The 60,765-nt window shown below is 57.6% G+C and overlaps 1 protein-coding gene across 2 annotated transcripts; it reads left to right on the forward strand.

Annotated features, from left to right (window-relative positions):
• The first annotated feature begins 1,566 nt into the window (after positions 1–1,566).
• Positions 1,567–57,403, forward strand: LOC122364789 (segmentation protein cap'n'collar-like). Of its 2 annotated transcripts, none has more exons than XM_043335524.1 (15): positions 1,567–1,647; positions 1,793–1,926; positions 27,207–27,341; positions 28,079–28,178; positions 34,084–34,280; positions 34,732–34,851; positions 50,117–50,306; positions 50,575–50,811; positions 51,099–51,177; positions 51,936–52,090; positions 52,370–52,581; positions 53,803–53,908; positions 54,546–54,736; positions 55,046–55,219; positions 56,282–57,403. In XM_043335524.1, exons 2-15 carry the CDS (start codon positions 1,798–1,800, stop codon positions 56,453–56,455), a joined length of 2,199 nt encoding a protein of 732 aa, XP_043191459.1. In that variant the 5' UTR covers positions 1,567–1,647; positions 1,793–1,797; the 3' UTR covers positions 56,456–57,403. The 2 variants fall into 2 exon arrangements, with proteins under 2 accessions (XP_043191459.1, XP_043191460.1); XM_043335525.1 differs by lacking the exon at positions 56,282–57,403 and adding an exon at positions 55,987–56,088 and having other exon boundaries at positions 1,568–1,647.
• Positions 57,404–60,765: the final 3,362 nt, after the last annotated feature.

The following is a 60,765-nucleotide window of genomic DNA, read 5'->3' on the forward strand; positions in this document are numbered from 1 at the left end:
CACTGGGGCGCGGGTTAACCCTATTAGTGGCAGGGGGGGGGGTTGTTTTTATCCACCCCTCAGGTTTTTTAGGAATATCGCCGAAACCGCTGAAGCTACGATGCTGAAATTTTCTGACTTTTCCTAAAACTAAATTGGGCACATTCCCTGAAAATTTCAAGTTCATAACTTTACCAGGGGCGGCTCCAGAGCACTGGGAATTGGGGGGTCCTATTCGTGAAGCGAGTCATTTGGGCGAGATCACGATGCTGCACCAGTTTTACGAACAGTGAATGAAAGGTATCATGTGATAACATATACAAAGTTATTGTGCATCCTCTTTTGACATGTTTTTGCTATAATAGGCGGATCCAGGCGTCCAAAAAGGGGGGTTATTTTTTACCTCCCAACATAGGTGCCCTGACACCGCCTATGCATGACCAATACAATTTTAGTCGTTCTCTCATAAGAAAATTGTAACATAACAAGACCATTGCCACGCTTTTTAGAAACAGTACCAACAAAAACCTTATTTACTATACTTTTTGTGTACCCCCAATCTCAATGATCTGTATCCGCCTATGATTTTTGAAAATGCATATTTTTAGGATCCATGTGAATTCCTGGTTCATTCTCTATCGATCGGCAAAAGTTGCGTTAAGATTGGTTCAGAAACCTGGCCGTGATAAACAGTCTAAAATGTATCTGCAATTTGCCCGTTTTTACCCCCCTCTACCCCCCTATTGACATTTTTTAATTTTTTTTTTTAGAAATGTAGATCTCGTTGAGCCAAATCGAATGCCGTTTGAATTTTGAAAATCGGCCGGTTAGATCTCGAGATATCAAGGGGGGGGGTCGTAAACAGCCCCCCCTGCCACTAATATGGGGTAGCCAGGAGCCTGCCACTAATAGGGTTAAGCGAGAGCCGTACCTGTTAAAACTGATAAAAGACACGCGGGCCAGTCTAATGATGGCCATAAATCTATGTGTGTTTCGGCTGTGCTCTGTCCCATGCTGAGCGTGAAACGCTCATATATACAGAACCAGCCGATCTGACATGCCCACGTTATCTGAGGCATCGCGGCCGGCGGAACGGCCCGGGTGGGGCACGGGTGAGAGGAGCAAGGCCGTGTCGCCCGAGAGCCAAACCGCGCGGAAACGTTAGCAGAGCACTCAAGAGCTGAGGCCTCTTGCACCAAAATCCTCTTGCACCAATGCTTGGATTATTTTGCATCGTACACCCAGTCCAAGTCTCAAATGTAACAATTTGCGTGCAAAATTGAGCAAGCACATGTAGGATTATGTATTGGGCTATTGCAAACAAATTTACCATCATTAGATTAGCTTATTCTGAAACCGGTTTTTCAATTTTACCTAGCTAGGTAGTTTGGTGCAAGAGGCCTCGTAGCTACGTTCTACATCCAGCCCGGAGCTGGCCGCCGGGTGGGTGCCTGCCGCTCCGCCGCTCCTCTCAAGAGTATCTGCTGCTATGTGGGGCGGACCGGCTGCACCCCTGCGCGGGCGCGCCGGCGCCGCCCCTGCCGCCGCCGGTGCGCCGACGGCCGCCCGGCGCGCGGCGGCGCGGCTAGTCGCCGCAGTGAGTGGTGGGGTGAGGTGTGGCGGCCGGCAGCAGCGAGCGGCCGACACTGGATGTGACTACAGACACAGGTGAGAATCGCCAACCGACACAGCGGCACAGTGGCGGCGGGCTCAGTCACATTCCCCTGCCTGATATCGGCCCGATATTTGTGTGACACCCCTGTTGCCGACTGCTGAAGGTCTGATGCCCCGTTTTGGCGGTGTTTTATTTTAGCGAACATGCCGGCGGTGGACGATTTACCGAAAATGGTCAGCCTGTCACCGGAGCCCCTGGCGACGATGGATGACAAGACCAGCCTGGGTGGGAAGGTGCCGGAGCCGCTGCAGCCAACGCGCAGACATAACCTGGTGAGTCGGATGACGCAACTGCCCGGAGAAAATCCAACCCGGTGTTCATCGCGCCCCTCGCATCATCCGGATTCACAGACAAAGTAGTTTTTCAAATGTCGTTATATTTTCATCATTACATTTGAGGCGACAAGAGCCCTTTCACTATTTGCCCAAACAGTACCTAGTTACAGCTGTGTCTATCCGCCCGGCCGCCCGCCGACCGGTCCGAGTGACGTCATTAATGTAGGGCGCCCGGCCGGCTAGAGCTGCAGCTTACGGCATGTTTGGAGTCCGGCCCGTGTCGCCACCAATTGTGGATGGAACGCGTCCAGTGAGGGTATTGATTAGTGATGTCAATTACAGAAAATCGGAATACCGATACCAAACCAAATACCAACCAAAACCGTGGGGAAATACCGAAACCGAACCAACTTTGAAAGATGAGGGAAATACCAACTTTTTACCAATTTCTTAGCCTCTTTTACATTAGTAAGGGTTAATAATACCAACAAAATACCAAACACATTAGGATTGAAATACCAAATACCAAGTTGGTATCGGTTTGGTATCGGTATACCAAAAAGTTGGTATCCGATTGACATCTCTAGTATCGATGTGCGGTATCCTCTGAACGGAGAAGGCGCCGGTGGAGCTGCGGGCTGCGGACCAATGGGATGACGAGCCATTCGTTCAATTTACAGATTCATATCTGATTCAGCAGTTTGGGGTGGTCAAATAGGTACCCAGGGTGTTATTGCTGCAACTTTCATTTGCAACATTTTACGTATACCTAGCATGCTGTTTTCTGTCTTCGGAATGTAATTTGAATAATCCGATGAGTTAGGTTTAAAATTAACCTCCGTCACAAATTGATATTAGATACTAGATAGCCGAAACGGATGTCATTGCGATTCATGGTAGGATTCTGCGTTATAAAGGCTAACGAATTGCTGTGTAGTGTGTACCTACATAGAATCTAGATTCTTCATGTGTTACACTTAGGTACGCAATACGCATGTCTTTTGCAATCCAATCAACAATTTGATGCATAAACTACTTAATAGTTAATCCAAATATCTTATCGGGCCTGGCCCTGGACAGTGCACATTGTGCAGTGTGTACATTGTGCACATAGTGCACGCACTTATCACTTTCTATCTCCATCTCATAACCGGCAAATGATTCAGCCTTGAACAGTGAAATTATCTTCGTTATTTCTTAAGATGTCAGAATCCGTTTCAAAGTCTTCGGGTAACACAGCGTATGGCCTACCAAACTTTTATAAGTATTTTAAAATGACTTTCAAAAACTTGTTGTGAACTTATCAAAATGTGTTTTATAATTGTCCGCGTGCTGCCGTAACGCAATACCGCAATAACGCCAATAACTCAGATCTGTCACTAATCTGACCTGACCCCAGGTAACCGATATGAAACATCCGAGATATAGGTACACTTCTTGGTATTAATACAATCATCGAAGTTTCAACATTCTGGAAGATAAGCATTAAGAAGATTATAAGCTGTATGAATGCAAGGATCGCATTTTTTTAGACTGTTACTAAGCTTGACTTGTTGACCTGACCTTAGGCGACTTGGGGTCATAATTTCACTCACGATGCAAAAGTCATGTGCGATAAGCTTCACCAGGTTTCGCAGCGCTGCGCGCCGCGTTCTTTTACACGCAAAAAAAACGAACGTGCCCAAATATACCCCCCCCCCCCCATCCGGGCGAAGGCTAATGTTCGCTGAATTGCTGTACGATGTACAATGTGCGGTGTACAATATACACAGATGCGCAATGCACAATGTGCGCACATTGCAGGAATCCAGGCGATATGAATGATCAATGTGTGCCTCACTCCTGAGTCCTGACTGCAGCATTATGTGTACGCGGTGCGTACTACCGGGGAACCCCCGCCGGTACCATGCCGGGTGTCGGGTGCAGGAAAGCCCCGCCGCAGGTCGCTGAGTCACTGACTCGGACCAAAGCGTGACCGCTGACAAGGGATGTGTGAATGGTGCGGCGCTGACCACGGACATAGGCTGGGTCCGCGCGCCACAGGGCCGGCCGGCGCTGACCGCTGACCACGGACATAGGCTGGGTCCGCGCGCCACAGGGCCGCCCGGCGCTGACCGCCGCTGACCACGGACGGTGGCCGGGTTGATGATGATGATATTTATTGAACAGAAAGTGCTGGAACAAAAGAGTAAATCGGAGATTGGTGCAGAAGCTCAAGGCTTAACTCGGGGCACCTCTCTCCGTGCACACTCATTCACAAACATACAAGCTTACGTGCAGACTCGTACCTATGCGTTACACAATACACATACATACAAACACACACTCTTAATCACTTGTACTGGCACGCGCACACGTAACAATTCTTGGCGTAACAGGTAATTATTGTGTACTCTTATTAGCGTCACGTGCATACATGCACTCACACACGCGCGCTCACACACACACATCGCATTTTCAAACAGTGACACTCCATCATACGCATCATACATTCGCACACAATCAGTCATTAATGTCTCGCGTTCATTGCACATCAGCGACCGCCGCACGAGGGGGGACACCCGTCCACAGCGCCCCGGAACAGCCGCCGGGAGCCGCCGCCCCACGCGCCCGAGAGGAGATTTAGTGATCAAAATCTGTGGGAATTAATTATGTATTTCTGGAAACAGCTTGCAACCTCGCCACCGGGTCCGCGCGCCACAGGGCCGGCGCTGCAGTGACCGCCGTCCACTGCCTGTGTGAGGCACGGCTTACGCCATTCACCTGCCAATAGGAGGCTTCGAGTCGAAATTGCCGGCTTCTGTGACTTTATTTCATGCCAAATGCTGCCAAAGTCAGCTGCTTGGTATGCGATGGACGTTAATTGTTTTCCAAGTAATTAATACTTTAGAGTTATTCTTTTGATGACAGTTAAAATCGCGCCAGGCCGGGGTGGCGTTTGATCCTAACACTTCGAGGCGGTGTGGGGGTGAGAGCCTTTTAACAACCCCTGCAACTCGATTACTGTAGCGACAAGCTGTTGAGGTTGTCAAAAAAAAAAAAAAATAGTGAACGGCCATTGGGTCATTTTAGTTCAGGTCAAAGGTCAGGCCTCCCGGACTCCCGGAGGTCATCAAGCCTGATCTGAATCTGATCTGGCCTGATCTGATCTGTTTAACCCTCGCCCATGTAGGGGGGGGGGTTGGTGCAACCCCCCCCCTGAGGTTTTTCGAAAATAGTGCAAAAACGGCGGCGCGCAGCGCCGCCAAATTTTGGGTACCTTATGGGGCAACCCTTGCGCATCTTTTGATAAAAAAAATTTGACCGGGTCATGTCAGGTCACGGAGTTATGACGTCACAAAGGGAACAGCCTCCGGCCGGATTTTCACAAACTGAGTGCCAACGCCCGAGGTTTCCTGCCGGTGGTACAGACATCGGTTGATGGATCGTGATGAAACTTCCCATGCATGTTGGGGCAAGTATTGGCTATCATATGGTATAAGAAACTTGACCGGGTCAGGTCAGGTCACGGAGCTATGACGTCACAAGAGGAACAGCGTCCGGTACTATTTTTGAAAAGCGCCCGAACCACTATTTTGCTAATTCTTGTCACCTCAATGGGAATATGCAGCAATATTAGCTTCTATAGGGAGCAAATGGACCTCCCAAATCCAAAAATACAATCAGATTTCAAAAATTTAAATTTTGATTTTTCGAATTTCTGCCGCCGACTGTGACCTTGCCGACTTCCGGCGCTCCCAACGCGCCATTTTTAGAGCTAGGGAAACGAAATACATACCAAACGATAGAGAATTGATCAAGGAACACGATAGTGAAAGTTTCAAGTCGATATCTCCCACCGTTTTGCCGCAATCGCCGCGGAAAGTTGAAAAAAGTCTATTTTTCCGAAAATTTGACCTTTGACCGGTCAAAAGTAGGTCAAATGTTGACCTAGGACCAAAAAATATACCACCAATCGCGAGATCTCGGCGAGAGCAATCCGTTGGTCTTTTCCGCTAAGCTCTACGAAGCTCCGTTTTCAAACGCCAAGGGGGGGTCGCACCAACCCCCCCCCCCCCCCTGCATGGGCGAAGGTGGCAGATCGCCGTTTACGGGCGAGGGTTAATCTGAAGAAGCATCGTCATTTAACATTTACAGCGACGTACGTCATTCCACAACTGTTTGGATCTGAGCACCTCGTATCGGTACAATGACTTTAAGCACAACCGGGTCCTTTTCGGGCGGGCCATCCCCAGCTCAGCGGACCAACTTATCGCGGCGGCCGCGGACCACGGGAGCTCTCGGCCATATGAAAGCCGCAACAGCACTCCCAATGCAGTGAATGGAAAGACGCGAACTGCTGACCATCAAATTTGGTGGTCTCCTTCCTTTCAGCCTCGGCTAGGGCCAGTGCTCGGACTCAACTCAAGCTCACAATAGCCGTTTTCACGATGGGCTATCTGGCGAATGCACCTAATTTAAGCAAATCTGCATAAAACCACTTTTACAACAAATATCTTTATATCTTGAATTTATTTCAGTGCTAAAATCGAAAATATTGCCAAATAATTTGAAAAATGAGGCATATAAGCATCTGTGGAACCCAAACTGATAACTTTTAAGAAACACAATGTCCTAATTTTACCAACTTTGCACCAAATCTGCACCTAATCTGCACCAAATGTGTACCACCAAGTCCAGATGGCCGTCGTGAAAACGGCTATTTTAACTCAAGTTGAATGTGTGTGGAACGTGACACGCCGTTTGCACCGTTGATGCCTCGCCTACAGGGTGTTTCACTAAAAGTGTCAAAAAGTAAATGCCTATTAAAGTTATATAAAATATGCAAATCACGTGGTTGCGCACGTAGCTTTGTTGCAAATTTTTGGACATTTATGCTTCGTCCATTTAAGATATATTTCACACTCATACGGAGCGAGGGCAGGAGGCCAAAGTTACTAGTCGTTTTTTTCCTTATGCAGAACAAGAACAGGTTATTTACACCGCAACAGGAGGGGTGAATTACACTTACCTTTGGTACCATCAGAAACATTGAAACCGTATGCCGACTTGTAAGGAAACGTTTTATTCTCTCACCTCGCTACGTTCCAGATTATAAAAGGTTCAAAGGGCTTCTTGAGAGGTTTAAAAGGGTTCCTTCGATGCCGGTCCCAGTCCAAAAAAGACTGGGTCCCCCACCTCTCGGCGGAAACCGCTGAAAAAGTCAGGGTCTTTTTGAGGGTCTTTGAAGATAACAAGAAGCTAATTTCAACATCAGAAATTGCCAAGGCCTTACAAGTTATCAAAAACAGCCACTATAATGGCTGTAACCACCAGGAACTGGCTGGATTAGAAGTTCCTGCGCCGAAAAATCAGCTGCCTCGCCGCCCGCCTCTGGCCAGAGCAAAGCTCCGATCTGTCACCGCTTTACTTCTGGTTTTGGTCAGTAGCTCTCGCAGAGCTGAGGAAGACTTAAGTCGCAATACTTCGGGAGCTGAAGAGCACCATTCAAGTCTTTGCCGACAGTCTGGACGCTGAAGATGAAAACGGGCTGTGAGGCACCTCCGGACACGTGCCGAAACGGTGCATCAAAAGAAAGGGCGGATATGTGGAATAGGTTTGAGTGACGGTGCTATCGTTTTTATATATTAAAATGTCCAACAATTGCGGATGAAATGGTATGCAAATATCCGTAGAAAACATTGTTATTATGTGCATTATGATCTTTTACTTTTTTACACTTTTAGTGAAACACCCTGTATAACTTATATGCTCTAGTTTTTAATCGATTTGGGACTGAGGCGGCGTGTTCGGATTTCGTCGTCCATGAAATTCCCAGTTTTGTTCACACTCTCAGACTCTTGTACCCACATCCCCCTCCCCACGCACACACACTGTCACTCCTACCAGCGAGATCGTAATTTCATTCGTCACGCTCGCCTCGCGGCTCGCGTCGCCTTTTTACGCCCCGGGCTCTGCGGCGTAACTGCGCAGTGCGCACTGCCTCCCCTTCCATGTCAGCCCCCCTCCAATGGCGGCGCTGGCACTGCGTCCAAGGTCAGCGAATTCATTCATCCTGCCGCCGCTGCCGCCTGGTCGCAGGGGGAGGGGGGGGGGGGGCAGATGGCGGTGAATTTGGAGATTTATCGAGTCGACCTAGGTGGTGTGATCTGGTGCGGGCGACTCGGTGGCAGCCAGTGCACATGACGGCATGGCGCTAGTCCGGCCGGGATCGTCGATTAATTGGTGGTCATGTTCCGCCCTGGAGGTGTGAAGGAGCCCCCGCCCGCCGTGGCTGTCTGCTCTGGAGGGGGCTGGTTTGGGGCGGGGGCCCGCCTCGGAACCCGTCTGTATATTGTTGTTGGGTGCCGCGGCGGCTCGGCTCGCCGGGATGTCTGAGTGCTGCTGTCACAGGCGGGGACAGCGGCCGTGTCCGTGGAGTTGACTGCCGCAGGGGCGTACTCAGCGCGCCGTGGGGGAGGCTTCTGACTGCCGCAGGGGCGGACTCAGCGCGCCGTGGGAGGTCGCTCCGTGTGGAGGGGCAGTGTAGTGTCGCCCTTGGCCCAGCTCAGACGGGGCTGGTAGCTGGACAGGGCCAGGCGCCCGACACCGGAGTCGCCCAACAACAGCGCAACATTGCCACGCTGTTCTCCCACCGCCCGCCCTAATTATATTCCGGTCGCCATGAGCACTGGGCAGTGACGCAGTCCCATGCCGGCCGAGGCCAGCCCTCCCCGTGGCAGTCGGCGGAGCAGCATTATCCCCAATTCGTGCCAAGGGTAGACCGTGGACCGGCCCACGGCTACAGCCCGGGGCACTGCGGCGCTTCCGGACCGCCCTGCAGGGGCTGGCAGTACGACTGAACGTTTCCAGTTCGGGGAGGCAGCTCAGTGCACGGTGTTGTACCTACTCTCACCGCCGTCTGCCCGGTGCACGGAGTTGTACTCTCACCGCCGTCTGCCCGGTGCACGGAGTTGTACTCTCAGTTCTCACCGCCGTCTGCCCGGTGCACGGAGTTGTACTCTCAGTTCTCACCGCCGCGCCGGCTGCCCGCAGTGCACGGAGTTATCCGTGGATGGGTATCCGTGAAACTGACATATTGCGACTGGTACGATTTTTTTCTGACTGCCAGCACCATTCCTATCGTACTGGCCTCTCGCCTCTGGACCTCTGTCCCAACACCGTGGCGGCGCGCCGAGACTGCCGCTTCCACCCGCTGCGCCACGGCTGGCCGCCGGTGCCACGGTGTCACCAGTGGTGCCGGTGAAACGGTGCCACCAGTGGTGCCGGTGACACAGTGCCACCAGTGGTGCCGGTGACACGGTGCCACCAGTGGTGCCGGTGACACGGTGCGGATGGTGCCGGTGACACGGTGTCACCAGTGGTGCCGGTGACACGGTGTCACCAGTGGTGCTGGTGACACGGTGCCACCAGTGGTGCCGGTGAAACGGTGCCACCAGTGGTGCCGGTGAAACGGTGCCACCAGTGGTGCCGGTTGCCGGTGACACGGTGCTGGTGAAACGGTGCGGACGGTGCTGGTGGTTTGCCCGGCGCCGCGGCTTCACTCCATAGCTGGACTCATTATCTGCCGTGACGTGCAAAAGCGGCTGGCTGGCTGGCCGGCTGGATGGCTCGCGGGCCGGTCTGCCAGATTGCGGGGGTGGGTTTGTTGTATTTTAAAAGGTTAGGCTCGTTGGTCCCAGCGATAGATTTTTAGAGCCGGAAGGATTATATGAATTAGGAGGAGACATTGCTCTGGGGCGGGCGGCCACCCTGGTGCGCGCCGCCGAGGCTGAGCCCGCCTCGATGAACACAATCACATCAGCCCCGATAACGGTCACCCCACCGCACGTGAGCCTTCTCTAGAGGAACTACTCACATCGGATGAAGGCAATCGCCCAGCCTAGGCCCGAGGGTAGGAGGCGTGGAAGTGAAGGATGTGGGTATCCTGAGGATGGACAATGACGGAATGGCGTGCCGCGTGGTGGGAGGCTCTGTTGGCTACCTCTGTTCGATGGACCGCCAACACCGCCGTCGTGGGCCTGAGCCGGCGGTCGGCGGGGCTTCCACCGCGCCGGGCCGGGCCGCAGCCTCAACGGCTCAGACACAATCAAACACTGCCTGCAATCATGGAGTCTCTTCGCATTCCGCTTTCTCAGCCTCTGCTCGTCACGGGCCTCGCTGCGAAGTATCTAGGGGCTGCCGCCGGGCAGCGGGTAGTTTTCCGCCCCTCCAGCGCCACTATCAACAATGACGGCGACTGCACGTGAGCCGTGCATGGCCGCGGAGGCCGCCGCCGTCAGGTGTATGGGCTCGCACGCTCGTCTCGCCGGTCGGCCTCCCGTCTCCCCCCGGGGGAGGTGGGGAGGGGATGCCTGCCGCCGCAGTGGCGGCCGGCAGACGAGCCCTCTGTGTCGCCCCGGGCCGTCTGTCGGTGCCGGACCGTCTGCCCCCCTCCTCCCACCTATCAGACCTCGAGTGCGGCCGTCGGACCGGGAGCGGGGGCCGGTCGGATGCTCCTACTGCTGTGAGCATCTGCCGTGAGATCTGAGCGGGTGACCCGGCGCCGGGCTGGGTACGGGCGCCGGTCTGCTGTGCTCCTCCGGGGCGGGCCGCGCGACGCACCTTCCCTTGCCGACTGCCTGCTCTCTGCGCCCGGTTTACATACAGAGCACCTGTCTCCGTGCAGCTATCTGCTCATCAGGCGGGCCGCAGCGCTCACTGAATCGGCAAGTGCAGGTGTATATTGACTGCGGCACCTGTATCTCGCCGAACGCTGCAGCCGTGCACTGTACACGGCCTCAACGACAGCTGAAACACATTGCATAACTGGCACTGGCTACTGTTTGTAATAGTCTGACTGCTCTGATACCCCAGGGAGCATCAGACAGTGGCACTGTGATGCCCATTCCCAGGCACGCTCCGTGGCGCGATGAGGCCGGTGTGTTTCTGCTGCAGTGGTCCGCTGAGGGCGATGTGCGCCCGCCCGAGATGCGGTGATGGCGATTGTTTCTGCTCGTGGTCCGTTGAGGGTAATGTGCGCCCGCCCGAGGTGCGGTGATGGCGATTGTTTCTGCTCGTGGTCCGTTGAGGGTAATGTGCGCCCGCCCGAGGTGCGGTGATGGCGATTGTTTCTACTCGTGGTCCGTTGAGGGTAATGTGCGCCCGCCCGAGGTGCGGTGATGGCGATTGTTTCTGCTCGTGGTCCGTTGAGGGTAATGTGCGCCCGCCCGAGGTAGTAGTGAGGACGGTGTGTTTCCGTCCGAATTAGAAGTGACGGGGATGTGCGCCCGCCCGTGGTATTAGTGGGGGCGATTGGCGCCCGCCCGAGGTAGTAGTGAGGACGATGTGTTTCCGCCCGAGGTAGTAGTGAGGGCGATGTGCGCCTGCCTGTGGTAGTAGTGAGGGCGATGTGTGCCTGTCGCGGGCGTCCCACGCCGAGCAGGGAGTGCCTGTCGGCGCCGGCCGCAGAGACCGGCCGGCCGGCCCGGACCCGTAAACACCAGTCGTTTATTTGTGAAGCGGGACTGGCGTGGTTAATTAATTACTGAGGAGCCAGCGTCGCAGCCGCGCAGAGTCCTGACCACTGACCAGGGAAGGAACAGGGCACTGAGAGCTGAGAACTGAGAACTGAGAGCCAGGGCGGCTGAGGGCTGAGGGCTGAGGGCTGAGAGCTTAGAGCTTAGAGCTGAGAGCTGAGAGCTGAGAGCTGAGGGCTGAGGGCTGAGGACTGAGAGCTGAGAGCTGAGAGCTGATAGCTGAGAGCTGAGAGCTGAGGGCTGAGGGCTGAGGACTGAGAGCTGAGAGCTGAGAGCTGAGAGCTGAGGAGCTGAGAGCTGAGAGATGAGAACTGAGAACTGAGAACTGAAGACTGGGAGCTGAGAGCTGAGAGCTGAGAGCTGAGGGCTGAGGGCTGACGGATGAGGAGCTGGGCTCCGTGTGTGCCGTGAGACGGCCATCTGGTGACGGTTTCGGAAGTTACTGAATAGTGCAATGTCAGCCGTCCGGCTGCTGCCCTCGCCTATGCCTGAGTGTGGTGTTTTATTTCATCACGCTCCCCAAACGACACACGTACTGCCACGTCGATACACTCGAGACGGCCGCGCGCGGTCGTCCCTCCTGGTATCTGTCCACCTACCGCCGATAGTGTGAAGTGCCTCCGTCAGAGGCGGGTCCGGTCGCGGCACGGTCACCAGGTACATACAGACATACACACAGACGGTCTGCCACACACAGACGGTGCATACAGACGGTCTGCTACGGCAGGCGCCGGTTGAACAGGATTACAGCAGGTGGGCCGGCCAGAGCACTGAACAGTCGGCGGCAGCGTGTGTGATTTGCTCCCCTTCCCTCTGCATATTGAATTGCAAATGATGAGCCTCACAAAATGTATGATTTGTATATATGTTAGCAAATGGTATGATTTGTATGTCTCGATATTGGGTGACAACCAGCCACTGAGTGCAGCTGTGGACGGGCGCCGGCTCTGTCCTGATACTTCTGTCCGTCACCTCGACTGGGTCGGTGAGCCGCGCCCGGGGACCGTACCTGTCGTGGTCCAGGACTGGTCCGGTCGCGGTCCAGGACCGCACCTGTCGTGATCCAGCACTGGTCCGGTTGCTGCTCCCGGCGTGTCTGCAGCGTTACACCTCTCCTAACGAATACACTGGTAATCCGGATCGATTGGGCTCCGTGCACTCCCTGGGAGGGCTGGCTCCAGGGCGGGCCAGTCAGGAGGTCCCCGGTACGACCGGTACGACCGGTACGGTCTGCGGCGGGACACAGTGACACGTGCTGGGATGTGGTCGTGATTTCAGTAGTAAACGGCTGGGTAGCTGTAGGGGCTTTGTGCCGCGAGTATTTCCTCGTATACGATTTGCATTCAACGAACACGTGAGAAACTTGTTTCATAGCGGCGTGTATGGATCGGCTGCGGGACCCTGCGCGGGCTCGGACGAGTCGTTGACACTTGTCCCTCTCCGGTCTCCCCTAACTACAGTACAGTACAGCGGCCGACTACGTCCGCGCCCGGCCGTGGGCTATCGACTGCCGCCGGCGTAGGATGCGTGCTTCTGTAAATGAGACGGGCCTATCGAGCGTCAGCTATCACAGCCATCTCGCCACTCGGGGCCAGAGTCCAACGGTGGCCCCGTCTGCCCCCTCCCACCTCCCCGTCCAGAGGTCCAGCAGTGGTCTGCCCCCCCCCCCCCACCGCCCCGTCCAGAGGTCCAGCAGTGGTCTGCCCCCTCCCCTCCCCGTCCAGAGGTCCAGCAGGGGGGCCCAGTCTGCCCCGGACGCCCTCCGTTTTGTGGTCCCGTTGTGGTCGTGATAATTTGACGGTTCCCTGTCTCTCGCGAGCCAATAAACTCCGGCTTAACGTCTTTCATGGTGACATGCCGCCATTTCTTCAAGCTGCGTATGGCATTCATTTATCAAACGACCTGAATTCCTTTACGACTGCTGGCGAAGGTATTGTCATAAATATTTCTGTTTGTCAAAGTGCCTCTTTCACTCGCACAGGTTCGTAGTCACCAGGCTAAAAACACTTGGCACGGGCGCATTTTTCCCAAACATCGGCCGTTGCCGAAAAAGCGCCAGGTACGCTGCCAGGTGTAATAAAACATCGCCGCCTTGTGCGGCGTTTTTGCCCGGTCTATTCCCGGGAGGGTGGCGGCGTTCGGTCACTGTTCCCCGGTCGGCCGCCCCGTCCCGGCGGCTTCAGTCGGTCAGCTGGGACGTGCCGGTCGCTGCCGGGACACCTCGCTCGCTCCGCTCCCTGGAGGGCTCCCACCACAGGTCAGTGGCCCGGCGGCCCGGGTCCGCTTTCTCACAGGTAGGCTGCTGCCGTCCTGTCGGCTTCTGTCCCTGGCTCAGCGGCTGTCTCTGCTCCTGATGTCTGCTCTGCGTAATTCTTTTTTCCACCCAAAGGAAGGCGCTATACGGAGAATATCCCATTGCGTCATTAAAAAGTGACTTACACCTCTCACCGGCCAGCTGGCTGCGTGGTGTAGTGGTGAGCACACTCGCCTCGTGATCTAATAACTAGGGTTCGATCCCCGCCGCCGGCCGAACTTTTTGGCGCGTTGTAGGTTAGGTTGTAGGTTTGTAGGTTGTAGGTTTGTAGGTTGTAGGTTTGTAGGTTGTAGGTCTGTAGGTTAGGTTGTAGGTTAGGTTGTAGGTTGTAGGTTTGTAGGTTGTAGGTTAGGTCAGGTGAGGTTAGGTTATGTTTGTTTTTGTTTGGTTTGTTTACCAAGAAGCATCTTCGGGTATAGCGCCTTCCTTTGGTTGGAAAAAAGAAACACGCGTCTGCTCTCTGCCCGCTCTCATCACCCGTCTGGCCGTCCCACTCCCCACCGTCGCGTGACTAGGGATCTACCGACTGCTCCGTGGCACCGGATATACGCTACACTCGCGTGCTGGCGAACTCGTGAGGTGGCTGGATGCCGGGGCCGGTGCAGTGCGACCGTGATAGTGGCTCAGTGCGCCCACCAAACCCAACGCGCGGACACCGCCAGCTCGTTCCGCAGTACATACTCAGTACGAACTTTGATAGGAGCCGAGACCGAATCGTTTGCTCAAGCACTTCGTCCAATAGTGTGTTCGTGGTGTCACTGTTACAGGACAGGTGTAATTCGACATTTCTGTTGGGATGTCAAATAAACTACGACTCCATATCGATAGAACGATTTTCCGATAAGAGCCAACGCATGAGGAGCTAAACTGCGGTCTGGGAATGGCCAGCTGTAAGCTGCTGTAAAATGGCAGCCGTTTCGCAGGACGTGCGTTTGGTAGGCGCATCGCAATGCCCTGGATTGTATTGGCCCATTTCTGGAATTCCTTGGGTCGCTGGGTGATATATTTTACAGGCGTCGATGCTGCTAAATTCCGAGACATTTGTGAACGGCGATGATGTTTGCCTGGCAATGAGCTACTTTAGATATCGAAACATGAGGTACTCTTAGTGTAAGTGACAACTCAGAAGAAAAATTTTGTGCTGCTCAAATTCCTTCTAATGTTTTATCGAATGATTAATCTGAGACTCAACAAATCATTTACTAAATTTTGAATTCATTTCAACGCAATTTTTGCTGTACTTCGACGCAATTCCCACTAAAAACGTTTTATATCTCCTCTGCGCTAGCTGCCCTTTGCTCCAGTGTTCGGTGCCACGTGTCACGAGGCGCTTAGTCCATAAAGCTATACTAGATGCAGGGGAGGGTCGCTCGCACAGCTCCGGATTCCACAGATTATCAGGATCCACGCTATTCTTCCACACCTTGTGCTTAACATCGATGCCTCATCCTCAGATGTCCTTCATGGATATCTATCGGGCCGGCGCCAGCGGATGTTCTCGAAAGTATACATAGTGTTGGTCGCTCAATGGCTGACTGGACTCGCTAGGGGAACGTGGCCTGACATTTGGTCGTTGCAGGTGACGTCGTGTGCACGTGCTATACGCTGCACGTGCACGTGCCACGCAGCGTCGACTGGCGGCACGTGCCGTCCCCGAGGGGCTACCTTATGGCACGGGCACGGTGGAGTTACATGGGCCGAACCGCCGGTCCTGAACTGTCTGCGGGAGAAGTGGACTGAAATTGAGCGAAAAGCGCGGAAACGCTCGGCAGGCGCCTGGAAACAATGTCTGGAAGGTGCTGGAAATGGTACTGCGGTCTCGTGCACGTCTCGCTCATCGCCAGTCTACTGCGGAACCGTCCCACAGCTCCTGCTGCTGAGGACCTGGGCGGTCCCAACTGGCCCGTGGACGGGAGCTGGACCAGGCGTAGCGCTGACGCCCGTGACTGCTGGTGGTCTCAGCTGGGTGCGAACGCTGAGGACGCGGGCTGTGATGGCGACTGGGAGGGTGGGCCGCAAACATTTAAGGAGCGCAGTGGATGCTTTAAATGTGGCTGTGATAAACTATCAAAGCGTGGTGAGGCGACCTGGACGGACCTGGATCTTCAACCCAACGGGAAACTTGGTTTAGTGAGGTTCTCTCTTCGTCGATGCCTGCCGGTAGTGCAGCCCTCAGTCCCGAGGAGTGCATGTGGCGCGCTCTCGCCCCTGGGCCGGTACCAGCGGCGGCTGCTGGAGGAGATCAGTGCCCTCGGACGGTATGATTGGCTTCCACGGACCTGGGGAGACGTGCAGGCCTACCAGGTCACCGACGGCGGCGGCGCCCCCGGAGAGGAAGCAGGAGCCCCCGCGCGCCGACCAGCTACCCTGGACTCCTCCGGTCTCAGCGACGCTCCTTGGGGCCCCTCAGTGGTCCCTGCAGACGATGGGGCGGAGTTCGGAGAGGTCTGGACCCGCCTGGAGCCCGGGCCGGAGCTGTCGGGTCCGGCGGCCGCCGGGTTCCCCCTCTGGGAGATGATGGACGCCGACCTGGCGCAGGGGGAACAGTCGGGAGCCGCTGCGGACGCCGATCTGGCGCAGGGGGAACAGTCGGGAGACGCTGTGGACGTCGGTCACCAGGAGACGCACTGGCGTCTCCCGGAGTCTGCTCTGGGAAGTGTCAGCCTCTGTGACGGCTCCGTCCCGGTCGGACACGAGGAGTCGAGTGGGGACGCCTGGGGACGACTGGAGCCGACTCAGTACGACTGGGGACGCCGCGCGGAGGGGGAGCGGCACGGAGGACGCCGCGCGGAGGGGGAGCGGCACGGAGGACGCCGCGCGAAGGGTGGGCGGAACGGAGGACGCCACAGCCGGGTGTTCAACCGTGATCACGGCGGGTGGAACGGCCTCGCCGAGGAGTGTTTGGAAACAGGCGACTTGGAGTTCAGCGGTGCAGATCTGGAGTTCAGCGGCGCAGATCTGATCGGGATTGTATCCCCGAACTCGAGTGACGATGGCTCGGAGCAGTGGCAGAGGGGTGCGGGCAGATCTGCCGGCCGAGACGGCGTGTGGGGGACTTCTGCTGTGGACGGTGCGGACTCCTTAGTGCTGGACTCGGCGGAGTGGTCGCCGGCGGACTCTGGAGTCGTCGACTCTCTGCCGGTGGAGTCTGCGTCTGCCGACTCTGACTCGGGGCTGTGGGACGGAGACGGGGCGGCGGCGGCGGCGGCGGCGCGGCAGGGCGGGCGGCAGCCGCGCCCACCGGACCATCTGAGTGCTGAGCCGAGGTCAGGGGCAGCCACGCCGGCCAGATTCACAGACATTGCTACCATAGAGGCGTGGCTCTCAGACGCCGGCTTATCAGCCGAGGTAGTATGGTATCGCTCGTGTTTGCACGCCTCATTTTACCGCATGCTTGATACGATGCATCCCCATTCAATAGGACTGATGTGATTAGAGCGTTCCTCAGAACTTAATGTTTTTCCTGGCCAGCCTTTCTTAGATGGCACCCGCTGATAGGCCCCTGCAGATAACGCCAATCGGGCGCGAGTGTGTACTGGCGTAATCTCCACTTCAGTTGAGTAGTTCGTGGATGGTTTGAAGTGTCACGCGTCGCAAGCACGCCGGCGGGACGTGATCATTTGTGATGACGGGGCTCTCGCTGGCACCTGCCGCCAGCCCTTCTGAGAGCTTTATGTCCCATTGTCCCTCCTTGCCTGCTGTGACTGACGGCCGTCTCGGCCAACATGTCGGAATTTACCTGCCGACAGGCCGTGTTTTACCGTTGGCCCGTGTGTGTTTGGCTTTGGGGAGCCTCGAGCCCGTGTTTTGGCCTGGACGACGGCCAGCTGGCAGCTTCTTATACGACGCCCAACAGAGGGCATTGTCCTTTGTCAAGACCTATCTTTTGTGCTTAATGCTCCCTTTTTATTTTTTTTTTCACAATTTTAAGAAAAGAAGGTTTAATGTGAGCTAGTTGTGCCAAGCGATTTATGTACTGGTCCTTGCCTATCTAACCATGAAAATGATTGCTTATCACTAATCATTTAACTCAACGGAGATTGAAAGGTTGATACGTAAGGTAGTTTTTACGGAACAATTTTCGCTTCTCTTGTTTCCACGTACCCACCTAAATCTGGCCGGCTGAAGTGAGGATTTCGTTTCGTGTCCGCCCATCCGATAGGCTTGGGTGCTCACGAAGCATCCAGCAGACGAGTTTCGGCTCGCTAAGTCGCCGTCCGGGCCAGGCGCGGCCGAGCTCGTCCAGCTGGGGGTTTTCCGGACGTGTTGCATTGCTTGTTTGTACGGTTGGTGCAATGATGGACCATCCAACAGATCTTTTCAGCCGGGCTCGCAAAACAACAGCGAACCGCATTTACGAGTACTTAACTCTTTTCTGACAAATGCCCGCAATAGAACACTAGAAAGCTTTGGTGTTTACTTTTGTTATTGATTGCATCAGCCAAAATATGAATTATTTGATGAATTGCGTTTGACTTTTGCCACATATGTGTCGTGATGACTGATGACGATGATGAGCAATGAGCAAATTGAGCATGTCGTAATAAGCCACGTAGGCCTGAAATGCACAGCTTTGCACGACTCACGAAGTGCACTGTGCATGCCAATTGGTCATATTATTAGACATTCGCTCTAGCACACTGTTTCCTGCCGACTGCATTTGCCGAGGCTCGACCATATGTCATCGGCACAGACAGACCCTCCGTTCTGGCGTTTGCCAAGTTGAAGTATCCCTGACGCTGCTGACTGGTACTCGGTGGGCCGCGTGGCAGCCTAAGCGGTACTCATTGAGCCGCGTGGCAGCCGTGAGCGGTACTCGGTGAGCCGCGTGGCAGCCGTGAGCAGCGGTACACGGTGTGCCGCGTGGCAGCCGTGAGCGGTACTCGGTGAGCCGCGTGGCAGCCGTGAGCGGTACTCATTGAGCCGCGTGGCAGCCGTGAGCGGTACTCGGTGAGCCGCGTGGCAGCCGTGAGCAGCGGTACACGGTGAGCCGCGTGGCAGCCGTGAGCGGTACTCGGTGAGCCGCGTGGCAGCCGCGAGCGTTACTCGGTGGGCCGCGTGGCAGCCGTGAGCGGACGCCGCTCTCGGGGCGGGGCTGACTCAGGGGCGACCCTTTGGCAGAGCGCCAGCCATGAGCGGCCGAGGCGGCTCTGCAGGACCGGCATGTGGTATTCATGAGACCGGCCGCATATCGGTACATCTCGCGAGTACCCGGGTCCGGAACCCGGAGCAGACCGGGCCTCCACCGCCGTCCTGTCCTGAATCCGGAGCAGACGGAGCCACCGCCGTGCTGTCCGGGACTCCGGGAGGACGCCGGCCGGAGGTCCGGACCGGCGCGGGCGGCCAGACGCGCGCTCGGTTTGTCGGACGTCCAGGGTGCACGTGCTGCCGTACAGGTAGGGTAGTGCTCGGCCGGTTACGTAACCCCCTTTGTAGGTGACATGTATCGACATCGGCACTGCAGTGCCTAAGACCCTGACGAAAACGGCTGAACACCCGCCAAACTATCTGAGTCCTGAGATAACATAGAAAGCCGGAGAACTATCAGCGACTGTTCCTATCTGGGCTAAAAACGGCAGAACCAACAGCGATGAAGCGAGTACCCTTTCCTCAACTATCTTATCCCACCCAGCGGTTTATCTTTGACACGGGGCGCCATTGTTGGGAGGTGTGGCGCTGCGTCCCGTCTGGCTGCCCCGCCCCCCCCCCGTCTGTCTGCCCCGCCCCCCGGGTGTAGGCCCCGCCCCCGCCGTTTGCCCGGAGACTGGCTGACCTTGGTAGTGGGGCTGACGGCCGCCCCCGGGCCTGGCTCTAATATTAGCGCCACGTCATCGGTGACGTCACTGGCGTTGCACCATGCCGGCCTTCCGTGGGCGATTCCGGCGAAGCGGCGGCGCGCAGAGGCGCCTCCAGGCACCGGAGCGGGGGGGGGGGGGGGTGAAGCTGTCTGGTGTACCCGGTGGGAACCGACAGTTTTTGGCTCTTATGGGGGATGAAGTTGGCGAATACATCAGATATGCATTTTCGTCCGGGGAGGGGGTCCAATCTGCATGTATATCGCGTGAATGGAGTAGATGCATGAACTCGGGCAGAGCTGCAGATATCCGACGGAACGAGACCGGCGCCCGTCGCGGCGGACGGACTTGGTGAACCCGGAGCGCGGAGGGTTCTGTATCATGTATGGAAGTGCCGACCGTCCCAGCAGCTCTGGTTGTGACACCGGCTGGCCGGGCCCGCTTCTGCTCAGACACCTGTACTGCCTGCATAAATCTGCCGAAACGCATCCCGTAACCGACATAAACCATCTCCCAATGATGCAATGTCTTATGGCTCGGCGTCTTCATCTTAGGCTGGGGGGATCCAGAGCGTCGTAAGCCTCGTCGCAGCTGCGACGTGTCGCAAGTTGTGTAGTAAGTCGTTTTTGGAGGGATCAATTGATGAGTAGCGTTACTTAAGAAGTAAAGTCTATCGCAAAGTGCCTGATTTACGACACAACTTACGAATTTGAAATAGCAGTCGTAAGTTGTGTCGCAAGTTGATATGGCCTTGAGGGAGAGGTCACAGGTCACAGGTCATTGGGGTCATGGTCACGAAATTTGCATGGTACGTGGAAAATTGTTGAAACTTGAGATCCTGAAAATTTCGTTGCAATCCGTTGCCGCTAACGCGAGTTATAAAGCAAGAACCAACGGTTCGTCTATGAGGCCTCAATCCGCGCCAGCGAGAGTGTTGAACATGGTGCATAATATGTTATATTCACATTTATTGGGGTATTCATGGATATGAAGTAGTCTAACACCATTCCAGCAACTACTGGCGAATCCAGAAAGGCGGTCTTGGACGTTGCGAGGGGCATCCCCCAAAAGATTCTCCAAATTCTAAAAACGATGTGTCCCAGATGACCCCCATGACCTCGAATTGATCTCTGTGATGACCCCAAGTTGACCTCTGTGACCTGACGGTCCCAGATGACCTCCAATTGAGCTTTGTGATGACCCCAAGTTGCCTGACGTGTCCCAGATGACCTCCGTGACCTCCAATAGAGCTCTGTGATGACCCCAAGTTGACCTCTGTGACCTGACGTGTACCTTGATGACCCCCATGACCTCCAATAGAGCTCTGTGATGACCCCAAGTTGACCTCTGTTACCTGAAGTGTCCCAGATGACCTCCGTGACCTCCAATTGAGCTCTATGATGACTCCAAGCTGACCTCTGTGACCTGATGTGTCCCAGATGACCTTCAATTGAGCTCTGTGATGACCCCAAGTAGACCTCTGTAGCCTGACGTGTCACAGATGACCTGCGTGATCTCCAATAGAGCTCTGTGGTGACCCCAAGTTGACCTCTGTGACCTGACGTGTCCCAGATGACCTCCAATTGAGCTCTGTGATGACCCCAAGTTGACCTCTATAACCTGACGTGTCCCAGATGACCTCCGTGACCTCCAATTGAGCTCTGTGATGATCTCAAGTTGACCTCTGTGACCTGACGTGTCCCATATGACCTCTGTAACCTCTAAGTGACCCCTCTGATGACTCCAAGCTGACCTATCTGACCTGATGTGCCCCAGATAACCGCCATGACCTTCAATTGGGCTCTGTGATGACCCCAAGTTGACCTCTGTGACTTGACGTGTCCCAGATGACCTCCGTGACCTCCAATTGAGCTCTTTGATGACCTCAAGCTGACCTCTGTGACCTGGCGTGTCCCAGATGACCCCATATTGAGCTCTGTGATGACCCCGAGTTGACCTCTGTAACCTGACCTGCCCCCAAGTTGCCTTCTGTGACCTGACGTGTCTCAGATTACTTCCGTGGTCTCCAATTGAGCTCTGTGATGACCCCAAGTTGACCTCCGTGACCTGAAGTGTCCCAGATGACCTCTGTAACATCCAATTGTGACCTCAATCTCCAACTCTACTAACTCTCTGTGACCTCATACTCTCTTAAGTTAACTCATTTCTTCTAAAGCATCGCTTCTAGATGCCCTATAGCGCCACGAATCTCCTGTGATCGATCCCAAAATTCATGGCAACTCACGTGAGCGTTAGCAACCACAAGTCACCCAGTTGAGACAAAGCTTCAGAATCAGAGAACATGCTTGAACTGGCTGTCTCATAAGCTCGCAAACCAGAAGGGCGAATGTTCCTTTATGCTTGATAGAGTTTTCGACCTTACTGACGCTTACTACGGGATCAGCTGATCGTGTAGCCTTTTAAATTCTCGAGTAAAGCGGGTATTTAAACCTTGTCGCAGCTACGTTCTGTCGTATCCTCCGACAAACCCCTCTTTCCTCAACATCCCTCCTTTTTCGCTACGACACAACTTGCGACGGGACATGTGTCGTAACTTGCGACGTGTCGTAAATGGACTTGCGACGCCCTGGATCCCCCCGGCCTTAGTGTGGTTCCGACCCCAGCAGTCAGCAAAGGCCGTGGTTTCACCTTTCAAATTTCGGCGTCCTCCCGTTACAAAAGTGGCAACAGCACTACAAATAGCGTCCTCACGAGTCGGGGATTGGGCAGTCGTTTCCCACTGCAGGCCACCAGGGCCCGGGTGGCTGCCACCGGTTCACGGTGTGCCCATGAGTCTGAAGCTGATCGTCTGACCGGCACGCGGCTGACACGCTGACAAACTCGGCTGGGCCGCTGACAAACTCGGCTGGGCCGCTGACAAGCTCGGCTGAGCCGCTGACATTTGGTAACAGCCGCTGACGTCAGCGTTGCCGCCGCGCCGCTCGACAGGTGACCCGACATAGGTCGCCTAGCCCTAAAGGTTGTGAAGGAAGGAGGTGTGCTCGCAGCTCTATGAGTGAGTGCTATTTTCGTGAGTAGTATATTTTGCTGTATTGCTTGTGTGCAACTTTGAATAAAACTGTTCTCGCCCGTCCCATGCCGCTGCGATACCCAGGGGCCTTCGGTGGGTCTCGGTCAAAAGTCATCGGGCCACCAAACCAATTAGGGGTGTCCGGCACTGACGGAAGGTCACTACACCCGGGGGTCTGCTGGAGGTAGCTGCTGACACCCAGGTGTGTCGGGCTGACTTCACTGCAGACCTCCAGCGGTGTCCGCCAGTGTCTGGAGGTCACCAGGTACACCCGGGGCCACCACGGACCGGTGTTTGTTGACCTGTCGTGGTCGTGACTGCTCTGCGCGAGGTCGTGACTGCGCCGCCGCCTCAGTCGGGTCTCCTGTTGGCGCCGAGTGGTTGGTACTCGAAGAGGAGAAATCCGCGTCCCGGCCGGGCCGCTCTTCACTCCGCCCTGGACCGACCAACTCCTGTGGTGTGGGGCCTGGGGGAGGGAATTAGCCCGCGGCCGGCCGACCTGTTAGTTACAACCCTCTTGTGTAACTTGCAGTTTTCTTTATACTGATTATTAAGATGCCAAGTTGTTATTCGCTGATATAGCACAATGCTCGGAACGTAGCAGACAGCGATTGCAACATACCTAGGTTCTGAACTGAGAACACGTCAATTGCAAGAAGTCAAGCTTCGCTTTCGCTAATGGTCATGTTCGGGCGCCATACGTATCTGTTGGCTTGCTGACTAAATATATGTATTTATTTGGGAAATCCGGAAGCTAAAATGTTCTCGATCGCTGGACCTTCGCTGATCCATATTTATTGAATCTGCTGATAGTGAATGGTTACCGCATCGGTCCCTGCCGATTTGCCTGCCGGCGTCACCTTGCAGTCTCGCGCCACAATGGCCGCGGTGCCGCCGCGGCCCGCCGAGGTCGTGATGTATAGTGTTTACCCTGCGCCGGCATGGCTGCGGGCCCGTGTGCCGCGCCGTCTCTCTCGGAGCGGATGTTTGAGGCTCGCCGTGTGGCCTCTCCGCGTCCCGCCGCCGGCTGACCGGCCCGGACTGGTCACGGCGCAGGGTCCGGACTGGTCACGGCGCAGGGCCCGGACTGGTCACGGCGCAGGGCCCGGACTGGTCACGGCGCAGGGCTCGACCGCACCGTCTGTAGCCAGTGTCAACACGGCACCGGCTGCGCTTCGGTGGCCAGTGGCCGCGGACGCTGCCAGAGGGCCGGCAGGGCGGCTGTACGTACAGCCCACCACTAAAGTAATGTGTGGTTTTACCAATCTCAACGGATGGCCTTGACCGACGATTTTTAAATGCGGACTGATTAAAAAGAAGACGTCAATAGATAGGGGAAGGTGGGGTAAGACGGCCCAGCGGGGCAAGACGGACCACCAGCCCTCCCGGCTGAACCGCTGCTGGTATCTACTGCTTTATGCACTCACTATGTTTGTTTTCCTTCGTAACAATGGCCACCTTGAGCTCATGCTGCTAGGATGCATAGCTTTTGAGTTATTGAGAAAAATGTTGTTTTTCGTCAAACCGATCTAATATAAGAGGTCTACGGGTGATTCAATTACGGCGCCTTTCTTGCATGATTAGTTTCTATTTTGCACTTAACTGTGAAGAACAAAGTTATAAACTTAGTTATAGTCACACTTTAGGAAAGGCAAGGTTTTGCAATGTTGGGCTATTTGACATATACGTCATGATAATGACAGAATTTAAATTTGGGGCAAGACGGACCACTGTGGTCGATCTTACCCTTTGGTGGTCCATTGTACCCTGCATATGGAAAGTTCTTTTCCAAAACATTGACACAAGTTTAAGTAAGCTAATTTTTCAGGAAGGAGTCTTTGTTGCATGTGAGCCATGCATGCAAGTGCTCAGTTAGCATGCATTCATGCCAAACGACAATCAACACACATGTTCCCAGCTTTTACCTGCACTTCCATCACACATGAGTAAAGAATAAAGGCTCATTTTGTTATTTTACCATTCTGGTTACTTTTTCTTACAAGAGTACCGAGCAGAAGTGTAACACACATGAACGGATAGCAGGCACTGCTGGGTGGTCCGTCTTACCCCACGTTTTTTCTTGTCTGAGTTTTTGACGTGTCCCTCTTTAAGAGCATCCACCACCTAGATGTCTTTAATTTGAAATTTAGTCTTTACACATATCAACAGAGGAAGGATTGAGCATTCCGAAGACTATAAATAATATGAATTACGAGAGCAGTGTAGCACTGTAGCAAGATATGCGGCCTCAAACCTTAGCTGGTCCGTCTTACCCCAACTTCCCCTAAAGTTGTAGCTGCAAGGGTGAAGATACATGTAAGCTACATTTTAAGTCTCGTTGCAGTCTGGCTAATCGTTCCTAGGCTTCAGAAGCAGAACATACCCATGACTGAAACCACACATTACTTCTGCTGTGGACTGTACTTACCTCCTGCCGTCGACCTGGCGACCGCGGGCGCCCAGCGGCAGGGAGGGCTCCTAATCGCACGGCCTCGCTCGCGTTTCCGAGAATGGCGTTACGGGCGTGTGTGTGTGTCGCAGAGCTGGTGATCATTTTCCGCCAGCCCCCGTGCCGCACGGCCGACCATCCCTCACACAGGCCGTTATCCACTCGCGCTTTGGAGGCCAACCCGTTGGCTTTCATTTCACGAGGAGAGTGTGGCAAAAAAGGTGAAATCTGTTCGATTATCGACGCTGCGTTTCGTTTTGTTACAAGGCAACGCCTGATAGGACATTTCACATGGAATCCAGGCTAATTGCTATGACAAATGCGCGCTTGCAACAATAACAATAGTCAATAAGCGTTATCGTTATATCATCATCAACATCATCTTCGTGGTCTTCATAATTAGCATCATTCTAAAGCGCACGGCCAAAGTGAAGTGAACTAAAATTGGGGTGGGTGCTAGCCAACCACGGTATGTAAAGCTAGCCCACAAATTAACAACTGTTCCACGGCAGCCGTTTTGGACTGTGGACTTGCGTCACAAGATCAACTGTTTATGAGCAGATGGTCTATGGCTGTCACCGAAGAAAAAATCGGTTTGTCCGTAGGTATCTTTATCATCAAAGGTGCGTCGTCGCAAATCACGACTCAAAGTATTTACCTTCCTTTTCCTATAACATCACAAAGGCTTGGCGTTTCGTAACCTAACCATGGAGCCATGCGCCCTGAGACGTGTATTTATAGTTGGCCTGCTATTCGCGCGTCCCGGGCCTGCTCGGCGGCTGCGATAAGCCGCCTCCGATGTCGGGCACGTGTTGTGGTCCCTGTCGAACTGGTTTGAGGCGTGCCGGGCCCTGCCGAACCCGTCCCGGCCGCCATCCCACCGGGTACCGCCCGGTCCAGAGTAGTGGTGTCAATTACGGAAAATCGGAATACCGATACCAAACCAAATACCTACCAACCAAAACCGTGGGGAAATACCGAAACCAAACCAACTTGGGAACATGAGGAAAATACCAACCTTCTACCGATTTCTCAGCCTCTTATGCATTAGTGAGGGTTCATGATACCAACAAAATACCAAACACATTGCGATTGAAATACCAAATACCAAGTTCGTATCGGTTTGGTATCGGTATACCAAAAAGTTGGTATCTGATTGACGTATCTAGTCCAGAGTGACTCCGGCCCGGTCCAGAGTGACTCTGGCCCGGTCACTCGGGGACTCTGCAGAGTCCCCGAGGCCCGGTCCAGAGTGACACTGGCCTGGTCACTCGGGGACTCTGCAGAGTCCCCGAGGCCCGGTCCAGAGTGACACTGGCCCGGTCACTCGGCGACTCTGGCGCGGTGACTCGGGGACACTGGCGCGGTGACTCGGGACTCTAGCCCGGTGACTCGGGGACACTGGCGCGGTCACTCGGGGACTCTGACCCGGTCACTCGGTGACTGGCCCGGTCACTCGGGGACTGGCCCGGTCACTCGGTGACTCTGGCGCGGTCACTCGGTGACTCTGGCCCGGTCACTCGGGGACTCTGGCCCGGTCACTCGGGGACTCTGGCCCGGTCCAGAGTGACTCTGGCCCGGTCACTCGGGGACTCTGGCCCGGTCCAGAGTGACTGTGGCCCGGTCACTCGGGGACTCTGGTGCGGTGACTCGGGGACTCTGGTGCGGTCACTCGGGGGCTCGGAGCCCCGGCCTGATCGGGCGCCCGGTGGGACAAGGGTCTATGTGTGCATGGCGCACTCGGACACTGCATGACGCTCTAACATTCAATCTTAACTTTGCTTTTTAACAACTATCACAATTGCAGTAAGATACCAGTTCATAGGTTATTGGTCACGCTACTGGACTATTTTTAAATTGATGCTGGGAAACGTACCCTTTACTTAGTTTTTTTTTTTTTTTGAAGAGTAATTTTGTTGGAACCTTAACAACCCCGGTCGCATTGGTCACATCTGGCCCAGATGACCTCGTGCTGTACCTATCTCCGACCTTGAATGGCCTCTAATCTGACCCTCCATAGCACACCATGACCGTGCGCGGCTGCTGTCGGACCTTTGTGTGACCTTTGTGCGGCCTGTGTGACCTGAATGACCTTAATCTGACCTTTGTGTGACCTGTGTGTGACCTCTGTGTGACCTGTGTGTGACCTCTGCGTGACCTCTGCCCTCAGGACGCCGAGGTGATCGAGGCACTGTTCCAGCAGGACATTGACCTGGGCCTGACCCGGCACGACTTTGACCCGGTGCGCTCGCCTCTCGAGCAGCTCGAGCCGGTGCCCGAAAAGGCCGCCCGGCTCGACGATGAGGTAAGCTGATACACCTACCGGATGGTCACAGTGCGCGCCCAGGACTGGGGTCCAGTGCCGCTCACACGCGGTCGGCCCCAGTTCGGTTTGGTTTCCGCTCGAATGGAGTGATACCTCATGTCTAAACTCTGTTAAGCGAACTGGCGGCTGATGCATGGCAACGTGGTGCTCAGTGTAAACGACATGTTCATGTGCTAACTTGCAGAAGTGCTCATGATGGGCTGTGCTGAACATAACCGTATTGAAAGTGACGTTCAGTTGTGCTCCATGGGGCGGTGCGCGCGCGAGAACGCTGCTGTAACGTTAACGCTCGTTAACGACGTAAACGGCTGAAGTGAACGCTCGCGTTTACGTCAGCCGCGGCTGGCGCCGTGTGTGAAGAACGCTGCCTGTGTGCTGACCGGTGGTCACTGCTGACGGGTACCGTGCACTGTGCAGCAGTCAGTGCAGTAACGCGATCAGTGATCACTGCTGACCTTTGGTCAGTGCTGACCGTCGGTCACTGTGGTCACTGCTGACGGTTGGACCCGCCGCCAGTGGCGCGGTTAGTGGTCACTGGTCACTGCTGACCGTCGGTCACTGTGGTCACTGCTGACGGGTGGTTAGTGGTCACTGCTGACGGGTGGTCAGTGGTCACTGTGGTCACTGCTGACGGGTGGTTAGCGGTCACTGTGGTCACTGCTGACGGGTGGTCAGTGGTCACTGTGGTCACTGCTGACGGGTGGGTCCGCCGCCAGTGGCTGTCGTCGAAGGTGGCCGGCGCTGATGAGGATGCCGAGGATGACACGCTGGACAAAATCTGGGCCGGACTCGACTACACCATCGACTCCGAGACCGGTGAGTGGCGCCCGCAGAGGGAGAGGGACCGTGGCGCCCGCAGAGGGACGGAGGGATGTGTGTCCTCGGAGGGACCGTGGCGCCCTCAGAGGGACGGAGGCACCGTGGCGCCCGCAGAGGGACCGTGGCGCCCTCGGAGGGAGAGGGACCGTGGCGCCCTCGGAGGGAGAGGGACCGTGGCGCCCGCAGAGGGACGGAGGGACCGTGGCGCCCGCAGAGGGACCGTGGCGCCCTCGGAGGGACGGGGGACCGTGTGTCCTCGGAGGGAGAGGGACCGTGGCGCCCTCGGAGGGACGGAGGGACCGTGGCGCCCGCAGAGGGAGAGGGACCGTGGCGCCCGCGGAGGGAGAGGGACCGTGGCGCCCGCAGAGGGACGGGGATGTGTGTCCTCGGAGGGACGGGGGATCGTGTGTCATCGGAGGGAGAGGGACCGTGGCGCCCGCAGAGGGACGGGGGACCGTGGCGCCCTCGGAGGGAGAGGGGCCGTGGCGCCCTCGGAGGTACGGAGGGGCCGTGGCGCCCTCGGAGGACGAGGGACCGTGGCGCCCGCAGAGGGACGGGGGACCGTGGCGCCCGCAGAGGGACGGAGGGACCGTGGCGCCCGCAGAGGGACGGAGGGACCGTGGCGCCCGCAGAGGGACGGAGGGACCGTGGCGCCCTCGGAGGGAGTGGGACCGTGGCGCCCTCGGAGGGACGGAGGGACCGTGGCGCCCGCAGAGGGAGAGGGACCGTGGCGCCCGCGGAGGGAGAGGGACCGTGGCGCCCGCAGAGGGACGGGGGATGTGTGTCCTCGGAGGGACGGGGGATCGTGTGTCATCGGAGGGAGAGGGACCGTGGCGCCCGCAGAGGGACGGGGGACCGTGGCGCCCTCGGAGGGAGAGGGGCCGTGGCGCCCTCGGAGGTACGGAGGGGCCGTGGCGCCCTCGGAGGACGAGGGACCGTGGCGCCCGCAGAGGGACGGGGGACCGTGGCGCCCGCAGAGGGACGGAGGGACCGTGGCGCCCGCAGAGGGACGGAGGGACCGTGGCGCCCTCGGAGGGAGTGGGACCGTGGCGCCCGTAGAGGGACGGAGGGACCGTGGCGCCCTCGGAGGGAGTGGGACCGTGGCGCCCGCGGAGGGAGAGGGACCGTGGCGCCCGCAGAGGGACGGAGGGAGGATGTGTGTCCGCGGGGGACGGAGGGATGCAGCCGTTAATCTGGACTGGTGTGGGTGTCCGCGGATATATCGGTTCGCCACGACCCCTGTCCCGGCCCGGGTTCTGCGTCCTGTCCCGATCCCGGTCCCGGCTGTCCCGGTCCCGGCTGTCTCCGCCCGGTCCCGGCTGTCTCTGTCCCGGTCCCGGCTGTCCCGGTTCCGGCTATCCCGATCCCGATCCCGGCTGTCTCGGCCCGGTCCCGACTGTGTCTGCCCGGCTGTCTCGGCTGTATCGGTCCCGGCTGTCTCGGTCCCGGCTGTCTCGGCCCGGTCCCGGTCCCGGCTGTCTCTGTCTCGGTCCCGGCTGTCTCGGCCCGGTCCCGGCTGTCTCGGCCCGGTCCCCGATCTCCGCGGCTCTCGCCTCTGGCTCCTCCGGGGACAGGTATCGGTCTCCATTTACCCCGGAACGGCATCGGAAGGCGGAACCGGGCGTCGTGGCGGACGGCGCCCTCGCTGGTAGATCGAACGGCTAAAACAGGACGTCACACAAAGGATGCCGCGCCACGAGGCCTTCGGGCTTTCTCGCAGATGGAGAAAGCCGCGACGGCGCGCGGCGGCTGAGCCAGTGATTTACATGGTCATGAAGGAATAAAGTGGAAAGTAGCGAAGAAATGGAACTATAATATATAACTACCAACGAAAGTAGGCACAAATGACAAGGTCTTCGCTGACTTTACGGCCAGGAATCTGTATTTCGTACGACTTTGTTGTAGACACCTGTCGTGCTTTGGCAGTATGTTCTCCGAAAGGCACTTTTTAAGTGGCTCTGCACGTTAAAATGTTACGTGGTTTACTGGGTATAAGGACTCAGAATGACGCTTCACCTCCCACGGGCCACTACTTGACTGGAATGTTAGACTGCGCCGCTCATCACGCAGGTTGAAATCAGCCTTTCCGTGTGAGCTCATGCTTATTGCAGACTCGGTTGCTTGCTTGACAAGTGGCACAGCCTATCGCTCCCTTTAACTAGTGGTCTGAAGACAGTGGCGGTCGCAGGGGGGGGGCATCAGGGCCATGCCCCCCCCCCCAAAGGCAAATCAGGGGGGGCCATCATATCATTTGGCCCCCCCCCCAAACAACTGATGGGCCCCCATGGCCGTATGGGGCCCTGGCCCGTATTCGATTGTCACGAGGCTCGAGAAACCCACGCCAGCCATTAACAGCTCCCATACCAGTCTTTGAGGGTCCTACACTGACCTCTGAGGGCCCTTCAGTGGCGGTCAAGCGTCCACATTGACCGCTGAGGACCCACATTGACCTCTGAGGGCCCTCCACTGGCCTTTGAGGGCCCCTAAACCGGCCTCAGGGGCCCAACCGGCCTCTGGTGGCCTCATTTCTGTCTCTCGAGTCCCAAGACTAACCTTTAAGTGTCTCTGAGGGCCCCGCACTGGATTCTGAAGACCCGATGTCGGCCTCTGAGAGCCGCATCGGCCTCTGGGGCCCATCTTGGCCGTTGAGGGCCCTCCGCTGGTCTCTGGGGTCCAACGCCGGCCCATGCCGGCCTTTTAGGGCCCCACACTGACCTCTAAGGGCCCCATGCTGGTCTGTAAGGACCCACATTAGCCTCTAAGGGCCCCCGCACTGGATTCTGAAGACCCAATGCCGGCCGCTCAGGGCCCGCATCGGCGTCTGAGGGCCCATCTTGGCCTTTGAGGGCCCTCCGCTGGCGTCTGGGGTCCAACGCCGGCCCATACCGGTCTTTTAGGGCCCCACATTGACCTGAGGGCCCCATGCTGGCCTGTAAGGACACACATTAGCCTCTATGGGCCCCGCACTGGATTCTGAAGACTCGATGCCGGCCTCTAAGGGTTCGCATCGGACTCTGAGGGCTCATCTTGGCCTTTGAGGGCCCTCTGCTGGCCTCTGGGGTCCAACGCCGGCCAATGCCAGTCTTTTAGGGTCCCATTCTGACCTTTGAGGGCCCCATACTGGCCTGTAAAGGTCCACATTAGCCTCTGAGGGCCCCGCACTGGAATCTGAAGACCCGATGCCGGCCTCTAAGGGTCAGCATCGGCTTCTGAGGGCCCATATTGGCTTTTGAGGGCCTTCTGTTGGCCCCTGGAGTCCAACGCCGGCCCATGCCGATCTTTTAGGGCCCCACACTGACTTCTGAGGGCCCGTACCTACTGTCCTGTAAGGACCCACCTTAGCCTCTGAGGGCCCCGCACGGGCTTCTGAAGACCTGATGCCGGCCTCTAAGGGCCCGCATTGGCCTCTGAGGGCCCATCTTGGCCTTTGAGGGCCCTCTACTGGCCTCTGGGGTCCAACGCCGGCCCATGTCGGTCTTTTATGGCCCCACGCTAACCTCTGAGGGCTCCATGCTGGCCTGTAAAAACCCACATTACATTAGCCTCTGAGTGCCCAATTCGGTCTCTGATGATTTCAAACTGCCCTTTGGAGGCCCTGTACTGGTCTCTGAGGGCCCTAAACTGGCCCCTAAGGGCCCAAACCAGCCTCTAAAGGTCCCACACCGGCCTCTGATGGTCCCATTTCTGTCTCTGGGACCCAAACTGACCCTTATGTGCCTCTGAGGGCCCCGTACTGGCTTCTGAAGGATTGATGCCGGTTTCTGAGGACCCATAATGGTCTTTAAGTGCCTCATACCGACACCTGAGGCCCCACACTAGCCTCTGAGGGGCCCAAAACTGGCCTATGAGGTCTCTTCACCGGCCACTGATGGCCCTATTATGTTCTCTGGGGGCTCAAGCCTTACCTTTGGACGTCACGCACTTGCCTCTGAAGGCCCACATCAGCCTCTGGGGCCCTACCTGGGGCCTTTGAGGCCCTTCGCGGACCCTTGGATCCAACGCCGGCCTCTGGGGGTCTGACACCGTACTATAAGGGCCCCATTGCAGCCTCTAGGCGATAGGTATCGCTGAAGCGCTATCGATGGGCCGATAAGTGTAGGAACTAGGAACCATGGGTGCAGTGGGCGCAGTTGCACCAACAATAATTCTGCATAGGGTGCAGACAATGTATTCTGCATCCACAATAATCTGGAACAAACCCCCTTTTCTCAGTAACACTACTTTCCATGCAGCACGACAAATTTAGGATATTTTGCCCACTATCCATCTTTTGAAGCATTTGCTACTGTAATGGTCTTCAAAACTTACATTTGTGCTCAAGTACCTAAAAAACAAAAATGAAACGGAACACGTGTGATTGAACAGTGAACAGATACCGATGACCCACTGTCAAAAGTTATAGCACGATGATCTCAGAAAATGGCAAAGTTAGCCGTCTTTACTTTTGCGGTAGTCCATTCACATTTGCGTGAGTTATTGGCATTATCAATGCTTTAAAATGCACTTATCGGTACCTTTTCGACATGGAACATCCTCAAAGCTCGCAATGAGCCTCCGCTCGGGTGCCGCTCCCTACCCCCCCCCCCCCCGCTTCACCGGCCATGGCCTGGATTTCTGCACCCGTGCACTACGCCCGTGGGCCCCTTTAAGCTAGCACCGGGCCCCCCTGGTCAGCGCAGGGGCCCCTTTGCCAAGTTGCCCCCCCCCCCAAACTCCAAGTCTGCGACCGCCCCTGTCTGAAGACGAGTACATTTGCTTTGTGCCCGGTTTTGAAACGGCGCTACGTACTCGCACGTCCCTTCTGAGGATGCGATTATCAGTTAGCTCACTGAACGGTAACCCAGTATAACCCATAAATTTGGCCGTTTGGTGTAGGAGATTGCCTGGGCGTGTCAGGAATTACAGCCACGTAGTCAGTGAAATGTCTTGGTCAGCGGGCTGTAGCCAAAGTTCATGGAAAGGACCGTGCCCAGAGAAAGTTCCCGGTCGCCCCATAAATTAGCTGGCGCTGTAATTAAGTTCCCTCGGTGGAGCTCGGCCCGCCGCCGGCCGCCCAGCCGCTGTGTTGACTCTGGGGACGCCAGAGTCGCGCGAATCACTGTCGGCAGCGCCGCAGTCGCCTGGTCATGGCTGCGCCGTCCTTGTGGCTGCGCCGTCCCCGCGACCGTACGGCACGCTGCGTGGTCCGCAGAGCCGCGCAGGGACGCGCCGCGGCACACGGCGCCGCCGGTCCGTGACTAAGCGCCTCTCGTGGCGCGCTCCTCTGCCCCTCTCTCGCTCGTCCCTCCCTCCTGACTCCTGAGTCCCTGCCTCTCAGCCCGGGTCAGTCTGTGTGGTGTTGGGCCGCGGCTGGACGTGCGGTAGACGAGCTGCCACCTCCACCCAAGGTGTGGGCTCGTTTCGTGTCGCGGTAGTACGTCCCGGAGCGTACTGCTTGCGCGTGCCTCGTGTATACATCCGTGGCCGTGGCCTTGTCGGTTATTTGTGGCCATTACTGGCGCTTCAGGGTGCTCTACCGACATCAGAACCACCACGATACCGCCCTCATTTACAGTGTTCTCTGCTATCTGATTCCTGAGTCGCTCAGTGTTTTCTTGCCGGCATTGTTATCTTGGCCGGAAAATCAATATAATTTAGTATTAAATTATTTTCGTAAATAAATGTGCCTTATTTTAAATTCACCTTAGGCTGCTGCTCTGTCAATGTAGCACTGACGTATTGGCTTTAACTTAATCCAATTTTAGCTTGAAGTTGTGCAGGTGGAGCTATTTTTGCAGGAAGCATTTAGCCTAGCCGTTCAATAGCTTCTCTCGGAGATGTTAATACGGAGCTGACGCCGTGTCTGTGCCGACGCGGTGTGTGCCCTGGCGCGGTGACCTGACCTGACCCCGGCGGCCGGCAGGCGAGTGCATGCTGCTGCCGTCGTCGGCGCCGGCGCCGGCCGGGCCCGCCGAGCCGGCGCCGGTGGCGGTGCCGACGGCCGGCCGACTCGGCTCGCAGGAGGCGGTCCCCGCGGCGCGCAGTGAGACGCTGCTGCCCGGCCCGATCCCGACCACCATCGACGAGCTGATGGGCGCCGCGCCCGCCGGGCCCCCGCAGGTGAGACACCCTCCCCGCGGGCCCCGCAGGTGAGAGACACTCCCCGCGGGCCCCGCAGGTGGGAGACCCTCCCCGTGGGCCCCGCAGGTGAGAGACACTCCCCGCCGGCCCTCGGAGGTGAGAGACACTCCCCGTGGGCCCTCGGAGGTGAGAGACACTCCCCGTGGGCCCTCGGAGGTGAGAGACACTCCCCGTGGGCCCTCGCAGGTGAGGACACTCCCCGCCGAACAAAATTATATTGTCAAAGTTTGGTTATGCCAAGCTCAGATATGGTATTCGGCCTTATCTTACTTGAAAGGCTCGTTGGCTTCCGTTCCATGCACTGTGACCCTGGTTAGTAAGTCTGGACAGTTGACCTGCCCTGTGACCTGCCCTGTGACCCGCCCTGTGACCTGACTGTGCTGGTGCTCTGTGACCCGCCCTGTGATCTGGCGTGTGCCGGTGCCGGTAGGAGCTGGCGCGCCGACTGCCTCACTGCTCGGGCGACTCGGGACAGAGCAGCCTCTCCGACTCGGACGCCGAGATCGCCCTCCTCGACCGGATGATCGAGGCAGCACACAGCACAGCCCAGGTAGGCAGCACACAGCGCAGTACAGTGAGGTAGCACACAGCGCAGCGCAGGTAGGCAGCGCACAGCACAGCACAGGTAGGCAGCACACAGCGCAGCGCAGGTGGGCAGCACACAGCACAGTACAGTGAGGCAGCACATGGCACAGTCCAGGTAGGCAGCACACAGCACAGCCCAGGTAGGCAGCACACAGCGCAGTACAGTGAGGTAGCACACAGCGCAGCGCAGGTAGGCAGCACACAGCGCAGCGCAGGTGGGCAGCTCACAGCACAGTCCAGGTAGACAGCACACAGCACAGCGCAGTGGGGCACCGTGCAGGTGGGAAACACACAGCACAGTGCAGGTAGGCAGCACACAACACAGTCCAGGTAGGCAGTTCACAGCACATTCCAGGTAGTCGGTGTGGTATCTGCAAGTGACATCTGATCAGACTATCCATTCCGTGGCCGGTTTCGTTGCTGGTTTTGACATGCCAAGGAAGTACGCTGTGTGGTATGTTAGTACGAAGTAACTGGACGGGCAGGCTCGCCTGCCCGTCCAGTTACTTCGCACTAACGTTTCAGCAAACCCATTACAACAGGGCCTATTTTAACATGTTAACTGGGGTGGCAAAACCCACCCCAGTGGTGCGGTTTTCCACCCCAGTCGTCTTACTTTGCCACCCCAGTGAAAAACAGCCCAAACTTCTACCCACAGATATTAGCTGCCGACAATCACGGAGGCGACACATTCTTGAGGCGCAACTCAGGTTGACAGGGGAAAAGGGCTCACTGAGGCGCCACCACCACCAATGGGGTGCCCTCTCACTACTGGGGGCGCCCTGCCGCAACTGTGGCGCCCTACTTTGATTGGGACACATTACCGGTAATAGGGCACCCTACCATGACTGAAGAGCCCTATCAACATTGGGGCGCCCAGACACGATTGGGGCGCCAACCACCTTTGGGCGCCCTATCAGAAATGGGACACTGTTTGTTTGTTTTGTTGGGTTAGGCCCTTTCGGTCCAATGAGACCATTTCAGAGCCGGAAGGCTGATAGGACATAGGGGGAGACACATGGTCTGGGCAGGCACCCTATAGTGAGTCGCCGGGGCTGAGCCCGTCCAGAGGACAGGCCTCCCAGCCCCAAGGCACTCACTGCACCCGGCTACGGGGTGCGCTCCCTCGGTAGCAGCGGTGCCGCTCCAAGGGAGCAGCCTGCATGAGATAAAATTGCCTGTCCAGCCCGGAGGGGGGTTGCGGCATGGAGGAGAAGGATTTCTGTATCCTGAGGATAGAAGCACGGAACGGTGATGGGACACCGTACCACTACTGGGGCGTCGTAACACATAATGTGACGTTCCGCTGGTGCTGGGGCGCCCTAAGTTTCTGGTGCACCCCACCGCCACGAGGCACCCTACCACCACTGCACAGTGGGCGATCCGGCCGGTGTAGCCTCGCGAAACCTATCGACATTCATAACATCCATGTTTTTGAAGCTAGAACTACAATATTTAGGAGCAACCTACTTGAATATCTAATGAGCATATATTTCAGATAAGAACTATCATTTTCAAGATTTGTGTTGGCTCCTATGGCACTTAGAAACGCCAAATTTACAGAGTAGGTGGATCCATAGGAGATCTCGCCCCTGTAAAAGTTTGGTGACTCTAAGTCAAGATTTAGGGGGGTTTTGGGGGATATGAGTGCAAAAAATTTGCTAAAACATGTCAAAAGTTTTTCGCTTATAACTTTTTACCTAAAAAAGATAGAGCAAAAATAAACGCACCAGTGAACTCAGGACGTCCGTGCGCATCGAATGGTATACTTTGTTGCCAATTTAAGCGAACTCTGGAATTCAGTTGCCGCTAAGCTAGTCCAATTTTCCCCTGACCTTGTACCGGTTTTTGTGACCTGGTGACCTGACCTGAAAAGACTGGGACTTCAAATTTTCAAGAAAGGTGCGAAAATGTTGCCCCAGAGGGTATGCCAAATTTGACGGCACCATGCGCCGCCGTTTTTACGTTATTTGCGAAAAACCTTAGGGGGGTTGCATCAACCCCCCCCCCCTCGCCGGGCGAGGGTTAATGCCAAAATCAAAGGGGGAACGGTGCCCAGGTTCCCCCCCCCCGTTCCGCCGCCTATGAACTAGCTACAACACTGGTTAGCAATGCATCTTTCTTGGCATAGGTACAGACTACAGAGCCATAAGCGATTCAAAATCTGGACAGCGTCTCGGGGCAGTGGCGTGGCGAGATATTTATATTTATCTACAAGCAACAATGGGGTGAAGTTGGTTGAAAGTAAAATTGAAAGTTGGGGGGGGGGGCGCCCACACAAGAGACAGGGGCGCCACCACTGCCTGGCCACCCCAGTCCAATTGTCTTAAAATAGGCCCTGCATTACAAACTTAGCTGTGTGGTAGTATATGATCACTGACGCCATCCGGCGGGACCTGTGTCTCATATCCGCGATCTATCGGCCGCCGTCTAATCTGCCGTGACATGTATGTACCAACTGCGACCATCTCCCCTCCCCTCCCGGGCGGCTCTGGGGGGGAGTTAGCGGACCTACACCACTGCCGTACCGGTCTCCGGGCGGACCTACACCACTGTACCGTACCGGTTCCCGGGCGGACCTACACCACTGTACCGTACCGGTTCCCGGCGGACCTACACCACTGCCGTACCGGTCTCCGGGCGGACCTACACCACTGCCGTACCGGTTCCCGGGCGGACCTACACCACTGCCGTACCGGTCTCCGGGCGGACCTACACCACTGTACCGTACCGGTTCCCGGGCGGACCTACACCACTGTACCGTACCGGTCTCCGGGCGGACCTACACCACTGTACCGTACCGGTTCCCGGGCGGACCTACACCACTGTACCGTACCGGTTCCCAGGCGGACCTACACCACTGTACCGTACCGGGTCCCAGGCGGACCTACACCACTGCCGTACCGGTCTCCGGGCGGACCTACACCACTGTACCGTACCGGTCTCCGGGCGGACCTACACCACTGTACCGTACCGGTTCCCGGGCGGACCTACACCACTGTACCGTACCGGTTCCCGGGCGGACCTACACCACTGCCGTACCGGTCTCCGGGCGGACCTACACCACTGCCGTACCGGTCTCCGGGCGGACCTACACCACTGTACCGTACCGGTTCCCGGGCGGACCTACACCACTGTACCGTACCGGTTCCCAGGCGGACCTACACCACTGTACCGTACCGGGTCCCAGGCGGACCTACACCACTGCCGTACCGGTCTCCGGGCGGACCTACACCACTGTACCGTACCGGTCTCCGGGCGGACCTACACCACTGTACCGTACCGGTTCCCGGGCGGACCTACACCACTGTACCGTACCGGTTCCCGGGCGGACCTACACCACTGCCGTACCGGTCTCCGGGCGGACCTACACCACTGTACCGTACCGGTTCCCGGGCGGACCTACACCACTGCCGTACCGGTCTCCGGGCGGACCTACACCACTGCCGTACCGGTCTCCGGGCGGACCTACACCACTGTACCGTACCGGTCTCCGGGCGGACCTACACCACTGCCGTACCGGTCTCCGGGCGGACCTACACCACTGTACCGTACCGGTCTCCGGGCGGACCTACACCACTGTACCGTACCGGTCTCCGGGCGGACCTACACCACTGTACCGTACCGGTTCCCGGGCGGACCTACACCACTGTACCGTACCGGTTCCCGGGCGGACCTACACCACTGTACCGTACCGGTTCCCGGGCGGACCTACACCACTGCCGTACCGGTCTCCGGGCGGACCTACACCACTGCCGTACCGGTTCCCGGGCGGACCTACACCACTGTACCGTACCGGTTCCCGGGCGGACCTACACCACTGCCGTACCGGTCTCCGGGCGGACCTACACCACTGCCGTACCGGTTCCCGGGCGGACCTACACCACTGTACCGTACCGGTTCCCGGGCGGACCTACACCACTGTACCGTACCGGTTCCCGGGCGGACCTACACCACTGTACCGTACCGGTTCCCGGGCGGACCTACACCACTGCCGTACCGGTCTCCGGGCGGACCTACACCACTGTACCGTACCGGTCTCCGGGCGGACCTACACCACTGTACCGTACCGGTTCCCGGGCGGACCTACACCACTGTACCGTACCGGTTCCCAGGCGGACCTACACCACTGTACCGTACCGGGTCCCAGGCGGACCTACACCACTGTACCGTACCGGGTCCCAGGCGGACCTACACCACTGCCGTACCGGTCTCCGGGAGGACCTACACCACTGTACCGTACCGGTTCCCAGGCGGACCTACACCACTGTACCGTACCGGGTCCCAGGCGGACCTACACCACTGCCGTACCGGTCTCCGGGAGGACCTACACCACTGTACCGTGCCGGTTCCCGGGCGGACCTACACCACTGCCGTACCGGTTCCCGGGTGGACTTACACCACTGTACCGCTGCCTGGTGCGGACTGCGGTCTCCGGGCAGAGTGGTGCGCGGCGGTCACTCTGTGGTCGCCCATGTGATGTCCCGCCGGACAGCTGCTGAGGCGGCCCGGCCGGTGTGAAGCGGCACCGGCCGTGGGAACCCGCCGCCCCGGACCGGCGGTCACGGTGCAACAAGGCGTGGTCGGCGGCGCGGGCGGTCCGCGGGCCACCGGTGTTCCCAGGCGGCGTGGCTCTGTCAATGTGTGGAGAGGGCCGCCGCTGTGGAGACGGGAGGCTCTGGCTGTGATGGCGGCTCCCTCACAACCAAAACGTCCGCTCTCGTGTCCATCCCAAGCCTAGCCCTGGACCTGTCGACGTGCCTGTCGACGTTCTGCGGTGCGTCGAGTATAAAGGAACTACCCCGGGCTGTCCCCTGCGGTCCCCGAGTATCACTGGGCTACCCCCGAGCTGTCCTCTGCTGTCCTCGAGTATCACTGGGCTGCTCCAGACTGTTCTCTGCTGCCCCCCGTCCCCGAGTATCGTTGGGCTGTCCTCTGCTGTCCCCGAGTATCATTGGGCTACCCCAGGCTGTGTTCTGCGGTCCCCGAGTATCATTGGGCTGTCCCGGGCTGTGCTCTGCGGTCCCCGATTATCGTTGGGCTAGCAGGGGCTGTCGCGCGTCGTCCCACCAATGCACTATCGACCATTTGTATCAGATCCCCGAGTACCCGGTCCCTGTAGGGGAAGTTGGGGCAATGCCGGAGTTGGGGCAAAGCCGAAATTCGAGATATTTCTAAAACCGTACGACATGGATTCCACGTCTCAGTGATGCTCTGAAGCTTAAGTGACTACAATTATCGCATGCTTGTTACGAGTCGTCATTTGGAATACTTCGGCTGTGAGGGCGCCAAAAGCGTTTTCAAGGTACGTTTCCCTTGTACTACATGCGCCTTTGAAGCTGCATTTGTTACTCATTATGCTACCGTTTGTCTGGCCAATTCGATCAAGTAATCTTCAGCATGTCTTTGCATAAGTGTGCTGCCTATTTGAAATTTATACAGCAGGTTTAAAAGTTATGGGCCTGCAAATGAAAGTATGGCTGGCTGGGGTAATGCCGAAAACGTGCAATTACGCACGTTAAAGCACGCTACGTGGACTTTACTGCTGTAGAATAGCAACGCGTATTTTTAGTCAAACAAATTACACTTTCAGCCGGCACAACGGCCTGTTACCTATAAGGAATGATTTACCTGGCATTTCCTTATTATATCACACAATTATAACTTCCAGTGTGCACCAAGCGTCCTCAAGCTCTTGAAACGCGTGTCAGCTTTGATGAAATTTTGATAAAGTTTGAAATAAATTGGCAAAACATCAATGTCGGCATTCCTCGTAGATCATTTATCCCATTTTCGGCTTTCCCCGCAGTCCGGGGTAACGCCGAAAAAGTCAGGTCTTTGATATTTTTAGTTTTTGCGCTTAACGGTATGCGAATTCATCAAATGCGCCTGGTATGTTTGAAAGACAAAAGACTGGCCTCTCGAATGACGCCAAGAAAAATAGCTGATGTTGTCTACCTTGCGTGCTACGGGCGTCAGAAAAAAAGTATTCGGCGTTCCCCCAACTTCCCCTATCAGAGCCCGGTACTCCCAGACCCTGGCCCCAGCCGCTGACCCGCCGCGCTGTGCAGTGCCTCCGCTCTCTCCGCTGCCGTTACCGGCGGCGTTAGCGGAGATAATGGCGCCGTTACGGCGGCCGTGGCGGCCGTGGCGCGCTGCACGCCGGTACTGAAGGTGAAGGGTATCATCAGCGGCGCGCGCGGCGCCGGAGGCTGCCGTCGAGCGCGGCGGGCAGGCACACAGTGTATGTACAGTCCACAGCAGAAGTAATGTGGGGTTTCAGTCATGGGTATGTTCTGCTTCTGAAGCTTAGGAACGATTAGCCAGACTACAATGAAACTTTGAATGTAGCTTATATGTATCGTCACCCTTGCAGCTGCAACTTTAGCTATTGACATCTTCTTTTCGATCACTCCGCATTAAACAATCGCCAGTCAAAGCCAACCGTTGAGATTGGTAAAACCCCACATTACTTTAGCGGTGGGCTGTACCTGCCCGGTCCGCTGGGCTCTGATGTATGTACCCGAGCGGCTCGCCGACGGGCCGTCACTGGCAGGGGCTCGGGCTGGGTCGGCCGGGCAGTGTGTGTCAGTGAGACACTGCTGGGCGGCGTACGAGCGCTCGTCCGGCGCCCGGCGCGGACGCCACGGTGTGTGAATTACGACCGACCTCCCGCATCCGCATCGCAATGCACGCTACGGCTGGAATGAGCGGTTTATCGCGGTCCGAGTCGCATTAATTCCGACTGACGGCACATAAAATTAGCTCAGAACAGTGCCGGCACGATACAGCAGAGGCGATGTTTGAGTCGCTTATCGCGGCTAAATTTGCGACCCGTGTGTTTGAGTTGTTTATCGCGCGGTAGATGTGCGAGCTCTGTGTGCGCCACACGCCGATACGCGACGCACTCCCCGTATCTGAGGGCGCTAACGTGACCACCGGTATAGCTTGGTGAGGGACTGCTCGCGGGGCGAGATGGCGATTACCTACAATCCTACAGCATAACTATACAGTCGCTGTGCAGAAGGACTGTGTCGGAAACAGTTGGCGCGGTATGTTGATGCATGGGCCTATGGTTGATGGTATCAGACGGTGTATGGTATCAGCGGGGCCGGTGTATTGGACAGGTATGAGAGGACAGTGGACAGCGTGCAGTGGACACTGAGCGGACAGTGGACAGTGGACACTGAGCGGACAGTGGACATACATGCACACGGTGAACCACAGGGGCCAGGGCGCGGCGCCAGATGTGCTCCGGGTCGGACGGTGGGGTGTGGGACGGTGTCCTGAAGTCAGGCGCGGTGTCAGCGCCAGTCGATCGGGTGCCGCGCCGCTGCTGATAGGATGTTCGGTGTGACGGCGGACCTGTAGGCGGTGTGTGCCGGTTGATCGGGTGCCGCTGCTGATGGGATGTTCCGTGTGGCGGCGGACCTGCTGGTGGTGTGCGCCTGTCCATCGGGTGCCGCGCTGCTGATATTGTTCCGTGTGACGGCGGAACTGTAGACGGTGTGCGCCAGTCAGTTGCGCGCCGCAGCGCTGGCGGCCGGCACGCCGCCGCCGGATGCCGCGGCTCGGTTTGTTACGGCCACCGCTGCCCACATACCGTCGCGCCGCGGCCGACCCGATTCGGGGCGTGACAGCCATTGTTGTGAGCGAAATAGCCCTCAATCGTAATGGTCGGCGCCCATTGTGATCCATCAATCCTGCGCTAATGGGAGTTCACACAGCCGGGCGCGCTGGGCGGTGGGCCGGCGGGCCGGCGGGCGGCCCGTCGAGCGGCTGCCCTGCCAGCACCCGTGCACCCGCCCAGGGACGGCCGCGCTGTGACAACAAGACGTCCCTCTCACACCTGGTGCTGTGAGGCACTCTGCAGCTGCCTCACTTGTCAGTGGTCAGTGCTGGGCGATGTTCAGTTACCCGTCTACAGACATTCTCTAAAACACAGCAAGCTAGCTCTACGCGTTGTGCAGCTGCTGTGATGTGTGCCCCGTGCGCCGGCGGTCAGAGGATGTTCGCGCTGTCTGTGCAGGCGGGCGGGCGGTGCGCGGACTGGCGGGCCGCGGCTGACCTCCAGCCACCATTGGCGCAGCGGACGGGCGGCGTAACCTCGACGTACGGCCGCCGACACGTACACAATAAATCAGCGGCGCCGCGCCGCCGCCGCCGCCGCTGCTCGGCGCCATGAAGGCTGCTCGGCACCCAGTCGTCCACAGCGCCGCTCGTGATCCGCACGCACTGACGACGTCCGCGCCCCGTCGCCAGTCCGCCCGGCGCCCCGTCGCCAGTCCGGCGGCGCCCCGTCGAGCACTGTCGTCGCTCGGAGCGTGGCCCCGGGCCACGACGCGCCGCCTTTGGAGTGTGCCGCGCTGCTGAGACGCGGCGGGCGAGAGGCACGGTCAGTCAGGGCGGCGGGCTGCGGCGTGAGGTGCTCTGGTGAGCGGTGCGCCGCTGAGGTGCTCTGGCGCGTGGTTCTCTGGTGTGCGTGCGCCGCTGAGGTGCTCCGGTGAGCGGTGCTCCGGTGTACGGTGCGCCGCTGAGGTGCTCTGGCGCGACTGCTTTGCTGAGGACTGCTGAGCACACGCGGGGTCAGGAGTGACATAATCAAATCAACAGTGCGGACGTGCGGCGCCGTGACCGAGAAGGGCCCCCTGGGTGACCGGTGCGGTGGTTGGGGACTCCGGGCGGAGTCGGCCGCTGGGAGCGGCGGTGGCCGGTGGCCCGCGGAAGCCGTACACCGGACAGTGGCGGGTGAGGCGGTCGTGCCGGCCGGCCAGCCGCTCGGGCCGCGCTGGTACGTACACCGAGCTGACCGGCGCGGCGGCTCTGTGAGACCGGCAGCGCGGGAGATAGCCCGCAGTCACGCTGGGATGGCCGACCTCGTCTCTGAGGGCCCCTACTGACGGAATCGCGCCGCGCGCCGCGATAGGTTCCCCGTGTCGAGTGGCCGCAGTGCTGAGGGCGGCGGTGGCCCGGAGGAGCTATCGGCGCCTCTGACGCGTGCGTGTGACGCTGGGTGACGCCGCGCACGTCAGCTCTGCGGTGGTGACGTCAGCTGTGCGGTGGTGACGTCAGCGCCGCTGGTGACTGGTGACCCGGTGCCGGTGTGGTGCAGACTGGTCAGCATGGTGGGCGTGCCAGCCAGCGGCCGAGCGCGCGGTCCCGGCAATGGTGGAGTCGTCAGTCGTCCGACCGCAGACCGCTGAGGTGACTGACCCGACCTGACCTGACCCGACCTAACCCGCTCCCACCCGACCTGACCTGACCTGACCTGACCTGACCTGATGTCGTACTGACTTAAAAGTCACCGTCCAGCACAAGAAGAAGATCTATTCTGCTCTCCCAACACCTTCCAGCCAACTAAACTCACGATCCCCCTCCTGGCACATCCACAGCTCGCAGACACACATCTCACATCATCACCAACCAATCGCGCTGTCATACGTCATATATCTCACATCATAACCAGCCAATCATGCTCCCATACGTCATGCCCGGCCCAGCTACTTGCAGGGTGTAACTCGGCCCTGCCGGCATCAGATGCCGGCGGCTATGACCAACGCTGGGTCACCGGTTCACAGCTCGACGCTGAAGCTGACTCACACTTATACGGCTCACATTCATCCTTGCGTCACGCTACATCACCCCCTGGTTCTGAAGAACCACATTACTCTACATGTTACATGTCATTCAATCAACGCATCAACTACATCCTCTGGCACACCATCGCCATATCTTTCCGGCTCTCTTCGAACACGCGTACCACGCCGCAGCGTCGCAGGCACGAACGTTTCACTCTCGTCTGCGGACACATCGGACCCGGTCGGTGGATCGGGGTCCGGGGACTGAGCGACGCTGGGCGGCCGCGTGTCCGACTCCGTCACATCACTCGGAGCTGGCGACACACACACGCCATCACACTCGCTGTCATCAGACCACTCCACCGTTGGCGCTCGCAGAGCCCCTGGCCTCGGACATTCAGGGACGGTCAACCGATGTCGGAGGTTTCGCACATGTCGTGGGACATTATCGACTTCGATTGTCTGGGCCGAAACGACGCCTGTCACAATACCCTCGTCTGACTTTACAAAACATCGGTCGCCCCGCCGCCGAACCCACACCTTGTCCCCTACCTGGTATACACCGGGTTTCTTCAGCGGCAGGGCGTCACCAGGCTCGTCTGAGGTTCTGCGGGGCGTCACGTCAACGTCTCGGCCAGGGTGTCGAAGCACCCCGTTGATTGGAGCTGTGGCCGGGTCACTGCCATCCTTCGGTGTCACGTTGTATCGATGGACTGCTTCAGCAACGGAGCAGGACTGCCGGGCCACCATCACTTTGATGGTACGATGATGGCGCTCGACGATGCCGTTCCCGCCGGGCTCGTAGGCAGCGCGGAACCGGATGGATACGTCCCAGCGAGCCGCGAACGCTAACATGACCCGGCCACGGAACTCTGTCGCATTGTCCGTGAGTATTTCCGCCGGGGCTCCACGCTCTAGAAACACGTTCTCCAGCTCACTCACAATCTCCAGAGCTCCTGCCCGGCGAAGCCGTCGCCATATGGCGTACCTCGACGGTCCGCAGTCCACCAGCGTCAGGTATGGGTGGCCGTGCACGTGGGTGACATCCATGGCCAGGCGATCCCACGTGCGTTCTGTTCCGAGTGACCCACCGGGCCAGCGCTCCGGCGCCGGGTCAATCGAGGCACACGTCTGGCATCGTCTGACCACGTCTCGCACAGCTGGTTTTGACACCCGCCTCACCCCCAGCTCACGTCGGGCGTACCACAACGTTCTCCTCACTCCTTGGTGACCGATGTTTTCGTGGATGGTGCGGATGTCACTCGCTGAGGCACTTGTGATGGCAGCGACAGCCACCGGTTGTGCTTTGGACGAATCAGTGGTTGGCTGGTCGGCAGTCTGCAGCCAGGCGTTGGGCACCCGCGTCACCTCATCAGCACGGTTGACCGCTGACGCGACCAGCTCGATAGTGACCTCCAGTTCGTACTCGATGACGAGCTGACGGAAAACAGCCACGCGCCGTCGGATAAGCATTTCGGACTGCGCCTTGGTTCGCAGCCTTGCCTTACCCGACAGCGCGTCACTCAGCCAGCGGTGCACCGTCACCGAGTCTGTCCGGAGCGTCAGGCGACGGAAGCCCCATGCTACCGCCAGGTTGACACCGTTGAGAGCGGCATCCAGTTCTGAGATATTGATGTGCACGTCCCTCTCCGATTCGGCACGCAGCCAGGACGCGTCCTCGATGATGGCGCCCGTGTCAGGGTCAGTGAGCACGACACCGCGGGCGATGGAGCTGGCGTCGGTCCACACCACGACGCTCGTCCCTGTCACACACCACTGGCCGCGTGCCGGGTCACATGCTCGAAACCGCCGTGACACCTCATCCACCTCACGTTGTAGTTCCTCGCTGACGATCGGAGTGTCCCAGTCCGGGCTGAGGCGGTTGGCAGTCCGCTTCATCCATGCAAATGCACGATGCAGTTTTTGGCGGACGATTGCAGCATCCCGCTGCTCGGTGGAGGAGAGGGTGGCCCACACCTCGTACGCCTGGTCCCTCAGGCGTGTGGGTATGACAGCGGCCAGTGACACACGACGCAGGGCACACAGCTGTGTCGCCTGCTCCAGCCATCTGACGACGTCACCGCTGCCGTCGAACTCCGGTATTGCCCGCAGATCGAATGCAGGCGCAGGAAACTCTGGTTCCATGGTATTGGTACCAGCTACCGGTGCACCACTGCCCTCTTCTACGTCAGACATAATCACAACACTTAGTCGAGAAGGCCGAAATAGCTTGTCGTACTGACTTAAAAGTCACCGTCCAGCACAAGAAGAAGATCTATTCTGCTCTCCCAACACCTTCCAGCCAACTAAACTCACGATCCCCCTCCTGGCACATCCACAGCTCGCAGACACACATCTCACATCATCACCAACCAATCGCGCTGTCATACGTCATATATCTCACATCATAACCAGCCAATCATGCTCCCATACGTCATGCCCGGCCCAGCTACTTGCAGGGTGTAACTCGGCCCTGCCGGCATCAGATGCCGGCGGCTATGACCAACGCTGGGTCACCGGTTCACAGCTCGACGCTGAAGCTGACTCACACTTATACGGCTCACATTCATCCTTGCGTCACGCTACACCTGACCTAACCTGACCTGACCTGACCCGGTCCCACCTGACCTGACCCGACCTAACCCGCTCCCACCCGACCTGACCTGACCTGACCTGACCTGACCTGACCTAACCTGACCCGGTCCCACCCGACCTGACCTGACCGGCCATACCGGTGATGAACTAATGCATCCTGGTTAGAAATTAATGCGTGGTCCCGCGCCTATTCGTGTTAATGTAATTTTGCGTTCCCCGAGAAACCATTAGAGCGTATGAAGCAATTATCCCAGCAGATGGGCCGCGGTGGCGTACCAGTGATGGCGCCGCAGTCCGCACCTGTTGTGGCAGTAGCGCCGTTTGTCACCTCCCGGCCGTCTCCCGTGTCGCCCGGCGTCTCTCCGTCCGTTGCCGTTCGCTCCGTTCGCAGAATCGCGGCGCGTCTTATCCCGCCGAGCCGGGCCGCCCGGCTGGCTTTGTGTCGCTGGCGTCTCTCCTTTCCCAGCTCATTTGTCAGCCGCCATCAGTGTGGGCCGTTTCTCCGGGGACATCTGGCGGGCCGGCCGCCGTCCGTGCCGGCGCCCTCCCTCCCTCCCTGTGTTAGGGACCGCCCTCCCTCCCTGTATTAGGGACCGCCCTCCCTCCCTGTATTAGGGACTGCCCTCCCTGATGTGGCCTGTAACGGGGCCCTGCATTAGGACCCGGGCGGAGCTGATATAGCCTGTATCAGAGTCCTGCATTAGGGACCTGTATTAGGGTCCTGTATTAGGGGCCCTGCATTAGGGTCCTGTATTAGGGTCCTGTATTAGGGGCCCTGCATTAGGGTCCTGTATTAGGGGCCCTGCATTAGGGTCCTGTATTAGGGGCCCTGCATTAGGGTCCTGTATTAGGGCCGGGGTGGAGCTGATGTGGCCTGTATTAGGGTCCTGTATTAGGGCCGGGGTGGAGCTGATGATTGTGGCCTGTATTAGGGTCCTGTATTAGGGCCGGGGCAGAGCTGATGTGGCCTGCATTAGGGTCCTGTATTAGGGTCCTGTATTAGGGCCGGGGCAGAGCTGATGTGGCCTGCATCAAGGGCATGTATTGGCGCCGGGCGGAGCTGACGCGGTACGCGCTAAGGGCCGCACGGGGAGAAATGGCCGCGGAACTACCGATATGTGCCCGCGGGACTGCGAGGTATACAGCAGTGTACCGCGCTCGCCCCTCCCCCCACCCGATCTTAACCCTCGTCCCTCGTCCGACGGGTTCCTTCCGAAAGGTGGAAGAGGGAGGGAGGGGGGGGGGCATCGCGAACCTGGCCCAAATGACCAGTCCCGCAATCTTGTACTCAGAGCCTGTCATCTGACCAGCCTGGCAGGGCCAATCCATCTCGACCCGATCATTTACCTCAGTGCTCTCTCAGCTGACAGAGACATGTTGATCTGAAAGAAGACATGTTGATCTGAACCTGTTTCTGTTGTGTGGCTCTGCCTTTGGGTGGCTCTGTGACCGGGCCGCCCTCCCTCCGTCCTCCCGGCGGCCGCTCTTTTCTCTGCCCTTGTCCATTTTGGACCAGCCAGATCCACTGACCTGTCCTTAACCCGCGCCCGGCTGGGGGTCCTGGATTTCCACGCCCTGCTGGGGGGGGGGGGTGTTTGAACACCCCCCCTTGTAACTCGGCTCCTGGGCCACGTAGCGATACGCGGAAGGCGGCGTTCGAAAGAGCGTCAAAAATAATGACGAAATCACTTCGGTCAATTTTTTGGTCAGGTCAAAGGTCAGGTCACCAGAGGTCATTGAAGGCAAAATTACGCCGATTTCCAGGTCGAATGGCGAAAATTTCCAAGAAGCCAACGCATAACTCGGGAACAAATAGAGCTACAGCGCCGCGGAAAAGCGCATTCGATAGCCCTATTAACGCCCTTTCTGAGTAATTCTCTCAGATTTGACCTAACGTCAACGGTTTTGCCTGCAGGGGGCAAAAACTGCAAAAATAGCCGATTTTTTTGGAAACAGTTTTTCTGCAATAACTTTTGACCCAAGCCCTGTACGAGCTTACTTTTACCGGCATCGTGTTCCTCTCGTCAAGACGCATCGAATGAACTATAACTTGACCTTGAAAGGTCAACTTGAAAATTTGACCTCAGGTCAAGGTCATGACCTGACCGGAAAGGGTCATGTTGCATATCAGTCGATCCGTATCGTCGAGCTTAACACATCTAAGGCGTTTTCATCGCTCTAGCATGCCTATATCAAAAGTTATTTGCGAAAAACTGTTAGATACCATTCGTGACCTAAGATGACCTCAGGGCATAAACAAGGGTCACGGACACCATTTTCATGTTCAGTGTGTCTAAACCACTTGTAATTCGGTGTTTGGGAGTGTTTATAATGTCTTTCATCCAAAAGAGGCGCATTTCAATTTTCTCCCATTGACTTATAATGGGGAGGTCGCAAAATTGACCTGACCTTAGGTCATCGATATCAAAATTCTGAGATATACATTTTGTACATGCTATTGCTCTTAGCAATCGCTGAAAGTTTCAAAGCGATCGGTCACTCGGTGTAGCTATGACAGACATTGAAACTTTTTATGAGGTGAGGTCACTTCAAGTGACCTGGTGACCTGACCTTGAATGACCTTGGTCTGAAATTTTCACAACATGTGTAGAATTGATGTATGATAAGGTGTACCAAAAACGGCGGCGCTCCGCGCCGCCGTTTTTGAGATAGTCGCGAAAAACCACAAGGGGGGGGTGTTAAAACACCCCCCCCCAGCAGGGCGCGGGTTAACAGCGTCTTCAACAGTGTCTTACCGCCCCTCGCAGCAGCGCCGCGGGAATATCACTCTGAGCTCGGTTGTAACACGCTGATTTGCAATTGTCTGGCATTGCCCGCGATATTCTGTCGCCTGACATCTCCCTCGGTTAGCTGACCCAACCTGACCTCTCTGCCGCCGGTCACAGGGCCACGATACTGAACACACTGACCTAACCTGACCTTGGCTCACCTGACCTGACCTGACGGTGTCATCCGTCGCCAGCCGCGAGTATCCCTGTTAGGAAGCCGTTACCCCACTGACCTGAGCTGAGCTGACTGTTCTCTGTGCGCCGGCAGCCGCGGGTGCCGCTGAACCGGATGGTCAGCATGGAGCAGCGCTGGCAGGACCTGGCCAGTGTGCTGCTGCTGCCGGCTGGACAGGAGGCGCCGGCGCCGGTCGGGACTCCGCTGCGCCCGCTGCCGACCGGGCCGGGCGCGCTGCCGACCGGACACGGACTGCTGCCGGGCGGCTTCATCCCAGACACAGGTCAGTAGGATAGCGGGTCAGTGTGGCGGTGTGTTGGGGGGGGGTCATTGGGAGCATCGGGTTAGTGGGGGTCACGGGTCAGGGGTTCACGGGTGCTGGGTGGTTGTGTTGGGAGGTGTGAGACGATAGGGGACAGAAAGAACTAGGAATGTTTTCTTCTTGTTCAGGGAACAGGGAAGTTACGTTTTCATGTTCCATTGCAACAGCACACTGCCCGGGTGTTGGTTTACACCGGCCGGCCTTCTGACACCCCCTCCCTCCCCCTCAGGAGCGCTGGCTCAGCCGGCAGCCCCGCTCAGCCTGCCCTCCGGCGGGCCGCCGCTGCTGGACGACGGTGGCGCCTCCGGCGGCGAGCTGACGTACTTCCAGCTGTCGCCGGCCGGTGTGCCGGGCCAGGCGGTGGGCGCGGCCGGCGGCTCGCCGCTGGACCAGGACGAGGCGTTCCTCTCCCAGCTGCTCGGGGTCGACCAGCTCGACCTGTCGACGATGCCCATCACGGAGCTCGGTGGGTGCTCGGACGGCCCGCCGGACGGCCTGGGCTCACTGGGCGGTGGACAGTGTCCCGCGGATGGCAGGTCGGCCGGCGAGACCTCTGATCGAGCCGCTCCGCCGCTCGCTGTATACCTACTGCTGATGATCAGTTTGTGCATCTCCTTTATATGTACGAGTAATTTGAGCGCTAGGCCTGTGTTTGGCTGTGTATCTGAGGTGGCGCTACCTGCCGTCCACCCCGCGATAATCCCTGTGTTTCTCCGCGGCCGGCCGGTGACGCTGCTACTGTGCTGTTGGCAGCGCCCCAGGACTGGAGTTCCGGCAGTCAGGGCGCCGGCGGCGGCAGTCCGGCCCAGTCACCTTCCGGCGGACAGTCCCAGTGAGTAGCGACCGACGGGGAGCCCGCCGAGCCGCCTCAAACGCGGCACAGGGAGAGCCGTGTCACAGGGAGAGCTGCGTCACAGGGAGCCGTGTCACAGGGAGAGCCGTGCCACAGGGTGGGAGAGGTGTCAGAGGGAGAGTCGTGTTACAGGGCGAACCGTGTAACACGGTGGGAGAGCCGTGTCACAGGGTGGTACTGTGACTCGGCATCTGTGGAGCGATCAATTTTATCAGGTTAGATGTGATTGTAACGGGTGGACACCCATTGTTGGCTAGGTGATGCTGGGAACTTTAATGCACGAACACCCACGCAACACCTAAATAAAGTTCATGCAGGAACACCGAACGCAACAGCATACAATGCAGGCATCGATGTAGGAGGGCTTATTTTTCTGTCCTGGTCCGCCCTCATATGAACAGCTAGCGCTTATAACATCAGAATTGTGGCTTGTGACAGGGGGACACGGCCGAATATGCAGTTGTATGGTTATACGGAGCTGTGTGTTTTGTTCTCGCCCGACTACCCACCTCCCCTGACCCGCCCCAGGCCCTCCTCCCCGCCGGCCCGTGACGCCCCCCTGTCCCCTAACCAGGTCGTCCCCGCCGACCCGTGGCGCCCCTGTCCCCCTGACCAGGTCGTCCCCGCCGGCCATGACGCCCCTGTCCCCTCGCCAGGTCGTCCCCACCGGTCCGTGACGCCCCTGTCCCCTCGCCAGGTCGTCCCCACCGGTCCGTGACGCCCCTGTCCCCTCGCAGGTCGTCCCCGTCGGGTCAGTTCGGCGCCGGCCCGGGTCGCTCGGCGGGCCCGACCGGCGGCGCCGGCTCGGACGCGCGCGGCCGCTCGCCCAGGCTGCCCGTGGCGCAGAAGAAACACCAGATGTACGGAAAGCGCATCTTCCAGAGCCAGGATGGTACGTGACCGCCCGTAATTCGCCGTGTGCGTGGGGGGGGGGGGGGGGGGGCTGGGATGTGGGATGTTTGTTGAGCATCCCGGGTGAAGTCAGCCGTCCCGCTTTAGCTTCTATGTAGTTGTGCTGTGATTATAATACTATGCATTCCTTTGATGCCGTGACTCGTGAGCCGGGCTGCCGGTCCGACCACCAGAGGTCTCTGGTGCTCGCCCTGTCTACCGACTGTCAGGGGTCTCTGGTGCCCGCCCGGCTGTCTGTTTGACCAGTGCCGCCCCACAGGCGCGTTCGATGATTCGAGCGCATCGAGCGACGTGTGCGCGTCGCCGTGCCGTCCGACCAGCTCGCCGGCGCCGGCGGCGCACCGGTACGGCACGGAGGGCGGTCTGGGCGCCGCGCTGCCGGCGGCCGGGGCGCCGGCGCCCCCGCAGGCCGCCGCCGCCGCCGACATCGCCGAGATCAAGTACAGCCGCACACCGCAGTTCACCCGCATGGTGAGGGGGAGACGGGTACAGCAGGGAGAGAGATAGGGGGAGGCGGGTACGGCAGGGGAGAGGTAGGGGGAGACGGGTACGGCAGGGGAGAGGTAGGGGGAGACGGGTACGGCAGGGGAGAGGTAGGGGAGACGGGTACGGCAGGGGAGAGATAGGGGAGACGGGTACAGCAGGGGAGAGATAGGGGGAGGCGGGTACGGCAAGGGGGAGAGAAAGAGGAGACCGGTACGGCAGGGAGAGAGATAGGGGGAGGCGGGTACGGCAGGGGAGAAATAGGGGAATGGTGAGGGGGAGACGGGTACAGCAGGGGGGAGAGATAGAGGGAGGCGGGTACAGCAGGGGAGAGATAGAGGGAGGCGGGTGCGGCAGGGAGAGATAGGGGAATGGTGAGGGGGAGACGGGTACGGCAGGGGAGAGATGGGGGAGACGGGTACGGCAGGGAGAGATAGGGGAGACTGGTACGGCAGGAGAGAGATAGGGGAATGGTGAGGGGGAGACGGGTACGGCATGGGGGAGAGATAGGGGAATGGTGAGGGGGAAACGGGTACGGCAGGGAGAGATGGGGAGACGGGTATGGCAGGGAGAGATAGGGGAATGGTGAGGGGGAGACGGGTACGGCAGGGGAGAGGTAGGTGAGACGGGTATGGCAGGGGAGAGATAGGGGGAGACGGGTATGGCAGGGGAGAGATAGGGGGAGACGGGTATGGCAGGGGAGAGATAGGGGGAGAGGGGTATGGCAGGGGAGATATAGGGGGAGGCGGGTACGGCAAGGGGGAGAGATAGAGGAGACCGGTACGGCAGGGAGAGAGATAGGGGGAGGCGGGTACGGCAGGGGAGAGGTAGGGGAGACGGGTACGGCAGGGGAGAGATAGGGGGAGACGGGTACGGCAGGGGAGAGATAGGGGGAGACGGGTACGGCAGGGAGAAATAGGGGAATGGTGAGGGGGAGACGGGTACGGCAGGGGAGAGATAGGGGAGACGGGTACGGCAGGGGGAGAGATAAGGGAATGGTGAGGGAGGCGGGTACGGCAGGCGATGGGTCAGTGCTATCGCTGCGCCAACTATGCCCAAGTAGCCGGGGAAGTCGGGAGAGTCGGCACAGTCGCCGGATGCTGACGCTGACTGGGTTTCTGCCGGCTGGCTCCGTCCACTCCAAGTGGGGTGGTTCCGTGCGCTGTGTTCGGTTTCGTTTGCTGACCGCCGGGTATTGCTCTGTTCCAGTCGCCGGCGGAGCAGTTGGATTCGGTGGCTCACAACCACAGCTACCACCAGCCCGCGTCCGTGGAGAGCGGGAGCGACTCCGACCGGCCCGTGGCCAGAGACAAAGGTGAGAGACTGAGACACTGAGACACCGAGACACCGAGACATCGAGACACTGAGACATCGAGACACTGAGACACCGAGACATCGAGACACTGAGACACCGCACCGACCGGCCCGTGGCCAGGGACAAAGGTGGGACACTGAGACACCGAGACACTGAGAGACTGAGACACTGACACACACTGATATTAATTTTTCAATGTGTTAGTTGCTTTCACAGCAGTTGCTCGGAGTCCCTCCCACCACCACCACCGGCCAATCCGCCACTGTTACTGTCACCGGCCAATCCGCCACTGCCACTATCACCGGTCGGTCCGCCACTGTCACCGGTCGGTCCGCCATTCCACCTGTCGGTCCGCCACTATTACTGTCACCGGTCGGTCCGCCGCTGCCACCGGTCGGTCCGCCACTGTCACCGGTCGGTCCGCCATTCCACCTGTCGGTCCGCAACTATTACTGTCACCGGTCGGTCCGCCGCTGTCACCGGTCGGTCCGCCATTCCACCTGTCGGTCCGCCACTATTACTGTCACCGGTCGGTCCGCCGCTGTCACCGGTCGGTCCGCCACTGTCACTGTCACCGGTCGGTCCACCGCTGACGCCCCCCCCCCCACCCCCCCCCCCCCCCCGCCGCTCCCCGCAGTGGCCGATAAGAAGCCGGCGGAGCGCGTGTCGCGCGACGAGAAGCGTCTGCGCTCCATGGAGATTCCGCTGACGGCCGACGAGATCGTGCACATGCCCATGGACGACTTCAACGAGCGGCTGGCCAAGCTGCAGCTGAGCGAGGCGCAGCTCAGCCTGGTGCGCGACGTCCGCCGGCGCGGCAAGAACAAGGTGGGCGGCTGGGGCGGCAGAGGAGCGGCTTTGGGGGACAGGGTAGCGGCTGTGGGGGTAACTGTGGACTGTGGGCTGTGTTTGCTGCTGTGGGCTGTGGCTGGATGTGAGTGCGGCTGTCGGAGACTTTTATGTTAAAGCTAATTGTTTAAAAAAGTTAAAATTAAGCTTATTGTTTCCTTTTTATGAGTGGTCATATGGACTCGATTGTTGACCACTGCGGCGGCGCGGTGTACCGCTGGCCCGGCGCCGCTCCGTGTGGACTGTGGACTCTGTCAGACCGTCCCTCCCGCCCCCCCGCCGCCGCAGCTGGCCGCCCAGAACTGCCGCAAGCGCAAGCTGGACCAGATCACCTCGCTGACGGAGGACCTGCAGAAGGTGCGCGACGAGCGGCAGCGCATCCTGGCCGAGCACCAGTACCTGACGGACGTGCGCGCGCGCATCCGCGACAAGTACGCGCAGCTGCACCGGCATGTCTTCCAGGTACGAGTACATACGAGTACACGGGGCCGCCGCGGGGCGGGGCTGGTCGGGGGTCCCTATACCCAGCCATTGTCAGGGGGGGGGGCTCGTCGGGGGTCCTTACCCTGATCTTGAAGCGACTGGTCTCTGCAAGGCTGTTTGACTGTGTGCTGGATAGTACCACATATGCATTTTGAAGCGTTCCAGCTTTCAACCGTTATTTATGCCCTCAGCATTTTATAATCGCTACTTTTCTCGGAGCATTGCAGTTGTAGTTGCCTTTTGCATTTGTCCATCCCGTGTGGTCGGGTAACACGTTCTCTGACAGTACTGCACCGCGCTGACGCCCTCAGCCTACCCTCAGTCCGCCGGCAGTCACTGACTCCCTCCATCCTCCCTCCGTCCGCCCTCAGTCGCTGACTTCCTGGACTCTGTACTCAGTCGCTGACTCCCTCCGTCCGCCCTCAGCCCCTCAGTCACTGACTCCCTCCGTCCTCCCTCAGTCACTGACTCCCTCCATCCGCCCTCCGTCCGCCCTCAGTCTACCCTCCGTCCGCCCTCAATCTCTGACTCCCTCTGTCCGCCCTCAGTCGCTGACTCCCTCCTCTGTACTCAGTCGCTGACTCCCTCCGTCCGCCCTCAGTCACTGACTCCCTCTGTCCTCCCTCAGTCACTGACTCCCTCCGCCCTCCCCAGTCGCTGACTCCCTCCCTTCTCCCTCAGTCACTGACTCCCTCTGTCCGCCCTCAGTCGCTGACTCCCTCCTGACTCCCTCCGTCCGCCCTCAGTCGCTGCGGGACGCCGACGACCAGCCTCAGTCGCTGACTCCCTCCGTCCGCCCTCAGTCGCTGACTCCCTCCGCCCTCAGTCTCTGATTCCCTCCGTCCGCCCTCAGTCGCTGCGGGACGCCGACGACCAGCCTCAGTCGCTGACTCCCTCCGTCCGCCCTCAGTCGCTGACTCCCTCCGCCCTCAGTCTCTGATTCCCTCCGTCCGCCCTCAGTCGCTGACTCCCTCCGTTCTCCCTCAGTCGCTGACTCCCTTTGTCCGCCCTCAGTCTCTGACTCCCTCCGTCCGCCCTCAGTCGCTGCGGGACGCCGACGACCAGCCGTATTCACCGACCGAGTACAGTCTGCAGCTGTCTGCCGACGGCGACGTGCTGCTGGTGCCGCGCGGCCCCGCCAGGGGCGCTGCCATCGTGCCCTCGGCTGCCGTCGACCCGGCCGCTCGCCATAAACCGCGCGGCGCCGGCCAGTGACCGGACAGAGCTCAGAGAGAGAGAGCGAGGGAGGCAGGGAGGCAGGTGCGGGTGGGTAGAGGGCGAGGAGACCCCTCTCCCTCACAGGGAGCCGGCGGAGAGGCGCGAGTGCCTTGGATTGTTAAATGGGATGTGGCAAACGGGACGGGTGTTTTGGTGTGCAAATGCGGCCTTATCTGTGGGAAGTAGGGCCAAACGCAAACGACAGGCCTTAGCGTTTGCGACTTACGGTTATAGCCACCGCGTGATAGGGAGCTGTATGGGGCGTCAGAGCCGTCTGCGCTGTGTGTGTGTGTATGTGTGTGTGTTGGGCGTGCCTACCGACCCTGAGTGCGGGTCCCGGCGGACGTCGGCTACTTTATACCTGCCGGGCGGAGCGGAAACCGCCGCGGAAACTGACGCTGGAGCTCTACCACACGACTCTATCTTTGCTGAGGGGCCTCTTCTGGGCGCCTTACCGAGTGTTCTGGTCGCGCACCACCGAGCTGGCCACAGCCGTGCCACTGAGGCGAGCCGTGAACACCCTGCGGACCGGGGGGGGAGGGGGGGGGATATGGATGAACGCACGGGTCGTCAGCGTCTGTATGTGTGACGTGGGACAGGGGGCCGGGTATGCTGTCAGTGTCTGTATGACGTCAGACGGGGGGCCGGGTATGACGTCAGTGTGTGTGACGTCAGACGGGGGCCGGGTATGACGTCAGTGTGAGTCTGTGTGACGTCAGACGGGGCAGATACCGGGGGGACGCTGCGCATGTGATGGAAGTGCGCGGCCGATGTGATGATGATGATGATGATGATATGCCTTATTGGGCCCGTTGAAATACCTGACTTTATTGCTAGCGGCGCGCAGTAGGTGCGCCGCCGCCGCGGAGCTGTTTTATTCGGGATCTGGACAGTGCCGCGGGTGTGGGCGCGGGGTCCGTGCCCAATACACTGGCGGTACGCTGACACCCCTGTCTGACCCTAGCGAGTACCGGTCGGATCGGCTGGCCGGCGTCCGTGTTGGACACCCGAGGTGCCTGGAAAAAAACGGCAGCTTCGCGTGAGAAGCTGCGATGGACATGAACGGTCAAAGTTGAACGTTATCAGTCAAAATTAACGTCATACTCGTATCCACAGGCAATGGTTACGGTGGTACGCTTCACGTCCAGTGATGGAGTATTCAACATTCATATAATATATAGCATTTCGCTCTAGGTCTTTAAGTTGACGTCAGAAGTGAATAAAACGCACAATCGCGTGACGATCGGACGACACGGCGAAAGTACCCGTGCCCGTGGGTACCGCTGTAACAGTCCGTCTGAATCGCAGCTGGCGACTTGATGGGAGCGAGTCACTGAGGAGACGGCTGGCTGCCTCTCAGAAGTACACTCGAGGGCAGATTGATGTTCCACTACTCCCTACCCATCGGGCGATCCCATGGCTCAGCACTGGCTGCTGTCAGTGTTGCCTGCCCTCAGCACTGCTCAGCACTGCCTGCCAGTGCCAGTGCTGCCAGTGCTGCCACTGGCAGCAGCCAGAGCTGAGCCATGGGAGCCCGATGGGTAGGGAGTGGTGGAACATCAATCTGCCCCCGAGTGTACCGAAAGGGTAGGGCAGTGATTGGTATCACCGCTGCCACCGCTCGTGTATGCGGACTGCAGAGGTGCACAAATAGCCCAGCCTGTCTCCTACAGTCTCCGATAGCTCCGATTTGTCTCACCGATTATCCCTAAGAATATCCCAAAAATATCTACCTATATTTGCTTTCAAGGAAAACTGGCCATATCGCAATTACCAATATTTACCGGATCTAGACGTTCCTTCTAAAATATGTTTTCTTTTGGGCATATCCTTCGCTGCTTTAGGTTAAGTGCGGGGCTGGGCTTGGTACTTACACCTCCCCCTGAAATGCACTGGTTCACTGTTAACGACCCAAAATTGACTAGAGTGAGGCTTTTATTGATTGTTGGCTGTGTCTGTTAGCAAAGCACTACCCTACCCTCATAAACCGCTCGGACCCTCAATTAATTTTCTGCCATTGGAGAGGAGAACGCCTCTGGTTTTGATTCGGATAATAGGTACTATCGTACCTATTAAATGACGTCTATCGGAAACCCACAGATTTAGGATTATGTTTGAACGGTAGCAGCCAGTGTCCGGATAGATACAAAGACAGTGTGATAAGGCTTATATACACAGGCTATAAAACACTGTTCTTCTTGGACCGGGTTAGACAGTGAACTGAGGAGATTCAAGCAGCTTCTTGCGAACAACAACTACCCAGTACAGGTGGTAGACAGGCACATCTGTGACGCGATCTCAAAGTACGTATCACCTCCACGTCCTCAAAACGAGCAGGCGACAACAATAAAACTGTTTTACAAAAACAGCATGTCCCTGGCCTACAAGACAGACGAAAAGGTTCTCCGTAACATCGTGGGCAAATTCTGCAAGCCCGTAAATTCCAGTAACCTCTTGAAACTGATAATCTATTATCAGAGCCCAACCACCCACTCACTCGTGATGGCAAACAACCTGTCGAGTGTCACAAGACAGGTCAGTACTAAAACAATCCGATGTAGTTTACCAATACACATGCACCTTCGGAGACTGTGCGCTCCGAAACAATGGTACCTACTTGCATAGGATTGACGACAACCTCCTTCAGCAGACGCATCACTTTGCACTTGCAAAACGGTTGACCCAAGACACACACTCAGAACTACCACAACACAACGCTGACACGACAACTCTGACTCATGGTCAAAAACACTACCATCATCGACAGATGCCATGACACTCGACGTCTCCGTGTACTGGAAGCCGTTTATACCTATAACCCGCGCCCGCCAATAACTTCTAAACGCGTTACGCCAGCGACGTCAAACTTTCAGTACCTTATCATACATCAATTTAAGACGTTTCAGGTATTGACGAAGTGTCATTTCGAATCTTCCTCAGGAATTGATAGTAATTCGTATTCGTTTCGGGCTACACTGAGGTAAAAAAATGTTAAAAACCAAATATTTCGGCTTTATTGAGTAGCTTTGTTCACTGGTTTGAAATATGTATTTCAAACCATATTTCAAACCAGTGAACAAATTACAAAGCTACTCAATAACGCCGAAATATTTGGTTTTTAACAATTTTTTACCTCAGTGTAGCCCGAAATGAATACGAATTAAGACGTTTCCTGAAAATTGGAGCTAAATCTGTCGGAATTTTTTTTTTTTGAGAAAATGACGTTTTAGTGACGTCATGTTCGCCATTTACCTGTGGGCTGTGTATTACGTAAATATTAGCGCCATTGATGATCCTCATGATGTCAGATGCTTGACGAAACGTCGAGATGTGCACTGTTTTACTTCGAAAAATTCGAAAAATAGGTGAAGAGGTCACGTGATCAAAATTTTATATAAATTGAAAATCTGAGATAGCCAAAATGTTCATTGGTTGATTGCGGGTTGAACGATTTAAAGTTGTCCTCATAGAAAACCAATAGTTTCTGAGTTACAGGGTGTTCCAAAAAAAGTGAGCCCCCTAACTAAGATCGACTGTATCAGGTATCTCCGCAACCGTGTATCCTACAGCTTTGGAAAGCCGCTCATTAGAAAGAGCAATCGAATTCCATCCAGATAAGTCGTAATTCTGTTACATAGCTTGCACAACACGACCAGCATTGTGAAAAGCACAATTCAATACCAAATTCTTAGTGAAATATTTAGGGGTAACGGATATGGTTAAAATTTCTTCACATCTGACTGCATATTTCAGTTCACGTGCTTTTATTCATTCTTCGCGCGTGAACTTTTATCATAAAAAAAAAATGAAGACTGAATGGATGACCTAGGTCACGTTCGATGTCTCCCGGACGGCGAAGATTCTACGCCGCCCGGCCAATCACGTTCCATAACCGCAGCCGAGCCCCCACTGACCTTGGACGGGATTGGCCGGACGACGTAGAATCTTCGTCGTCCGAGAGACATCGAACGCGGGGCTAGTTCAACCAGTATTTTGACCACTCCAATATCGGTTGTGCGTTGCCGTCAGCAATACACGTTTACCGCCGTCGCCGTGCTTCACCCGATCTCGCAACACATTTTGTTCTGGTCGTTCTCGGTGTAATACGTAATCATTCAGAGCCACACTAGGTAGCCTACTAGAACCGAAATTGACCGTTCTTTCCAACAAGGGGTCTTTCATTATCGTAGGACATACGGTTTTGGAGATAAAAGCAATAATAATTAGGCGGGCATACCGCCGTCGCCAAGTTTCACTCGATCTCGCGACACATTTTGTTCTGGTCGTTCTCGGTGTAATACGTGATC

This window comes from Amphibalanus amphitrite, unplaced genomic scaffold, assembly GCF_019059575.1.
Source record: "Amphibalanus amphitrite isolate SeventyFive unplaced genomic scaffold, NRLGWU_Aamphi_draft 000697F_arrow, whole genome shotgun sequence".
Lineage (NCBI taxonomy): Eukaryota > Metazoa > Arthropoda > Thecostraca > Balanomorpha > Balanidae > Amphibalanus > Amphibalanus amphitrite.

Coding starts and splice junctions, on each gene's coding strand:
- LOC122364789 (XM_043335524.1), top strand. CDS start 1,798: ATGCCGGCGGTGGACGATTTACCGAAAATGGTCAGCCTGTCACCGGAG. Junction 1,927..27,206: donor CAACGCGCAGACATAACCTG/GTGAGTCGGATG, acceptor CTCTGCCCTCAG/GACGCCGAGGTGATCGAGGC. Junction 52,582..53,802: donor CACCGCAGTTCACCCGCATG/GTGAGGGGGAGA, acceptor GCTCTGTTCCAG/TCGCCGGCGGAGCAGTTGGA.